Source organism: Acipenser ruthenus, chromosome 16 (assembly GCF_902713425.1).
Source record: "Acipenser ruthenus chromosome 16, fAciRut3.2 maternal haplotype, whole genome shotgun sequence".
Taxonomy (NCBI): domain Eukaryota; kingdom Metazoa; phylum Chordata; class Actinopteri; order Acipenseriformes; family Acipenseridae; genus Acipenser; species Acipenser ruthenus.
The window spans coordinates 27,315,450-27,387,538 of NC_081204.1; the positions used below are offsets into that span (position 1 = coordinate 27,315,450).

Consider the following 72,089-nt stretch of genomic DNA (forward strand, 5'->3'; position numbering starts at 1 on the left):
AGGTACAATAAAGTTCCCAGTTTATATTCCATATTCACAGGATATATGTTACACTTGCTCTTCATTTCACATCAGCAGTTTACTCTGGGTCAAAGCATGTTACTGGCACGTCAGTCAAAAGGGGAAGCAGCTGGTAGGTTATTAAAAGCAATACCGTACTATTTTTTGATAATTCATAACATAATGCTGCTACAGTCCCTATTTTGTGTGTGTATTGTGCAGACTCTTTACACAAGCACTAGTGGACACACTTTCTGATGGGCCAGACTTTGGCATGCCACACCAGCTTCAAATGAAATCAGTGAGTCGGCGAGGGGACTGAATCCAGGAGTCTGTCTCGTTCTCTCAGTGATTTACACCTTACTTCGGTAGAACCAAACACAATGAATAACAATCACGAACACCACTTGCTCGTACTCTGTTTGGCTTGCCCAGAGAAAATCAGCTTGTGATATTTAGTTAAAAAACAAATGCTTCCTTCAGCTTGGCAGAAATTACATTTTCTTTTATTCTTTTGTTATCGTCTGTTTCAATTGGTTTACATCAACTGCTGTTTTCTTCTGGGGAATTTATGCAGCATCGACATAAAATAAATCGCTGTGACAAAACACAACAGGACACTTGAGTAGATGTCTTTGTCAGTATTGCATTTTTGTATGGCGAGTTCTTTTTTCCTTCTTTGATCACATTCTTTATATGGGGTTGTCCACAGTTACTATTACTGAAGAGCAAACTAGTAGAAAGTAGTGTTTGCTTTTGCGTGCAATGGCTTAAACTGTAGCCCTAGAGTCACACAAGCCAAAGAGATTGTGTTATAGTTAGAATATATATATTAAATACAGAGAGGTGCTTTTAAATTTTGTGTCTTTCATACCAGCTTTAGTTAGTAGAAGGTTCCAGAAGGTCAGAGAAAGAGATCCAAGGTCAGAGTTGTATGTGTTCATGTACTCCGCTTTGAGGTGTCTTGACACAAAAAGTAATTTAAAAATAAAAATGTGTTGTTTTGTTGTGATGATATACTGTAGTTATTCCCTAGCTGAAAACAACAGATCTATGAACTACACTAACCTAAGCTACAGAATCAATTACTTCAGCTGTGCTGTTATTGTGCTAATCAACAAGGCTGTTGCCTTTAAATGTAGAAATGCCTCTGTTTAGTTTACTAGTGATAAGTGTTTAGAAAACCCAGCTTCACCAGTAAAATAGGGGTAGAAACAAGGACGCATAACCAAATAAAGGATTTAAGAGAGTACATATTGTTCGCAAGCCTGCATGTAACACTCCTTTTATTTGGCTGACATTTTCAGCTAATAGGATATGCCCCATCCTTACAATTACACTCCAGAGCTAATTTGGCTGTATTTAACAATTAATTGTTAATTAATTAACGTAATTAATAGTAAGAAAAAGGGCTTGCTACAATGCTTGCAGTCAGCCCTCTATAATGGGTGATGGAATGCTCTTGGGCTGTCTATTCAAACAAAAGTTTTGCAAACTCAGATTGTGTTTTTTTTTACAGTCCCCTGGGACAACACATCAGAGCATTCTGACATGTGCTGATGAACTCATGCATTATTTAAAGAATAACGTTTGTTTTAAGAATAACATGTATTTAAAAAATGTTGCTCACCATGATAACCTTATACAGTGCAGCATTGTTTTCTGAAGGGCCTCGAGGGGAAAGCAGGTACATGTTCAGTTGTTACACCAAGCATATCAGCAGTAACACAATACATATTCAAAGATAAAATAAGGTAGCACATTTTTGTAATAATCATTTAGACTTGTATGGCTATACATCATTTAAGAAGTCTTTCAAGTAGGCAAGTAACTCTATTTTAAAATTATTCACAGTAGGTCTTAGACAAGTAAAAGCATGTCTGTGACAAGTGATAACACTTAAGTTGGTACCCTATGGTTTAGGGTTCCTGCAGAGTGGAGAGGAGAATTACAATGTACAGTACTTAAACTAGGCAGCAGATACTCGTTTACACAGAAAGCCAATCCTACCTTATTTTTCAATTGCCAGTTAAAACTGTAGGCGCCATGGAACTGTTCTAGACTAGTGTTGGCTCCTTAAGAATATGAATATAAAAAGCATTTTATTCATAAACCAAAACAAAATTGCTGGAAATACATTTTAAATAAATAAATACTGGAATTCTGGAAATTGAAAACATTTGCAGTGACATTCACAAAACCTGAATTTTGGACTACCTTATCTAAGGTAGGATTGTTTTTTTTTTAAAGATCAATCCTAATCAGGGTCTGTGAAACCAGTCGTTTTTCTCACCTGAGAACAATTCTCATCATGGATACCAATATGTTTAGTAAGTCAAGTCCAGGGTTATCCCATTGGAAGTGCTCCATGTAAAGCAATATAAACCCTTTCAAGTGTCATGTGACAGATTGTTTAAGGCAGAATGTGCAAGTGTTTAAATGATTTTGTTCAGGGTGCTTTTGTGTTTCACAGAGGCAATAGCGCTGAACTTTCTGCCGCCCACGATGCGCCTCTTTGAATGACAGGAATCATCCCAGTGGGATAAACCTGCTAGAATCGCTAAATAAACAGTGCTATTGAAGATCATTATACAGAAAGGGGTTATTTTCTGTGGGTATTATACAGTGAATTGGAAACTGTGATAATGAAGTAAAAAAAAAAAAAAAAAAACCTTGTAGAAGTGGTGGCATTAAAAAAATCACTTTATTTTTCTAACAAATGCCGATTTGAATGTCGCGTCACACCGGTTCACTTATTGATCAGACTGAAGATCTACAGGCAACCTCTTTTTTCTCTATCAAGCCAATCTCATCCAAACCCCAACCAAACCTAAGGATCGGACAGTTGAAGCAACTGAACCCAAGTTGTGTTGAGCTGCCTTTAAATAAAGCACCTTGTGTGCATAAAACACCACCAACACCATACCATAATAATAACATGAATAATATTAACCACCAATGTGAACTTTATTCAATGTTTTTATGTGTCCATATATAACATGTGGAGCATGTCCCTCTTCCATTCATTAAACTGCAGTAAAATAAATATATTGGTTGAGGAACTGATTCTCGCACTGATTTGAATCCATTTTACTCAATGAACTTCAATAGCAATGTGCTGGTTCTCTGTATTAAGATGCAATGACACAAAGGCACCTATAATGGTAAGAGTGGTACCACTGGAAAAACAAACTTATACCTTATAATGGGGCAGCAGTGTGGAGTAGTGGTTAGGGCTCTGGACTCTTGACCAGAGGGTCGTGGGTTCAATCCCAGGTGGTGGACACTGCTGCTGTACCCTTGAGCAAGGTACTTTACCTAGATTGCTCCAGTAAAAACCCAACTGTATAAATGGGTAATTGTATGTAAAAATAATGTGATATCTTGTAACAATTGTAAGTCACCCTAGATAAGGGCATCTGCTAAGAAATAAATACATAAAGTAACTGCAGGAATAACTACAAACATCATACTAAAATATATGAACATGAAATTAAAAGCTACTTGCAATTTAACAAATAAAATCTGTGTCTCCTACCAACATTATAGTTGCAATTTATCTACACAACAGTATTCAATAATGTGCATAGCAATTATGTAAACACATATTGCCATTTTCAATTGAATGGTACAGCACATGGAATAAATCCTTCAAAGCCAAAGCTTTTCATGCTATTCCTTCCAGACAATTTGCCAAGCCTTTGCACCTGCTTCAAACAGACCACATCGAGTTTGGGATTTCAGGATTTTAGATGTTGGCAAGTGTGCAAATCCAATTTGACAGACTGCAGACACGGAGATAATTCTGCAAGCTTGGTTAGCCCACTGGAACGGTAGGCCTCTGACAGTAGGATGTTGATGGTGGTTTAACTGATCCATATTACTTTAAGCACTTGGTCTGTTGCGTGAAAGCTAATGATTGCAGTTGCTCTGTTTCATAATTATAATTTTTTTGCATTGCCAAAAGATAGAGCCCTTATCATCTCCAGGCTTTCGTTTCCTATTGACTACAACCTTCGGGACAATCAGAAACATTTACATCACAAAAGATGAAAAAAATACGACTGTTAGAACCAGGTTCAAAACTTGGGCGGGACAGGCACTCTGTTTATTTCTGTCTGCACAGCATTGGCAGTGATAAGTTACCAGGCAGAAACACTTACCTTTACATACATATTTCAGTTATTTGGGTTTTCTAACGATTGTGAACCATGACGTCGCTGCGCTATTGTCTCATATTCTGCATGCGTGTGTAAAAAAACAAAGCTGGAAAAATCCCCAGTGATAATATTGTTAAAGCTAATTAGAAAGCTTCAGATTCAGTATTGCTTCTTAACAGGGGTAACGTTTAACTGAATTCAATGTCAGAGTCATGGTCTCCGAGTCAGGATGTTTCACTGATGGGATTGTTATTTGTTAGAGGAAGCCGTCCTCCTCAGCTGATTTTAGAAGCAAGCTATTGCTGATAACAGCCATGCACTGAAGATACTGCAGATAGCTTCACTTCACTTTCTGTGGACACAATAAGTATACTGTAGCCACACAAAATCAGAATCCTGTACTCTAGTGGGCAACCCAAGTCATAACAATACTGTTTTATTAATATTTGATTGATTGGCAGATATTTTTTTTAATGAAAACTCTTGAGGCAGTGTTCTATAGCAAAGGTGCCAAACAAGTTGAATTTCTGATAAAAGTAGCTTAATCTTTGGTCCCTAGTGAAAGGCGCTACATCATCAATATTCAGCATTCAAGGGCTATGGGTAGTTCTCAACTAATTAATAAGGAAGGAGATTTGTGGATTTTGTGGAGTGTTATGGTAATAGAGTACAGTAGGGGAGCGCTGTTGAAAATGGTAAGGTCATGACTTTAACTTTAAAGTCTTAAGAGAAACAGTGCTTATAATAAACCCCTTACTTACTGTTTCTACTTTCTGTTTTCTACCTTTGTAGCTTTCTGTTAAAACATGGAAGATGTTTAAATTCTGTAGAAAAAAAGCCTTGGCAGATGCAGAGGATTGGGCACCTCCTCTAACTAACATCATGATCACACCAAAGCACTGCCTTAGATCAAGGAAAAAAGGCCTTCCTGATGAAAGTGGACATGTGGATGTGTAGAAAGGTGTGCTCATCTATGGCAATTTCTACATAAATACTGTATCTACGAAGAGCAGATTTGTTTTCAAAAGGAAACTTGGCCTCAGAAGTATGCAGGCACCTGAGTTGTGAGACACATGCATTGGGACCTTGTCTCACACTCTCACACACACCTCAACAATAAGTGGGAAACTAATGATGTGTGCACCAAGGGTTTTATTTCAGTTTCTGCTCACTGTTGAATTCCAAAGAAGGTTACTATTTACACCTTATCCTGGTCAAGTATATTCCGGTGGCTATTGTTTCTTTATATTATCTGTGAAGGACAGCCTGTCCTTATCGGCAGTGCTACACTTCTGAATCTGATTCTCAGCTGAGCACTAACAGGAAATTTGCCTCCAGGAAATTCAGGCCATTCGGCTTAACTAACCCTACTCATCCTGGCAGGATTCTGATGCACAACAACAAAACTGCAAACTATTTTAATTTAATTTACCCTTTTACTTTTAAAAGCTATCTTCACTGCTAAGCTGTGCCCACTAGCTGATTGAACACACCAATCTGCAGCTGTCATTTCCCACATATCCATGCAGCTAGCCAGGCCAGCTCAAACTCAACTTTTTCTAACATCTCAATAAAATGACTCTTGGCGTTGGTTCCTCACACTCCCTTTGTCAGGGCCTCACTGAAGCAGAGACTGACAATTGTGCAGAATGGTGTGGAGATTTTGTTATTTCCAATAATGTCAAGTGGTGAGCTAAATTGAGACCAATATACTAATTTCACTTGTGAGCTGGTTTCAAACCCAGGTCTCCGGAGGTGAAAGACATGAAAGGCTACTGTCACTGGCCTAATTTGCTCTCTTACTGGTCAGAAATAGTTATAGTGGTAAAGAGTTATCTCTAATCCCCATAAATGTTTTTTCAATAACCTCCTCTGCAGACAGCACAACTCATTCATTTTTGAATGATATCTAGGCTGAGGTAGACTTGGCTGAGAATGTAACTCTCCAATCCTAAGATACATTCAACGTCTTCTTTTTTAGTCAATTTGAATATAAATAGGTCTATGTATTATGCAACAACAGTGCTCAGTAAAGCCAGACAGTGTAATTATGCTTAGTGTGATCATTCATTGCCTTTGGCAATGCTAAGCTAAAACGTGCTGTTTTTTTTTTTAACCAATTAAGTATTTTTTGATATTGTTTTTAGCCCTACAAAGCACAATTGACTTTTGTGATGTAGTGCCAGTTCTTATCCGTTTTGATTGGGTTTATATCTAAACACATTACTTACCTTTGCTACCTGTCTTCATATGCGTGTTCCTGCACTACCTTTTTCATCATAATCGTAATTATTGTGACATTTATTCACATTTCCTTCATCAGAACTCTTATTTTTTTGTTTCACACATGGTCCTTTCCATTAAAATGTCTTTAAGCATCAAAACATTCACTGTTTGCACTGTCTGAAATATGTCAATGACCGATTTGTCAGTGAATACCATGAGAGATGGTCAATCAAAGTCAAATAACATTGTGCAAAATGGTTCTAAACTATCAGCTTTTTTATTTTTCCAAAGCAATTTAAATGTAGCTAACTTATTTATGTTATTGATAAAAACAGGAATTATGGTTTTAAGCTCCTGGTCTACAGGTCTGTAGTTTAACATGAATCTCTATTGACATCCATTGTATTGGGATTGTGACTCCATTGTCTCTGATGGATTAAAAAGCTTACTTATCAGTAGAGTCTTTGCACATTAGACTCTGCTGACAATTGCTCTCTATAGCTACAAGCATTGGGAGAAAATGTATTACAAAGACAAAATTGCATTGCCGTATTACAATAAACATAGTTTCTGTCTGATTCAGAGAGAAAACAGACTAGATGGTCCTTTCTTGGCAGTTAAGGATGATAAATCTCAGCTAAATTACAGACAATCTTTTGTTCATAGTTCTCAAGAGAGTTGTGGTTGCATTTCTCTGATTGATAAATAACTATTCTGGAGCTTCCCTACAGTCACACTGTTTGCAGAGTATACTCCTATTGAAGTGATTTAAACAGTGGCAGATATAATACACACACTATTCACATGAGATGTTAGTTTTCATACCTTGTTTTTCCATGTTGACTGCATTCTTTCATGCTATGTAAATGTCTGCAAGGAAGGGTCAATGCATTTTCTAATATTTCTAATGTATCTCTTGATGTAAAATACTATAAAAAAAAAATCTAATTCACTGTTACCATGTTGTGTGTTTCATATACAAAATGTAGACCTATGAGATGATGTCAATACCTATTAGATAATAGTTAACTCATTCTTTTGTTAGTTCTCCTTTTTACAGACAGAAATAAACTCAAAAGACTAACATGCACTGTTATCTGTTAATCTTCTTGGTACACAATATTATTTATCTAAAAAGTGTCCGTTTTTAGATCTGTCACTACTTAGATCAGTTATAAAAATTTAAAAATAAAAGCAGTGTCTGTGATCAGGTTTAGCTGCTTCTTTTGAATGTAATGTATAGTCTGAATGACTATACATGATATTCAGCTGTAACTGAGTTTTCCAAACTGGTTTGCACAAACCCAATTTCATCCATATTTAGTATTTAGATTAACCTCCTGAGTATTAATTCGGAAGAGGGCAGCTTTTTTTTTTATGTATTTGTATAAAATAAAACGCAGCTACAATAATGTGCTAATTTTCTGATGAGTGTTTCAGTTACTTCAGCTCCCAGTACCACATGTTGCAGAAATGCGAGACAGAAAGTGAAAACCAAGCCAATCTGTGTCCTGAGCTGTGGAACTGTGTGTGGCACAGCTAACATGGTGTTTAAACAAAGTTTTTTAAAGGTGTTTAAACAAAGTTTTCATGAAACTTCAATGAAGAGTCTGGGGTGGCCAAAGCTGGCCCTTTCACTCTCTGCCTTTGTTCTAACTCTGTTCTAACTTGTTTAAGTGAACCAATTAAACCTGTCTAGACCCTGAAGTAGTTCATTATGTCATTTAACCTGTTAAACCTGGAGTGGAATGGCCCTCCAGGACTGTGATTGGACACACCTGCTCTAAAAGGTGGGTCACTGCACAGTATACACAGAAAAGATCAAGCTGTAATTAAAAGTAAAAAAAAGAGTAAACTTATCAATGCAGGTGCTTCTTTGCTTCCCCCACAAGGTCATATGAGTGGCGCTCTGCAATTAAATACATTTCTACAGTTGCTACAATTTATTGAGGGCAACCTTCAAACCCAATCCGTGACTGGAGGAGAGGAGGGATGGGGGGGGGAGTTGCAGGTACAAATTTGAATTAATCGAGCAAACGTTAATGGATCATGCTTATCCTGTTCGGGGTTTCCTATTGAATTAATAGCCATTTTTATAAATGGAATGCAGTTGAAGAAGAAAGTGTTCATTAAAAGTTATGATATAAAGTGCAGAGCCATTCAATTAATCTCTCCAGTAGCATCAGAACACTTCTCCCTGTGGAGATGCTGAGGGAGGATTTATGTTTGCAGTTCTATTAAAAATTATGACTGGTCATAAACAGAACCTGTGACAGGTAAGGGCACTTTTATTAAAGTAAATGGGGAATGAAATGTTGTTTTTTTTAAAGGCATCCCGATTAGACTGAAAAGGGTTGCAAGTACCCTGTGAAAATGTATTCAAATTACATGATTTATACACTCCTCCATTACCAGATGATACTCAGTGGCACTAGTGGTCTGCTAATGGTTTTGCAAGGATTTCTCCCGGGTAATACACAGGTATTTTTGTATTGGTAACCACAATCTTTTTGGGAAATATAAATACCTCAAAACTCAGGAACACTGCAGTTGTACTATGTACCATTTGACCCTCTTCTCTTAATAACAGCGTATTACCATAGAAACACAAGCAGAACTTTCAGCAAATCACTGGATTACCAGCAATTACATTGTGAAGAACCCTTATGTAAAGCTGTACTGCATCTTAGAGATCCCACTCCCTTCTACTGTACCAGTATCAATATGAATAGCAGACAAGTATTTTCATTTCAAGACATGACATCTGGTACTACACTGCAGTAGGTTAAAGAAAACTCAGTTTGGATGCCATGCTCTTTGACTTGTACTTCCTGGGTCATTTCACCTAGGGAGTGAAATTGTTCCCATCCCTTCACTGGCTTCTTTCCTGTCAATAACCGATGATCTGCTTCCACTATTGAGTGAAATGCTTTCTGCCAGAAACATGCTTTTACCCAGAAGATACTGATGAGGTGAGTACAAATGCAAACAGATAACCCAAGAATAAGGGCTTGAAACTAACAGTTAAAATAATAGCAGACATCATGTTTTAAAATGAAACTATATGTGTGCTGTAACGTGTTTTAAAACTGCTGAAATGTGGTGAGCTCAAGGAAGTGTAAAATGGCTAAGATTTATGGGATTATTTTGTAAACTACAATTACTTTAAATACTGCTTTATTGATAAATAGTTAGAGGTGGTCAGCTTTGAGCCTTAGCCTCTCACAGTGGATTTAGGCACAGACTTCACACAGAAAAGTAGAGCTCTGGGATGCTCGGGGTGAATGATTACAATCTGCAGACTGGTTTAAAAAGAGAAGGTCACATCTTTAATAAAACCTGGAGACATCCCTGCAGCTCTGCTTTGATCAAATCAGGAGGTTTGTATGCACAGACAGCTTCCACTAAGATGCCAGGCTGAAGGTGCTTTTGATATAAATATGTGAAAGGTAAGTCAGTGTGTGTGTATTTTCGAATGCAAACTTGGCTGTGAGTGTATTCATGAGTGTACATCATTTTACCTAAACATTTTAAAAGGGGTATTTTTAGGTCAGAAAAAAAATCCTTCTTTGTTCTAGGCTAAATCGATTCTCAATGGGCGCTGAGAGGAGAAGCCAGATTGAATGTGATACAAACCAGTTGTAAAGTGTCTAGACATTCCGTCTATACTATGCAGGTAGCAAGTTCAGTTTTTAAGGAGATGTATTAAAATCAAGAACAAGAAGGCAAGAAGTTCTTTTATAGTCCAAGGCCAATATGTCCTTTTTGTGTGGTTTCACCAGTGCATTAACCAACTTCATATTAACCTCCTTTGGTTTGTACTCTACACTTTTGACCAGTAGTAGATGCTGACTCGGCAGGTACTCCTTTATCCAATACTGCAACAATTACACAAGTCAAACGTGATGAATCACCCTTTGAGGAATGGTCATTTATCCTTCCAGAACATGACATTTGTTTCTGTTTACGTGGGTGTGTTCCTTAGAGGAAACATTTGGGATTTGGGGTACTGCCGTGTGCTTGACAGTCAGGTGTTTACAAGCTGAATCAGAAATGAACAGAGAGTTTGCATATGGTAGATTTTTAAATGTCAGGCCAGTGTGAAGAATCAGGATCTCTGAAAAGGGCACACAGTAATGAATGGGATTTATCGACATCTGTTCTTGCTAGAAACGTTCTTGCCGGCCACTGATCTTTCACAGCTCGATTGAATTTTACTTAAAATGATAATGCCAGGTTTGCACATCTCGCTCCCAGTGGTTTGTCTTATTTCCCAAGTTGTACCAGAGATCATACTTTAGAAAAATAAACTATATTGGAGGGGGGGGGGGGGGGGGGGGGGGGTTTGAAGGTTTCAGTGTAGATTTCAGATTGCAGCTATAATTGTGTCCGGTTATATATTAATACTGGGTGTATATATTGATGCTGAACTAATTATTTTTAGTTCCTCTGGGGCTATAAATGGTTCGAATTGGGCTATTGAAAGACGAAATGTACAGAAAAATACTATTAAGATACCATTATGCTGTAATACACTGAATACACTTTAGATGAGTCATTAGCAGACCAAAGCATCAGCAGCAACACAATGAATCTGGAACTGCAGTATAAGTGTTGTAGAGTGGAACTCACACATTAGAACAGTGGTTCTAACCATGTTATTGGGTTACCAGAATGTATTAGTTCATACCATTGTGATTACACTGTTGAGTCAAAATAATACAGTGTTCTACTGTGGCTCCATTCTACCAATAGCTCATAATCTCATAGTTGCCCGTGTGCTGCCTGGTACCACTGTGCAATTGCATTGACATTAAATACATTTTGGTATGGGAAATAAAAAACATTTCCAATATGATCTATATAATCCTCTGTTGGACATTTGTATTACCTATGAAGCTTCATACTGTAACTACCTGTGTGCTAATGGGTGCTAGTAAGTTTTTGTATCTCAGACTGTAATTGTGACGGGGAAATCAAGGACGGCTCTGGCACATGGTTTATGCCATTGGTTCCAGAATGACAGGTTTCTGTGACAAAAGCAACATAGCCAATTGGGAGATCTGAAGTTTGTCAACTAAAATACCCAATAACTCACAGAAAACGAATAAAGGAAATTATCAAGCTGTATCAGCCAGAACAGTATGAAATATGTCAAGCGGTGTGAATTTTCATCATCCTGAGGATGTTAGCGGTTTATTAATATTAATAATAAAGTGGCCAGACCCTGTAGCTGTCAGTCACCCTGACCAGGTTTGTGGTTCTGTGTTTAGTAGCTGAATATCCCCTCTCTCTCAGCAGGTCACACATAGTCTGACTCTCCAGGCAGACTATTATTCGGGTAGGACTGAAAACAATTAAAACAAAAAGTGTGTACAAGGCTGGAGATTAAAGTGAAATGTATTCTGGAGTCTTGCCAAGGAACTCAAGCTGGGTCAGGGGTCTCTTCAAATTGCACTATTATGGCTTTCAAACCAGTTGGAGCTTTGTTTACTACAGGTGAATAGTTCAACTCCAGCGTTGCACTGCCATCTACAAGGTATTCGTTTCAAAGCTTAGCAGTTCTTTGCACTGGCTTGTGAGTAGTCTTTGAATGTTTTATTTGTATATATAATATAATTGAAACCTTCAGTGCCAGTACAAGGAGACATTTCTTCATACAGAGAGTGTGAAGTTATGAAATGGGTTACCTAGTCATGTTGTTGGGGCAAAATGCATTTTCCTGTGTTTTTATATTCTTATGTTATCTCAACAAGTGGTTATCTAAACAAGTGGCTTAAATGTTTTATTTTTATTTGTCACAATACTGTAACAAGAGTATTTATTGTGGAGCTAGTACCTGTTCATTCTGATTATTACAATATTTAAAAAAAAACACAAGAAAACGTTCAGTTCCAAAATAATAAGATGTATTAAGTACTTTCACTGATATTTTTATTTATTATATTCAGATAAGTAAATATCATATATAAAATACTACAAAATGTGCCTCCATTCATTGAGATTATACTGCAATTACTGCTTGTCAATATATATTCCTTTACAAATATCTTTTGAGCACAATGTCTGCTAATTTCCAATCTCATTCAGTGGCACTGAAGATACTAAAGCTGATATATCAGTCATTTTACCAGCCACACCTGGGATGGTCCCCCATTTACCCAACTTCTGTCTCCTAATCTCCTCTGAGATCTAGCAGCTTGATTCAGGCCTGCAGCTCAGTGCCGATCCTCATCCTGCACGGATCACAGCCTGTAATGAAATTCGCCTCTGGAGGCTAACGCTTTTTTTAATTACTGCCAATTCTCCTTTTCTTCTTCCTGTTGAATATTCATTGGGCCTCGGCAGCAGCCGCTTGACTAGACTCCCTGATCTGTGGCAGGCTCCCATCTTGGATTGGCTTCCCGAATCCCGTTTTTAATCCAATTTCATGTCTCCGGGTGACGGAACACTACATTTAATTTCCTACTTTGTACTTGGCTTCCCACTGTGCTATTCCTGTACTGAGGGTTTGTGTTTTCAATTTAACAGACACACACTCTTGGTTGCATGACTTGCTCCACATATATGCGCTTCAGTGTCCCAGTCGATATGTCTGTTCAGACGAGGATATATATATATATATTTTTTTTTAATGTGGTGTTGTGGGGACCAAAGACTCCACAGATACATTTTTAACCCTGCAAATGTGTGAAAGCTTTGGTCCCTTTCCTGCACAAACAAAGACAGACAGACACACAGTTTGCTTAACACGTGGGTGTTTAATATTCATGTGCATAATAACAATATATAGTGATACAGACCAATTATAAAGTGTGTAGACTTTCTGTCTATACTGTTCAGGGAGTTCAGTTTTACAGGAGAAATTAAAAACAAGAAGGCAAGAAGTTCTTTCAATGGGGTCATTCCCCTTTTATTCAGTAGTGCTATTATGTTTCTATGTTCTTTCAATCCAATAAAATGCATACATCCATCTAGCACAGCCAGGGCTTTCTTTCTGAAAATACCCACATTAGATCACTTATTTCAGTAATACAATGTAATAGGTATACAGGCACAACAGACCAATTCTAAATCAGAACAATCACCAATAGTTCAAACCCTCATTGAACTTACTGCCCCCTGGTGGCTAAACAACTGGTTCTGTTTTCACACTGTTCTCCAGTGCATTATCCACATGCCCTCCTTTCATTTAGTTGTTCACTCCTTGCCCCAAACTTGTCTTGCTGTTCTTTCAGATATCCCATGAGCCTCTATTTATAACCCCTCCCCTCAGTCTTTGAGGTCATATGATGGCACAATCCCACACTAAAAACATCCTTTCACAGATCTCATTTTTAACAGGGTAGGGCCAAAGCCAGGAAGCAGTCCTAATAGTATTTGGCTGATTGTGCGTAGTGTGAGTCTGATTTATTTTATTTCACAAAGATAATTTCCAAATGAAATCATTCATGCCAATGCAGTAATGCTATAACGGGCATACTTTGGTCAATGATAGCACAAGGTCAGCTGCAATGGTATGAGACATTGGAAGAAGGGTACCACACTGGTAACATTTTCATATTCACACAGGTAATCCATTGCAGTACCATATCAGTAGCTGTGTGCTACCATTTACCATTTCAGTACTGTGCAATACTTGTTCCAAATTCACTGTGTTGCCATTGCTGGTGCTCTGTTAAATTTTCTGATAGGATTTTTCATGATGATGTTCTACTATGGTATGTTTCAAAGTTTTCTCTAAGGTTAGTTGAGATTCTTACAGCCACATTTCTACAGCCATGCACACCTGTCATCACGAGTGAAGGCTAAGGCTTTTTTTCACAAAAGAGATTCCATACAGGTGTCCTGTTTTTACATGATGGAAATGACAAATACTGCAGGCCTGTCAGCATCAATTTCTGAGTGACCCTGTAAGGTATGAAGGTGTCCACTTGCATAAGGTAGGTTTTCTTTCTTTAAAACATAACCATATACCTGCAAAGAATATAAAGACATTATAAAAAATGAATAACATGTTCATAACTCAGGTCAGCAGGTCCCAAGATACAGCATAAACACCTTGAATTTGTGGTAAAGAATATATATATATATATATATATATATATATATATATATATATATATATATATATATATATATATATATATATATATCTCTATAAGGAAGGACTGACCATGATCTACGTTCACAGGATGTGGATTTACAACACATCTTGCAACAACAAGTTTCATTAAATGTATATCACGTGCAAATACGCACTGAACTGGTCAAGAGACAACCAGGTGACAACGAGGGAAATCCATAAAGCTTAGCTCTTAATTTCAATTTTTAGCTCTCTTAGCTAAGTCTCATCACAATTGGACGACTGGTTCTCTAGATATAACAAAAAATGTCACAAGGATATGCATCCTTGTGGAAGAAAAATAAACAAGGTTTCAGTTTTGACCCCTCACTCTGAAATTTCTGCTGCCGTTTTTAATTGTATTTTTTAAATACCTCCTGAAGTGGATTTATCAAAATTATCATGAGGCAGATGGTGTGAAATGCATGATGTGCACAAGAAGCCAGCTGTTTACTGCAGGTTGGCAAACCAAAAACAGACTCTGACTGCCAAAGGTGTTTTCAGGCTAGCGGAGACTAAAGCAAGCAAAACGCTGATGCTGGCAGTGCTGACAACTGGGAATGCGGGCTGATTTGTGTGAATGTCAAAAACTCACTTGTGAATTCCTTGCTTTATCATGAGAGAGGGGTTAAAACCATCTGCTCAGTGAAAGTGGTCCTTTGTAATGGATCACACTGTGGATTCCCCTCATCTCATTGGTTCTAGTCCAGGTCATGATTTATTACCAAGCCCCATCATAATTCTTGCACCATGCCAGTAAGGATGACACATTTTGGCTGAATTAGCGATAAATTTAGCGAAGTGATAAATATATTGCCCCCCGGGGAGCAGAAACAATGTCCTATCTTTTGCTGTACTATAGTACTGTCAAAACTGTTTTCTAAAATATACTATAGTTTATACTGGAGTATACTGTTGGAAATGATAATGTTTTTTTCAACGTGATATTGAAAGGGTTTGACTGTAATAAAATAACATCCATTTATGTCTGTCTTCAACTAAATTGTACTGTGCTGTTTAAACTAACCAAAACACAGAGAGCATCAACTTGATTTGCTGAAACAATATGAGGTAACACTTCACTTCGTATCTCTAATTACAATGTTATTATGTATAGTTACAATGTACTTAATGTGTAAATCTCTGTGCAGGATATAACCCTAACACTAACTCTATCCCTAACCCTAACCCTAATGATGTTTACACACATGTATTTACTAAGTAACTACTATGTAAATACACAGTAATTAGAGACACAATGTAAAGTATTATCCAATATGTGAAGTTTATAATATAATATCAGTGCTTAAAATGTTCCAGACAATGTTGTTACAATCTGAACTACTATCTGAAATTATCTGGCCAAATACAACTGTTAAATATATAAATATATGGGTAGTATAAGTGTGTGAATGAGTCTGTCGAGTACACTGGCTGATATCCAGCCAGCTTTCTAGATCACCTATCCAATTCCCCAGTGTTTTGATTAATCAGGCAGTGACACGGGGGGTGTGGGCTGCTTGGAGGCTAAGATGAATGGCTGGATTCCTCCTAAAGGGTAAAGGAGTGCAATGCAAAGAGAAGCTTTATTGTGCACATTAGGCAAGCTGTTGGACACAATTAACCTGGAGCAGTTCGCAGGCTCCATGGGAATTAGGCAAAAATGTAATCTTCATCTAAAGACATCCTCCTATTAAATATCACTTGTATTCAGTCTCAGCATTTAATAACTGCTTCCTTGCAATTTCTCTTTCCATTGGGATAAAGAGTCTGTAATAGTGGGCACAGGGATCACGTCTTTCATTAAATATTGATTTGTATATTGTTAAAAGCTTCATGCCAATTACGTTGACAGGAACAGCAAGTAATTCACATCAAACATTAACTGAAAAACCTTCAGTTAAAACAAAACAGACAAGATCCTCTAAAATGTAAATATCTTTGTCATTGTTATTATATTGGCTAATCACAATGCAGCAGGTGACAAGGAGCCTAGCAGCGTTGTATCTCCAGTGGCACACTGAACCATAATGATTCAGCCTCATTGGCACCTCATCAAAGATTGATTTAACAGGCCTGTTTCTGGCATTGAGCTCCATAATTGGACACTGTGTACAAAAACAAAGACAGATACAACAAAATGGACTGTGCGTCAAAAGCATGGAAATAAATGAAGATTGAAAAGCATCATTACCATCATCTCCATTATTCATGCCCATTGCTATTTATGTATATCCTTTCAAATATATTATACTAATCATCAGGCATGCAAATAAACTGCAGTCAAATGCTCACTTACCTGCTCTCTGTATAAAATGTCCAAATGATTGAGCGCTTCAAATTGTGTTGCACCAGTTTGGCTCAGTGTTAAACCGCAGCTGATTTTGTCAACCATGATTTTGTTAGAGAGAGCATTATGTTGTCATTTCAGCCAACCAGACTTCCAACCGTATCACCACCCATGCCCATTACCACCATACCCACGGCAACAGCACCAACCACCACAACCATAATCACGATACGCTACATATCAATGGCCCTTTTCAGTCTGCTCCCTGTCTCTATAAAGTTGGGTTTTTCCTTTAAAGTTTACATAGATGCACAATTAACAATTGAAACATGTTTGTTAAGCAATACCATTTCCAAAAGTGGAATGCTTTCTAAAATAAACATAAATTAGTGTTAATTGTCAGCAATTGCAAATGATGTGTGCATTTTGAAGAGGAATCGCTCACATAAGAAGCAGGTTTGTTAGTAATGGAATTGTGAATATATAAATGGTATATGTATTTATCAAGTGCATTACAGTTTCGGTGTTTGTGTTAAATATTTAGGTTATTGTTTTTTGCAATTAAGCAAAACTACAAAAAATGAATAATACTTTTCAGAGGTCACAATGCCTCATAGCTGCTTTCTTCTTGTATTAATGACCAGTTCCTTATACCCAATATCGCCACATCTCACAAGCTTAGCAAAGCTGAACCTACATGGTGTTTAGATTACAGTGTGGTGCAGAAGGTTCTGTTAAGGATCCCATTGACATCAAACCTTTAAAATATACTGAGATGTAATTTTCAATGTCATGGACAAATTCTATACAAAACAATACTTTAAAAGATCATTATGACTTGTCTCCTAATCTCAGTTGTATCTATTCTTCCCAGCACATTTTTACTTCCTGTGTCAGATTCACATGTTTGAACACATTGTGAGCCTTTTATCCTCATGATAAGGGGGCCGGGATATATTTATTCCTGCCAATGAAGCGAGATAATTATCTTAGTTTCCTGATATTTTTGTTGTTGTTGTTGTGAAGGTAATAGCAGACCCCTTCTTGTTTTAATGCTGATGAAAATCTATGTGATAGATTTCATACTGGTATCTGAAATTATGTTGTGCAGAATCTACCAGAGACTTGTATTTACTGTTTTGAAGCACTAAAAACAATGACACGCTACTGTAGAATTAGGTTGCCATTCACCCTCCGTTTTTTTTTTAATTTAAAAATTGTGATGGAATGAAAACTGGCGCAAGGTTTATATCAATGTTTCGTCTCAATATAAAATTAATCTTTAGCTTTCTTCATTTGCATGGCTGCACTAAATTGAATGCAATTTCATCTCCCTTAAACAACAGAGAGAGCAACATGTGAGCTTAAGCAGCCCATTGTTATGCGTACCACGCAGTGCCTGTCCTTGGTGACTAATATTCCATTAGAAGAAATAATAATAATGTCAGCCATGAACGTACCCAACATGAGGCCCTCCAGCAACAACTGTACAGCTGCTTTCCACTTGATTAAAACAACTCTTTGAAAATTGTCAACTTTGCCATAAGGTCAAATCTCAGAACCCTAGGTCTTGTGGAAAGGATCTGCAAGGTGTTAGATGCAATTTAAAATCCTGTCTGAAGATCAAGTGTTTTATTTTATTTGCATGCTATTCATGTATAGCTCAGCAGGAATGTAGCAGGTGGTTGATTTTTCTACTCAGAAATAATTCAGAAACAGAAGCTCTCGATTCAAGCATCTACATACAGATTGAAGTATTTGAACTGCTGTAACATGCTCCCGGAGTATCTTTCATTTAAACATTTCCAGTTTCTAATGGAACCATTTCCTGTTCTCTAAACTTAAGGCCAAGTATTTAAATGTCTTCAGCCCTGATGTTAATTAGTTTGCCAGGTTTGTGTCATCCAGTGTTTGAGGCATCACTGATCTGGGCCACTGCTGCATGTCTGTTGCTGGTCACAATACTTTGCGAACATCTGCAAACATGCAGATGACATGCTTTGAACCTGAGTTGTATTTTCCAGTCATGGTTTTCTGCAAACACTGCCATTCTAAGAGCACCCGGAAGTCTTGATGGGCATGTTCGTCAATGTTGCCATTGAGTAAAGGAAAGATCCAGTTACACTGGTACCCAGTATCATGCCCCTTGTGAAGTTACTTCAGATTTCCCATGATTGTTTCTGAATAGTTGCACACAGCTTCTTTAGCTCACAAGACCACAGAAATGACAAGCCTGTTGTCAAACCTAGATCTTCATTGATAAATATCATGCAATTATTGTAAGCCCAACAAACAAAAATAAACATGTTTCCAAAAACAATACAATATCCTTTAATAGCCTTGGAATTTACATTGAGATACATGGGGCATTTTTTTTCCTATGTTGCCAAAGTCCAATCAGTGGAGATCATGTTGAGCATGTGACTAGTTGATCATGTGAAGATCAGAGATGTCAATAAGTGTGGTTCAGACAGTTGCTGAAATGGACAATGACCATGTGGTGCTTCACGAAAAAAATAATAATAGTAATATTTCCTTGAATATGCTGGGTTTTTTTTATCCTGAAGAAGCCATAATAGTACTAATTGTAGACCATGAAATACAATGGACATGGTGCCAAGGTACAGCAGCAAATGGACCTGTTTCTTGACAATACAATTGGCATGGCAAAAAAGTAAGGTATGGAAGCAACACATCAAAGGGAATTAAATAAATAAGGGAAGGACTTTAAAAAATGTTCCTGTATTTTGTGTTACTGTTGGATAGAGGGTAAAATGCATTCAGAGAGGGAAGTCATGCCTTTGTGTATGGATGACAATCAGAGCATAACAGTGTCTACACTGGAGGATACAATGGCATGGGAGGCACAGCAGCGTAGGATTCCTTTAGTGTTGCAGAAATGTTTCATCACTACAAAAAGCATGATGACAGGAAGTCTGTTTTCTGAGTGCATAAGAGGCCCTGATATTCCAAACTTGGTGAATTACTCAGAGTAAGTATCCTACATACATTTTTTGGTATTTTGTTATTTTCCAGTGTTGAGCAGTGGAACGTTAAGTAAGGACCTGCAACTTTGACATAAAATCACAATACCCTTTAATTAATATACATTTTTGGGTGGATAAAACACTGTCTTGAGGTTGTATGTTGTTGAAATTAATGTCAGTAGTCAACAGAGGATAGAGCAGAATAATTAAAAAAAAGTAAGCAGAGCTATATTAGGATAGTCATTCCAAAAGCGACTGAATTGGTCAGTGCTAGTTTGGTGCTGGAATATTTTTTTCCTCAGTGAAGAGATGGCTGACACTGAACACAGCGCATGGAAACGTGCTCTGGATTAACCAGCCTCAAGACTGCTGCCCTCCAGCCCTCCCTGAAGATTGTCAGATCCATTTCCCAGCTTAATCTGCTCCAATACTCACATCAGCAGCACAATATGCTTGATTTTATAAATCAATAATATCTGGTTTTGCCACAAGAAACCCTCACATTTAACTCTTCCAAATCCCCAAAAATATATTAAGCAATCATATTTGAATAAACAGTAGGAAAGTCAACAAACATTTCAACAATTTTTTTTTGTTTTGTTTTTAATGTTTTTGCAGGACTTAATGGAATAAGGTTTTGTGCATTGCAATTAGCAGTGCTGAGTGTAATGTTATTAGTATTGAAGAATAAACACAGCGTTCATGCACTTACTTTTAACTCCATTATTGGCCTTTATTAGAATAGAAATGTTGATGGAGCATTTATGTGAGTGCTATGTTTTTTCTATAATGTTATGCTTATCTATTCTATTCCTTCCAGGTTTCTCTGTTTTGAATGTTATCAGTCGAGCGTGTTGAAGATACATTCCTCAGGTATTAACCAAAGTTCTGTAACACCCTTAAAGTCAACAGATTAGCAGATTATCATTTGCAGCTATGAAGAAAGCCAGGTCCTCAAGTATAGACTTGTTAATATGAATAGAATGTGCTGTTTTGCTAGGGACTGCTAGAGACATGAAGACATTTCAAGCAAGCCCATTTCAAGCAAGCACATTTCAAGGAACATCTAATATAAAAACAGCTTTACTCTTCATACACTCAAATGACATTCAGACAAAAGCCAACCACCTAGAACATTGACCAAAACAGCTTTAACTCTTGGAAAAAACAGCATATATACAGTAACCATTTTTGGGTAACACTTTAATTGAATTGAGCACCATATAGCATTTATAACACCTTCATAAAGGCTACATAACACATGACTACATGCATAATAAATGCATATATTTACAATATTTTGTCAACTGTGAAGTCATATTTGTTTTGGTAACACTTATAACAAAAAACAATAGCATATGAATGTTGAATTGATGCTTGCTTTAGATTAATTCAGTAAGGACAAATGTAATAATTATTTATTGATTGGAGCTCAATTTTTACCTAGCCACATGCCACAGCAATACCATTACCCCTTAAATATGTCTTAAATATGTCTAATAACAATTAGTTATTGAGGGCACAAGACACATATTTAAAATGTTGAGTGAAAGTACATTATGACAACATTATCAATACATATGTTATGTATGTTATGTTGGTTTTTCAAAGTGACACAGAAAGGTTATGCACAAATTATACAATGTTAGCCAGTATACAGATGTTATTAATCCTATATACTGTAGTGTCCACTTCAAATAAAGTACAACCAGTTTTTCATTGTTAGCACAAAAAAGCTTCATTTTTCAAATTCCTTTCATTACTGCATCTTACAAAGCACAGTAATAAGGAAAAAATCTCCTGAACCTGACCATTTAACAAATACATCTTATAAGACATCTGGCAACCCATTCCAATTATCTGGATCACTCAATCTTTCATATGTAATGGTGTGTATCAATTTTGTCAGCTTGGCTCACTGTCAACATGCTAAGGTCTTACAAAGACCCTTTCCTATCACTGCTCCAATTAAAAAAATAAAGAGAGATTATTTCCCTGCAGTTTAAACCTTGATGAAAATTCACTTAATCTTCCAAGCAGAACATGCTTGCACTTCCAATTTGTAGGCTGGAAACTTGTCTGATGTAAACAGATTGTATCCTCTGATTGCTAAACCAGTAAAGTGCTTCTGTGTACTATTTCTCCCATAACACTACATCTCTAAGTTAAATAATGTAAGGACTAATGTAAATACCAACTGTACATAATAATGCTGCAATTAATTTGAGTTCAAGTAATTCAGTAATGTTATCAAAAACCTAAGATCTAAAACAGAGATAAAACTGACTAATTTTATCCAGTTTAACTTTCCTCCCTCAAATTCTGCCAGTGGTTGCTTTAGGATGCAGATTTTATTATGCACATATTTATACTGAACTCTCTAAAGCATTACAACATGATTTCACAGTAAGATTCTGGGAAGGAGAAGCAACCTCCTCTTACTCATTCGGGACGAGGGGTGTACCAAGACAGAAAAAAAATAATACAGTAACGTTTAAGAATATAACATGCACCATGTATATTGCATGCACCCTTTGCATCATGCAGTTTCATTTAACATCTGTTGTATAATGCACACCTTTTATAAAACATACACAGGGAGTAAAACAAAGAATGCTACTTATTGTAGTAGGATCATCCATACCTGAACTGTGCTTATGTATTATATACTATATATTAATATATCTATGTATTTTTTCAAAAATAAATAGTCGGGATTGTAACCAGCTCTGGCTGACCGCTGCAAGAAATAATATTCATTTAGGTTGTGACTTCTGATACAATGCATGTGACCACAATACCACAATACTTCTAAAATGTGGAAAAGGATACAGTTGACATACACTTCAGATAAATGATTCTAGATTCTAGAGTCCTAGATTCATTGGTGTCTCCACCTGGCAAATTTCATAGCTTTGTGTTTTAAGCAGCAGCAGCAGCAACAGTGATCCACTGACTTTATAATCCCCCTTTATATATAAAAGTGCAACCAGTGGCTCAGTTTACATTATCTAGACACAGACAGGTCTCTGCTGATATTCATATTTGTAAGTACAGGCAGCATGACGTGAGATATTCATCTGTGCTACAACCTCTTGTGCAAATGCATTCTTCTAAATCAACATGCTGGCTCCCTGGGGGACCTCTTCAAATTACAGGGAGAAAAAAAGGAATTTAATCTTGATTAATAATCTCTCCCTCCAGCCTCTGCAAATCTGACACACACACTCAATCAGTGCGGACTGACTATTAAAACGTATTGATTCGGAAAAGGCAGGTAGGAACGGGCTGGAGGATAAGGGAGAATAGTGTCATCATTCGAAGAATATGTATAGCTTGTGTGGGTATACTATAGTGTAGTATTTAGTAGTTTGGGGTTGTGGAGTTAAGACACCCCAGTGAATCTGTTAATTCTACAGTAATCTATTATACATCTGTAAGTGGTAATATATGTATAAACAAATGTAGTGTAAGACAGCAGGAGGGGGTTAATTTCCTCCCTGCAGAAAAACATGTGAAAATGCACTCCCAGGGCAATTGTTAATTGATTTATTGTTTAATTATCCCCTGCTCCTGGGCGGCAATTGTAAATTAGTACCAGGTGCAGAGTATAAGAGAAGAACAGTTACTTAGTTCGAGGCTGCTGAGTAGAAGGAGGCAGAAGAGGTGCTCTGCTTCCGAGCAGTCGAGAAAAAGGTGGCTGCAGTTTAAACCGGTGAGGTTTTGTTTTGTTGTTCTGTGTTTGGTGGGGTAACGGCTTAGCCGTCCCATTTATAGTCAGGGTGTTCCAGAGAGTTTAGTTAGTGCTCGTAAAAGGCTTGGTGTTTGTTTTGTGTTTGTTTCATTTTTGTGACTTAAAAATAGCGCGCCAGCGCATTAAAATCCATTCCTGTGTGTGTTGGGTCAGTTTTTAAAGGGGCAACGAAACCGAGTGGAAGCAGCTCGGTTACAGTAGTTATACCCCTTAAAATTTTAGATTTTTGACTTTTTAACATCAAACTAAATTTGATGTTAACTTCTTTGTAAAACGAATGCACAGAGGTTCGACATTATAAGTAATTTATAACAAACTTTAGTTGCTGCTCATATGAAATTTACAAAAAAAACTTCCAAATGAAAAGGACAAATGTCATAATTTGAATATGATGTTGCAAATGCACTCTGGCATATCCTTCAACGTGTATGCTGTACATTGGGAACATACAGTAAGGCAACATTTAAAAGAAGCGGATTATCCAAACTATCAAAATGTAAATTCACTTTGCGACGTGCTCCGACAAAGCCAAAAATAAATAAAATCCCATTCAGCTTTAATTGCGGTAAAACAACATATTCTATGCTTTTACATTTCAGTTTAAATTCATAAATCTATATTAATTAATTTGATATACATTATTTTAGGTTCGGGCAAGGTATTACAATATTAAACTGCAATGTGTACATTGAAAATCTGAACTTTGGTCTTCTGTATATTTTATGATTGAAAAGGGGATTATGAGCAGTTAAATAAAACCCAACAATCTGGTCAGCATGTGAAAAACCAGAGGTTATGTATCTCTGTGTCATTAGCAGAACTTGCTGTACAAATAACATTATCAGCCCCCTGTACTCTTAATCAAAATGTTTCCATGCTCCTTTAAAATAAGCAGGGTCAAAACATTAGCTGACCTTTTAAATCAAGACAGTGAAGGTCACTTGACCTGCCTGGGGTGATTCACAAACCAATGCAAATGCATTTAGCTGAAACCAGATCTTAAAGTTTAATTAAAACTGGCATTTATTTTATGGTTTAAAAATAACCTGGGGGGTGTGGAGAAGGAGAAGATGGTGGGGGCATTTATCTTTTGCCTTTCGAGCAGCTGTGTCAGAATCATCAGCCAGTAGTTTCCAGGTTAACCTTATTGAATGTATAATGAGAAAACATCACTAAACAAGAAGAGCTCTTTGTGGCTGACCTTAGCTTTAAATTGATGTTCTAAAACAGGGGTTGGTAATCCTGGGTCTCAGTCCAGGCATTTGTTCCATTCCTGTTATTAAACAGAGCCAATTAAAGGTGTGGTGTGCTATAATGTGTTAAAATATGTTTTACATATAACTGTTATCTTAAATAGCAGTTTTAAATTAAAAAATAAACATAATTTGTAAGAGCAATAAAACAGTCCCAGTTAGAACCTCATAAAAATCTCCAACTGATTGGTTGTATGTTATGTTTTTCTTATTGGCTAACTGGAACTAGGCTTGTACGTTGATTGGTTGTTTTTATAAGTTACCCGCACATTCATTGAATGTTAGATGATCTGAATTGATAAATACAATGGCTTCCTTTGCCTACTTGTAACTACATGCTGTTAAATTGTTTTGTGGTTTTCCCCCATCATTTTTATTGTTATGATATTTGTTTCTGAATTGCTCCGAGTTCTGTTGCTCTAGTGTTGAGATTTTCATCATTTGTCTCTATCTTGCTTTCAGGCATATGTGTTTTTTCCATTGTCTCTTTCTCCTGGTTCTTGAGAAATCATGCAATATTGTGAACTATGGACTCTGTTGTCTGACTCCACCTGCTGTTATATTTTAACATGCAGCAGGTGGAGTCAACATGGTGGAAGGGCCTGATTATTGCATAGTCCAGGAAGCAATAAAATACGAGAACCACTGATTACTACTAAACATGATGTACTGTTCAACCCCTAACTGTTTGTTAGATAATGCTTTATTTGTTTGCTTGAGGTGGTCCTGGCCATCGTTTAAATAAAAATAAAAAATTAAACTTGACAGTCTTAGTCTTCATGGAAAGTAACCAGTGAACACACAACAACCCATAAACTCCTGGACTGAGAACTCAGCTACTTCTAATCTATTGTTTCATTATGAAAAAAACAGTTATTAAATATTCTTGCCAGCTGTTTCAAAAGCTTGTGAGCTTCTGAGACATAATTTATCTTCACCGCATCAGCAGAGCTGTCACTTTTTTTTATTCTTTTTAGCCAGCCGGCAGACTTTCCCTTCGTCCTTCTCAGTGCAGATGTCACCTATTACTCCACGCATGGCCCGAACCAAAAGGCAAGCAGCTCTGTCAGCATGTGAATTACTGCCTTTCTCTGGATGCCTGGTGAAACACTGTCGAAAAATGCACAAGATGGGTAAAAAAAAAAAACTTGACTTGCGATTCTGAGAGATACCCAGCTATCCAGGTAATTTTAAGCTCACATCTGGTACCCAAGTTTTTTCTGTCTCTGTAGTACTGATTATACTGTATGATATAACTCATTTTGCGTTGCAGGAGAAATGTAAATGTCAGAAATGTCAACCAGCAACAGGAAGGAATCCTGGTTTTCATGTACTTATGTCGGCCTCTAGAAAATGTTTTACGTGTATTGTTGAATTTTACTACGAAGAGATATTTCAATTTAAATGGCAATTCATATGCATATCAATTCAGAAAATAATTTTAAAATAGAGAATTATTAATACAGTTGCCTTAAAGGGGAAGTATTAAATTATTCTAGAAAGTTATTTAATGTCTCCTAATTAAAAAAAAAAATATATAAAGATCTGTACAGCATAGACCATAGTGTGTGTAGACATAATGCCAGTGGGAACCACTGCACCTTTTAAGAATGTTTATACTTATGGAACACCTCTAAGGAATGACTGCATCATCAATGCACTACACTTACGACTTTTTAAAAATATGTCTGGAAATTACAGCCATGACTAGCACTAACCTGTAATGGTCAAAGTTAGTATTTTAAGAGACTTTAAAGTACGTAGATCTAACAAAATAATTCTAAAGTAAATCTTATCTAATATAAAGTACTGTAATGTCCTGGAGCTCTCATTTCCTCAATAGAATATGCCCTTGTTATGGTAAAAGTGTATTTGATTAAATACATTTACAGATTATTCCTTTCCAGATATAGGAATGTTGAACCCGTGCCACATCCCTGTGTTATGTTTTAAAAGGTCACAAACACTCGAGTCAAATGAAAAGCAGAGATTGTCTCCTGAGGAGCTGACAAACAATCTTCAAAGACATGTGAAGACTTAAGAAACAAATCAAAACAAATACATTCCACAGAAGTGACTGAAGAAATACATTTAGTATACGCTGGTGCGTAAGACAAGATAAAACTAATTTTTTTCACGAATCTACTATAAAACATGATTGTTCTTGTTTTACACTCAGTTATATTTTACGCTGTTGGATTGTAAGCAGTGAGATCTGACCTTGTGGGTGCTGGGGTCTTATTTAAGCAGATCCCTGGCTCTCTGTTGTCTATGGTGGTGTGTATGTGGGAGGGGGGTTCATTCCCTTTGATGCTGAGGCTACAGATTGTAATCTTAGGGGGTGGGAAATAGGGGTGTTTGTATTCCAGTTTGCTGGCTTCTGATCAGGAGGAGCAGAGGGTAGGCATCAGGCTCTCTCGGGAAATCTCTAGCTACTCTGCCTACCTGTCCTTATGGAACCAAGGTTATACATTGCATGTGCTAAGGAAAAAGGAATAAAAAATCAGCAATTCACAGTAGTTGCATATTCATTCAACTGAGTCTATAATATAAATCTCCTCTACGAACAGTCCTGGGGCTGAATACCTATGGGGTAAGATAGTGAATTAAGAGCCAGCGTTATATAATAGCAGCCAAATTGTTGAGGTCTGTCAGGTTGGTTGCAAATTTGCATCTTTAAAAAGTGACACTGCAAATATGAATCCATAGACATATATCTATGACTGTCAGACCTTTGGATTGGTAATTTAAGGTAATCTTCCATCTCTTTTGCATATTCCGAAAATGGCACTGACAAAAGTGTTTCATTCGGTAGTATTACTGGGAATGTGGCCCTGCCTCACCTGAGCTAACAGGCTCAAACATCTAAGACACTTGGTGGAATGCCTACATTTATCTTGGGTTGAGTTCATGCTAATGACTATTACAGATAAAACCCCAGGAAAATCCACTGAATCAATGAGCAGACAGAAACTGGAGTAGAGCCAGGGAGCCTGGCAAACTGAACTCTATTTGAATTGGTGTGTTTCATGCACAGATAAGGGATCTGGCCAAATTGAAGTTGGCAATTCAGGTATTTTAGAACAGGTTATGTTATCGGTGTGCAAATAAACAAACAACAACAAGAAATAAAGATTTCAATTGAAAATCTATTCAAATCAAGAGAGTGACGTTGATATGGAAGTATAGTAGACAGCAGCAAATGTGTTTTCTGTGGGGTTGGCAGAAAAGTTGGAGTATTGAAAAGTATTTGAAAAAAAGATTAATTGGGGGTCTAGATAGTACAGCATTCGTTAGCTTTTAATGCCTTTCAGCTCTTGAGCCCTGTGTTCGAATCTGGCACTATTAAACTATTGCACAATTCAGAACAATAGTGTCTATTCAGTTGATCTCAACAGTGGCAGATATTAATGCCTCTGTTTAATTAAAATAATGTAACTTTGTGAAAACCAACATCTCTAAGTGTGTGTGAGTCCCTGAAGTATATTGTATTAAAAGTAAAAATATTCTAGGTTTGGTCTTATTTTAATATTAAAACAGTGTTTAGATCCGCTACTCTTTATATCAATAGAATAGACCTCAATATATGCTTCAGAGAGACCCATTACTGAATCAGGGTTGCCAACACTGCCACTAACCCAGAACACCATACCTATTGTGCATATGTTTACACCTCTTTCCCTCTTAGCGAGAATGGTTAGTTCTTCTGAGTTTTATTTCGTGCTATTTCATATTTGTGAAAAAGTCTCTCTCTCTCTCTCTCTCTCTCTCTCTGCTGTTTCACGATATAGGAAATGCCAGTATCCAGATTGATAGACTACCATGCATGAGACATCATTTACAGGTATAGCAAAATAAAATGTACCGGGAAGTTGTGAAATCTGACTTTTTATCTAGGTGTCATCGAAATACGTGTTTCTTTCTTGGCCCCCTTTTTACAGATCGGATCTACTAAATCAATACATTTGGCGATACTGAACCAGCATTAGAAATTCAGCTGAACAAAGTTTACAGTACAGATCTTTTTGATTCACAGTCAGGAAGTTAAACGTGTGCCTTCCAGTACCTTGTCTAATTCGTTCGGCGAGTCCTAACATATGATCAACACCCTTCTTGTTTGCGTAAGGATTTTTTTTTTTTGATACCTCTGTCTCTTTAGTAACAGGTTCAGAAACAAAGAATATTAAAAGTTATTGCATTAAGTAGCAGAGCCTCTGTAACCTCTTGCAAAATCAATAGAATTGAAGATGAAAATCCTGAGTCAGCTAAAAAAAAAAAATACATTACTCTAAAAGGTGAGTGATATATTACAGTATTTTCAGCAATCAAATACAAGCCCTAAGTACACTATATCTGTAGTGGCCATCATGAGTAAACCCATGAAACTTGCTTTAAACATATCTGGACAGATTATTATTCAGCTGTTTATCTCTTTCAGTGCTTGCATTTGAAGACAGCAACTCCTGTTGGTGAGACGCAGGATGGTTTTATTCATGTATACTGTGGTGATGTACAGGTCTGTATAAATTTACCTCCAGCCAAGGGCTAGGCTGTACCAGGATGCTGTGAAAGCAAGAGAAATCAAAAGGAAACACCACTGTCTATCGAGCTGTGCTGTACCACTGTGTGGTACTGACAGGATATGACAAGAAGCTGTCAGAAGTGTTTCATTTGCATAATTCACTATGCAGGCAGCCTCCGGACAGCTTTAAGAACCCTGCATTAGGAAGTCACACCACTCATGACAGCCATTTAAAATGCAAGAAGCGGCACCTGGTGAAAACTTTGACGTTGGATTTAGTCTCTTTCTAAGCTGCTGGGTGTTCTTCCAGTATCAGCACTGCTGGGTCTCTGTGCTTGTCTAGTTCAGCTGAGTGAGAGGAGCGGGGGAAGGGCTGGGATATAGGAGCAGGGTGCGAGAACAATCAGGGAAAGCTGACACGAATATTTACTTGTATGTATGAGTATATGTATGTGTTTATGAATGTATGTATGTATATAGGGCTCTTCGTTTGACTCAGTTTTCTTAATTAAAAGCTTGGAATAACAAGATCACTTTAGTTTTTTCTAGGGTACCTTGAATGAGACTATGATTCTGTTTCATTGATAATGTAAAAAAAAAAAAAAACAGCTTCTTATTTTTAATTCAAGTATTATAGACCCATATTGTTTTTTTTACACCCTGGCGAAAAGGTCTAATGGGCCAGTAAACTTACCCATTTCATTATCAGCTTTACAGATACAATAGCACTGTACAATATGTTCAATAGGAGGTGCTGTAGTACTGCACCAGGAAATAACCCAGTGCTCTACTCGCAGTGGGTGAGAATAGAGATCTGTTTGGATAGCTGTGACTATGGAGATTACCAGGTAAGCTCTAAACAAGTTTTTTAGATGTATTTATTAATTTTTGCAATGACGTTTATCAGAATAGGTCTGTTTAGAGGCAGCTGTAGAGAGAATTTATTTTTTAAATTATTGTCAACAAAAAATTGATTCCTAATAATGAGCTCAGTCATTGCTATACTGCCTGTCGGACCATAGAGTTTTCTCCTCATATTTCTGCTGAAGAGCAAGTACAGTCATTTTGAAGCTTGCTGAACTGGAATGAGAAGCTCTTGGCACAAAAAGCCCTTTTCCTTTAGGCAAGGAGTAAAGCAAGAAAGCCTCAGCTGGACCACTATCAGTCGTCGGTTTAATGGGACAGCTCCAAAATGAGATCTATTTATCATCACACTGGAATAAAGCAAGTGCTTTCTATATGGACGGGTCTACGGGCTGCACTGACGGGGCATTTTCTTTTAAATGAGTTATCCAGAGACTCTTCACATCCTCTTTGGAGGATGTGTATACTTTCATACACACAAACATGGGGGTATGTTGCAAGAGTGTGTGTGTGTTTGTGTGTGTGTGTGTGTGTGCGTGCGTGCAAAAGCATCTCTGTAGTCAGCAGGGATGAAAATAAGGCTTCCATTGCATCTACGATTTTAATAAGACTAATAAAGCCTATTAAAACAGGGAATTGGTGAAACTACTGTCTCATTATTTCCATCCCTCAGTCGATATCTGTCACAATGGGCAAGACACTCTATGTCACTGCTAAAATGAAATTGTGAGCATGATTTATCATCTAAAGGGTTACAGACCCCCCCCTCCCCCTGCAGTGTTTACAAGAAAGACTTTGCTTTACCTTTGCTGTATCCCGTGTTGTCCATGTCACAGCATTTGCTTCCCCCCCAAAAATATTCCTGATAGTCTAGAATATTTTTTATTCACACATCATAGGTAAATAAACTAGGGATTTATTTATATTTAGCTACTTATGATATCTGCAAATGTTTATTTAACAAAACTGTATATAGGTAAAAAAATAAAAAAATAAATAAAAACATTGTAAGGAGCATACATACCGGACTGGCGTATCCAGGCATTAGGACCCTGAGGAACTCAGCAGCCTGGAGCTATCCCAGGTCCATGGGTTCTACACAGCCAAAATGGCCGCCTGCTTCCCAGTCACTCATCAGTAATCATTCTGTGGGTTTAAACGTACCTCCATGTCTGATATCAGGTTGGTTGGGTCAGCAGTAGGAGTAAGCTGAAGAAGGGGTGGAGAGGGAAGATACTGGTTGTGAGTGTTATACCTTGGAAAACCAGTAAAAGTGTCTTTCTTTTGGATTCTAACATCTGACCACTCTCACGGATTATGGATTATATTTTGTTTGCTATTGGGGATAACAGGCCTAGCTTGCCCTGACTTAGTGAGGGACTTTGCATAGCTATTTGCAGAGGAGCTAGGGTTTGGTTTATTTTTCTGTTGTTTTGAAATGTAAACAATAAAAGTGTGTCTAAACACGCTGAACACAAGATTGCGCCTGACATCACCCTTATTCAGTGCAGTCTTCTTAATGTGCAAATGAGAGCCATCCTGACAGAACAACTCGTTTGCCACAAACATAACATAAACCGTGATACTGTTGCAGTTGCCTGTCGTTTGCCATGCTGTCCTATGCTTTAACCACACTTTGCTAAGGTTTTACCATGGTAAAACTAAAAACAGCTATTCTGGAAAGGCATTTCCACCCATACCTAGGCAGTAATCATTGAGTAATAGCCCTTATTCCTCAAAGAACAGTTTAAACCCCTTGCACAGCCCTCCTGTTAGCTCAATGTAGTCATGGTCCCACACCACACTGACAGGCTCATGGCAAGTGTTTCTACTTTTTTGTCCAGCTTTAATCAAGGATAGGGGATAGTCTCTCATACTTTAATCTTTCTCTTGCAGGCAATTTTGTGTTTAGATTAATTCTATCTAGCAACAGTAAATATTGCACTCTCAGAGTGAGCATTCCCTTTCCTCACTGATAGCAAGGCCCTGGGATTTGGGCTAATCTCCCAGCACCTCCTGTCACAATCACACGATGGCTTCATAAGCGCATATATCTATTTGCAGTATGGTAGTTATCTGCAGGCATGACATGCATGGTACAGACATCATTTATCTTGTGATCTCATCAAGACACATTTTTTCCTTGTCCTCAATGAGCCACCATAGAAATGAATTTCAATAATTATCTTTTAATGCATTAAATATATTATAAATGATGTATGAGAATGAATCAATACCCATTAAAGAATGGGCACAACTCCAAAACATTTTATCTTGTCATCCCAGGCATAGAAACATTTGTTACACAATTGTAAAGTTTTTGTGATTTATAATAAGTTAAGAAGTCGTATGTAGTCGTATTATAAGAGACATTGTCTTCCACAGCTTGAGCAGCTATAACCACCCAGCTTCGATTTGCTATCCGTCCCAACTGCACAAGATCTCTTAACTGTACAATAAAAGACACCCACAATACAATCTATTTAATTAAATAGTAGTTTAGATAGTAGTTACATGGCAAATACATGTGTAGTTACACATAATTACAATGTGATTATGCATATTTAGAATGTACTTAATGTGTACATCGTTTTGCACGATATTTGTAGTACAATTACTACAAATACAATTGTATCAGAAAAGGGTTAGGGTTAGGTTTAGAGTTAGGGTTAGGGTTAGAGTTAGGGTTATATCATGCAAAAATAATGACACATTAAGTATTTTGTAACTATACATAATAACATTGTAATTATGTGTAAGTACACCTGTATTTACTAAGTAGCTACCATATAAATACACAGTAATTAAAGACACTTCATGTAAGTGTTCCTGGTTTTAAATAGGGGGCACTCTAACTGCTGGACCAGAGCTAAACTAATGACATCTATATAAACAAGATGAGTGTCTTTAAATACATAAGAAAATGAGGGTGATGTTTAATACTTCAGGGATCAGCTTATCATTTTAACATATTCATCAGTGTATTTTTGTGTTACTGGTTAAGTTTGTCATGTAAATGTGTATATTTAATAGGGGGTTCCCACTGCAAGGGCATGTGAAATATCTTTCGAGAGCTTTTTAATATTGCTCCTTCAAACAAAGCTCGCACTGATATAACATTGGTCTGAATCGACAGTACGTGAATGTGTCTGGATTTGAAAGAAATTTGAATTCTAAACAGGAAACTCTCTGCCTTGTGGGCTATTTGTGTTACATTGTGTTCAAGGGTAATGGCTTCAACATGTCTGGAAAAAATAAACTAAGATAGCTAATAGTGGAGCTAGGTTATAGCTTTATATGAATAAATAAACAAAGGCACAATGTGAAATGATGAAGTCTACCATTTCAGTAAGATTTCCATATGATTGACATAACACTGCAGCAAGAATGAAGAGTCATGCTAAAAATATTGGACTTTTGATTTAAACAGTGCAACTAGTATCTAAATAATAACTAGGCTCATCCATCTGTATACTTTATAATATTGATTTCCCTGTGCAGTTGCCTTAAAGCAGTACAGTTAATGTAATTGATCAAAACACATGTTGCTTAAGAAGAATAAAATAAGTTTCACAAGTACTGGTTTTATTTATTTGGAAATGCACAATTGGTTCAGTATGCTCTCATTTGTAAGTAGAAACTATAGTAAGTCTTTATATAAAAAAAAGAACATTACTTACCCCTTCCTCTTGTCTGTGGTACTTGATGCCATCAAATGAATACCTAACACATTTTTATATGTACTTTAACCTGTAACACAAAATAAATCATGCTGCTGCAACATACGCATTGGTGTACAATGCACATGAAAAATTATTTTAAATTGAAACTAAATGATTTTAGGATTTTTTTTTTTATTTATTTTAATTATTATTATTTTTAACTTGGTCTACTTAGTAGCCTAGACAATTAACACACAATAGATCATGGTCCTATACAGATGGCGCATGTGTTCAGTCCAACATGCTGGTAAAACCAGAAATGTCTTAGAAATTTGTTTTCAAGGCTTGTAAGTACACCCTGACTTTAGTGAAAATTAGGTACTTGGGTGTTTGTCTCAAATACATTGAGCACAACTGGCAACACACGAGAAAAAGCGGACTAGGAAATGCCAGCAACAATTGCGATTAAAACATGATTTCAAAACTTCTTAACAAATTGATGCAATTGTAAGTGTCGCAATTGCCTGCAGCTTTAGTACATCTCATTACAGTATTTTTGATCCCTCATTTGCACTCTCATCTCCACCCTGTTTTTGTGAATTTCTGCAGGAATGCCCAGAATTACATATTCATTTAAGGCTAAAGCGCAAATAAGAACTGCGGCTGCAAAGCATTAGTTAAAATGATGCGAACAGCGTTGCATTTGTTTAGTACATTTCATGCAACACTTCCGACTGGTTTGCATGTGGTTTACAGCAATTGTGACAGACTCAACACTTTAGTACATCTACCCCTTAATCGCTTAATATATGGCCATTAGTTGATTAATCTGTAAATTAATCAGTAGATGAATCCGTCCACATTTTTAATCAAGGTAATGATCTTACAGCTGCTGTCCTGCATAGTAATACTTAAAAAATGGGAATTTGGTCTTTTTAAAACCATTTTTATTATTATTTTTATTTTAGTAAATGTAACAAATGTTACCTTTCCATCCTATTACCCTAATAAAATTTACCCTAATAAGATTTAGGGACCTGGTAACTCAGTCACACAAGCCCCAACGGCCCGAGCAGCACAGTTACACATACTGTTTAACCACTCTGGGGTAACCACTAAGCAGCAAAATTACTAGCAGTGCACAAACACGTAAACAAAAAACACTCCGAGGTTTATAACTAAATCAACAGTTTATTATGTTGGTCAGGATAAAGGTGCCACGCTGGATTCACCACAGCTCTGGTTACAATGCATGCGAGTAACTTTACAGACATTTAAATCAACATTCCAAATGCGTTTATACATCCGTAGCACCCTATCAGCAATCCTTGCACAACCTGAACCCCATTTTATACGAACTTAAAACCACAATATCCTATCACTTCCGGGGAGAGACAGCGCGCTTCAAATCAGCAACTACTATGAACCAGAAACTACTATGAACTATCATTTAAAGAGTAGCTTGCCTAGGGGTATGAAATATCAGAGTTATCTTTCTGCTTGTCTCCAATCACTGCTTTTCCAATGATCCACATGTTTTTAATGTTTTTACATTTGACCTCTTGAAACAGAATCCGGGGATGCAGCAGAAATGCAGTATTGAATAGTCTGAAAGGAATAATAATGTGTGCATTTTTTAAATAGGCAACTGTGAGACTTACAAGATGCTAGTAATGTATATTAGGACAGATTTACTGTCCACATGATGTAGTGGACATGTGTAACCACTAAGCTACTAAAGTATCTAAATGTCTAAATGGATCGTGTCTGCATTAAACTGACCAGTGCCTTACACTATAAGTACAATGCTGTAAACTGGAGCCCTAATGCAATACAATTGTTTTCATCATGGTGAAAGACATCATAGCTGTCTGCTGGATTGCTGAGTTTACATTCAGCTTGTATTGCTTGTGACAGTGAGCTTGTAGGGGACCACGATGTAAGTTTAAATAACTGGCTGCATGCAGTCCTGTGAATATGTAGTGCTCGCCTCCATACCTCGCAGATCCTTTCAGCCTGAATCAAGCTTGACTGTTCACCAAGTATTCAAAATAGACGTCTTTTCTAATACATCATATTAAACTCTGCAGGATAGAGAACCGTCATAAAGGTTTACTGCAGGTATACGATAGTGAGAGCCTTGCAAAGTGTTGTACAGCATGGTAAGAGACACAGAAAAGCATTGCTGAGCTGGCAAATGAAAGCTTGGCAGTTAACCATGCACAGTAAACGTTTAGCATATGTACTGTATGGGGAAAATATTATAAACTGTAAAGCTACTGTGCAAATCTACTTTCTAAAGTTTTCTTTATGTAAAAATATAATAATAATAATAATAATAATAATAATAATAATAATAATAATAATAATAATAATAATAATAATAATAATATCTATTTTATAGGACATATTCAATGCCAAACTCTAGCCCAGAGACAGCATTTGAAAGGATGTCATATAAATCACGCAAAACATGATTTTCTGCTAGATAGAGCTCTTGGTGTGATTACAAAGCAGGCTGATTTGGGCCTGATACTTGCCAATTTCTGAGACAGACAGATACATTCCAGTCAGAGTGGCCTTCAATCTTCAATAATCTTCTTCCTTGCGCCGTGTGTGTAACTATGATTGGCCCTGTAAATATGAAGACGGTTGAATTTGGCTGTCCTAGGGAATGAACATTTAGAAACAGAGTCAAAATAAACACTCAAAGGTGCTTCTCTTGGTTGGAGACAACTGACAACCCCTGAGGGTTTCCTTTTATTTAGGTGGCTATGTAGCTCCTGTTAATCAAGGTTGTTTACAGTTGACGTAAATATCTTCTGTGTGAAAGACAAACCCAGTTACAAAGCTAGTAGGAAATCACATGGGTAGACTTTAGAGTGTTATTCACAGAAGTGGTGCAAATTGAAATCTGGGTGACAGCTTCAGACTTTCTCCTAGATTGCTGGTGTAGGTAATTGCCGATACTGTACATCAGATATAATCAGAGGTCCTCCAGACAAGTGCAATACAGAATGATGAATAGTAAAACAGGTGCAAGCCATGGGTTCTGAGTCTGGGAGGAGATCTCAGCATCTGTTGCAATAAGACACTTTTCCAGCCAGGACTGGATTGGAGTCTGGCATGCAGTCTCCAATCTAGCTTAATGATTCCAGGCAGTTTTGGAAGCTGAGACTAATGCAAAACTAGAAAATGTAATCAAATTCCTTTCCTCCACTAAGGAGATAAAGAGCACATTCTGAAACTGAGTGACACTGAACTTATTTGTTCTGTAGTCTAAATACCGTATGTCCAATGAAAATATGTCAAAAAGCCTTGATTGCATTCCTAGCTTTCATTAGCACAAACCCAGACTGAGGGTATCTGAAGTATTGGTGGTAAACCCTGAGGGAATTTCCAACAATGGCCTGCACCCGTGTATGCTGGTCAGAGCTTTTGGTTTGTTGGTTTTCAACTGGTCATGCTGGCTCAGGAGACTTGTGCTGGTTAAGATGATCCTTACATTTCAAATTCAGGTGACTGGTTCCAGAGATATACAGTAGTCCTCAATTACCCAACCATTACCTAAGTTGTGATAATTGGATAACAATATATCTAGATATATCTAAAAAGGTAAGGTGACTTAAGGTTTTTGGACAATACATCATGTTGGGGAAAGAGCTACACATGGCCATATCCAATCAAGCTTACCTTCCTGTTGGCTGACAACTGAGCAAAATGTCATAGATTCCTAACTACGCTCCCCAATGAAATTTTTTTTTCTTACTTTAATTTAGAACGCCTAGTGATTTTACCCCCGCTTTCTCTCCCCAATTTAGTTCACAAAAGCGCAGGAGAGCTGAAGGCAGGTGGCATCCTCCAATGCTACTGCCAAGCCAATCACCTCTTTATACCCAGGAGCGTGATAGCGCTGCAGAAGTCTGCTTGAGCTCACCCGACGGCTGGCCTGTAGGGGGCAGGATGAGGTGACTCATTCCCTGCTGATTCAGTCCCTTTAACCCATGGGAGCGACAGAGCCAATGCAATGCTCCCTATGAAATCCTCATCGAAGAATGTGGCACATCCAGGGTGCAAACCTGCTTTTATCTGGCAGCATGACTCGCACTGCTCGTCACACGAGCCGCTTGGGGACCCCAGAAGAGTCACAGTTCTGACTTGTACAAAATATCTAAGGGAAATTAGGGAGTTGCAAAGGCAGTTGACATTTTTTTATTATTATTAATACAGGGAAAGTTTGTCGAATGGCCAGAAAAAGAATTTTTGTTTTCCAAAATCATCAGCCAATAATGAGAAGAGGGAGGAATGAAACGAATAACAAAGGGTTTTAATTTTGAATCACTTTGGCAAGAGGGCACAGATAATGTTGTTAGCCGTGTATAATAACTGCTTCAGCTGTGATGACTGTCCTATAGGACATGTTAAAAACAGGAGGATTTCATGGCTGTGCCCTTGGTGTGTATACTTGTTTGATGTTTTTGCATTCTCTTTGTAATGTCCCTGTTTCTCTATGCGTCTCAAATGAGCAAAATATTAATCACAATGATGAGTTTGTCCCAGTGACTTTCTCCCGGCAAAACATTTTCCATTTTAAATAAATAAATAAATACAAATGTAATAAGCAGCTGGCATGATGCCTCAAGACTTGGTGTTGTAGAACATATTATGAAGCATTACTAAAAAGACAAAACATTTTGACAAGAGGCCATTATAAGTTATGTTCTCATGTCAGTGTTTTTCGGAATATACAAATGCAAAGAATATCAAGATTTGAATGATTTTCTATAGAAGGGTTTATGATTTTTGTAACTCCTAGGTGCCAGGTCTTTTCTTCTGAAGCATCTAAGTAGCCTGTATTGACACCTCACAGTAATGCATTTAATCAATGGCTTAGTGTTATGTGTGCTTCTTTGTGCTTATAAACATAGCTCAGTATTTGGTTTAGTTAAGCCATATTCCCACAGAAAATGCAGGATCAGTGCCTGCACTGATGCCGCATTTTGTTTTTTTAATTCACTTTTTACACACAACAATATTGCCAGTTCAGTGTCAGCAATTTGGCGGCTTCCCCCATTTACACAGAAGGCAGATATTCTCATGTTAACATAATTTGCTAAGTGTTCAATACCATGATGAAAAATGATGCCTTTAGTACCTGTCGTGGTATGCGTGATATTTTTCACTATACTTTCTGAATATCACAATAGACTAATGAAAAGATTGGAAGACATACAGAGATAATTTAGCTAGCACTTGCTTTTTCGCACAGTTCCATCAAGTTATGTATTTATCTCTTCTTTTGCTCTAACGATGAAAAGCTCCCTTACTTCTTTTTTTAACCAATTACTTTCTGGGTAACTTGCCATTTTGTTGGATTTATTTCTTCACTCAACATGTGGTGGAACAGGGAATTGAATTTACTTTGGGGAAAAAAAAATCCACCTTGAACGCAAAATGCGGTGGCTGTGGCGGCATTGCAGTTTACACTGAAAGTAATGCACTTCAGTACCTGCACCGTGCTGCCACTGAACCACCTCAAGAGATGGTTCAGTGGCAGAATAAAGTGTGGCTGCATTTTACTGACATTTCCCATTAACCTTAAAGTGATACCGCATCAGTGCCGCCACAGACACGGCAAATTGCTTCAGTGTAAACATGCCTTTACACTGCCAAAAAGAAAATTGAGTTAAAATAGGAGGCTGTGTGGTCCTGTAGTTAAAGAAAATGTTTTGTAAGTAGGAGGTCCCATGTTCAAATCCTGGCTCCCTCACTGTGTGACCTTGAGCAAGTCACTTAACCTCCTTATAAGTGACTCTGCAGCTGATGCATAGTTCACACACTCTAGTCTCTGTAAGTCACCTTGGGTAAAGAAATCTGCTAAATAATAATAATTATAATAATGGTTCTTTAACTGCTCAAACCTGCTTCTCAGTTGTTTGATTACAGTTTTCATAACAATTATTACGTTCTCCTGGGCAAAATATGCACGGATACTAACAAAATAAAAATTGGGCTCAGTGCCCAGGATTGCAATTATTGTACTTATGGCAAGAATTTGAAAGTAATAGTCCAAATTGAGAATCCCCAAAATCTGCAGTTTCATAAGGTGCAGTTTTTACTGGCAGGTACATAGGTATTACCATTGTTCATTTAAGTACACCGTTGCTTTGTGCAAATATCCACTGGTCTGGTTCCCCCAACTGTCCACATTATCGCTGTTGCAAGGTTTTGAAACTACCCGCTTGTCTTCCTGATCAAAACTGTGGCAGTGTATACAGTAGGTATTACAATTGAACTTCAGCAGCCTGGGTGAGCACTGTCCAAAGTGCTGAAACTGCTCACACTTGAATCCCAGTAGCCTGGATTAACACTGTCCAAGGTTCTGAAACAGCCTGCATATTTCCTCAAGCATTACAGTAAAGCACCTGCCTCTTACACATAAGTACACTACCTACCATGCAGTCCTACTCATTACTTCAGAGTCATTTAGGGTTCTTCCGGGACCCATCCTCTTGAGTAATTTGAGTGGATAGTAAACAATTGGTGAGATTGTGCAATATCTAATTCCATTTTATTTCTCCATGTTTCCAGAAAAAAAAGACATCATGTCTCTTCAGGGAACACATTTAATTGCCAATCCTTTGACTGAGCACATCATTCAGACATGCCCCCACATCCTCCGGTCCTCCTTCAACCCCCTTGAAAGAAACATGTGCAGCATTAGGATAAGAAAAAGAGAAGGTTATTTTTATTCCAAGTCCTCAGGGTTTCATTACCAGAAATCTGTTTTCTGTTTGGTTTGGAAAACAGAGCGATTAGCAAGCATGTCACACTTGTACCCTCCCAGTGTTTTAAGCTGATCCTCTCTAATTTCTACAGCCGTTAAACATCGTCAGACATCTGTCCTGGATAATTACCAGCTTCTCATCTTCCAGACAGCTCCTTTATCATCTGCTCTCCTTGCCCCAGCCTTTTGTAACCTGCACCCAGCTCAATACTGCAGAAGCACGTCCACTTTAATACACAGAAAATTGTGTAACCCATCACAGACTGTCAAAGAGAGTTATAAAATATATTATGTTGCTATTAATTACAACAAAGATGTAGCTTAAAAACTTTAGATTTAGCCATCCAAATTAATTGAATAACTAGTGTTACATATTAATGTTATAGTGTATATTTGTTTTATTTTGAATCCAACATGAACTGTTTTTTGTTTCTTTATTTATTAATTGATCACATTTTGATCTTCTTCTTCTTCTTCTTCTTCTTCTTCTTCTTCTTCTTCTTCTTCTTCTTCTTCTTCTTCTTCTACATATTCACACCAGCGATGACAACAATCAGAAATTGTGACATACGGCAGTTGTGTGCAGTAAGCTTAGGCATCTGGTTTCCAGTCACAGAGGTGATATTGTAAATTACCTACAGTGTTATTCACCTGGGCTACAGGTCACACCAAAGTCAGCTGCTTTATCCTAGGTACAGTTATACTTCAGTAAAATAGATATACAGTTAAATGTACTCCCTACTTCACACACAGTATGAGGCCCAGCATTATTGTTCATATTAAAATGCAGAAATGAATTTCGCTTTTTACTACCGCATTTGTCTCGTTAGGTATTCTGCCTCGATGAAAATGAACAATTGTATTAAAACCTAAAATAACAGACTTCTCAACAGGGGGCTCTTCAGTAATCAATCATTCTCTGCTGGTTTGAAAACAAGGTTTGACATCAATGATTTTGATCCAAACCCTCCACTTTCAACCCTAACGTAATTAAAACGTTTGGAAACCGTTACATTCATCTTCAGGGGAAGGAAAATCCAAGGAGATAATGACAAATGAGTTAAACTTTGGGAAAAAAAACAGCAAAAAAATAAAAAATAAAGGAAAAGCAATTCCTGAGCTACACTTTCTGAAGACCTGTTAAGACCTGGGGATAAAGATGATCCTATTGAGCCTTGACTGTCATATCTATTGAAACAGATGGGTGAGCTGGGTAAGGAGCCATGTTGTAATTAAAGTCTCCCGCTGAAGAGATTTGCATGCTATCGACCCGTGTCAGTCATTGTCCCAAAGCATGTTGAGCCCGATCTGCATTGCCTCACACAAAGGTATGCTTGTGCCACAGCGGCTTGCAATGATAAGACTGCCATTTATTGACTAGCGGCTGACATGTAGATAAGCCCCAGGACTTGATCCCTTCTACTTGAACCAAAACTGTCAGAAAACATGGCCCACAATGCATATAAAAAAGAGCTCCCAAAGATTCTATATTGAGCCTTACAGATCCTTCAACCTTTTTCTTTTTTCTCTTTTTTAGATTTTAGTCAGTAATGTTTGATAACCGTCGAATTCCCCAATAATATGAGTTCAACTGAAAGAAATGTAGATAGGATAAACGATGGTAAAAACACTCTCTATTTTTTATTTTCTTACCAAAAATAATCATAAGAAATCATCTCTAGTTTGTGTAGTTTTTATACTTGCTGTCTGTCCGGACTCCATTCCTCTCTGAATAGCTAGGGGTCACTGTCAGTCATCTCACTGGTCCCTTAGTAGGCTACTATAGTTTCACTGTCAGTCATTTCATCTTGTTCTGACAGATCTCGCTGACTGAAGCAGCGCTAGAATGCTCTCATTCATTTGAATGACTGTCAAACACTTTCATTTGCCAGCTACAGCCCCCATCATTCTAAGCACCTACTTTGAAATTAGCGGTTTAAGGTGTAAGTAAGCTTTTGCTATAGGTATACGGTGACAGTTACTAGTTTGAAATTGAAAATGAGGTGCAAGAGGAAAACAATTAATGAGTATTGTACACAATACCCTGACCGGCTGCTGAAGTCTCTGTGGCAGGACAAAGAGGGCCCGTCTGCCTGCCCTTCCAGTGAGTCCAGCTGTGCTGAAGCAGGAGAGGGGCTGAGCTCAGACTCTGAATAATAAGTGCAAGTTAGTTCTGTTCAACTATCTCATGTTTGTTCTGTGCATATTATTTTTATTTCTAAATTTATGCTATAAAAGTCTGTGTAATACACCTTAATATGCTGTTTTCTACAGTTTATTTGAGACCATTTTTTTAAATTAGTGTAGGACCTTTATCTATACAAGGTATAGCTCCGCTGCGACCAAACATTATTTCAATTAGAATGTAGGTAACCATGGTTTTGTTGCATATTTAATATGATAAAGGGGTTTCGCTAAATGAGACGTTTCTCAATGGCATAGAAAATGATTTCACCCATTCAGTGCTTGAATTGAATAATAAAGACTGAAAAAGGTAAATTGTTTCTAAAATAAACGTCGATATTAATCGTTGATTTAGCAAAAAAAATAAAACTTGAATAGTAGCAAACATTATTATAGGTCATGGGCACATTGGAATCTATTAGAAGCAACTAAACTTTCAATTTGCTGAGAGTGTAGTTCTCACACTCAGAAACGTGACAAAACCTTCCAAATGTTAACATCACACCATATTTTATATAAACAGATAGAGAAAACATATTTTGGGATAGAGTAAAACCAGTGGTGCTTGGGACTGGAAAATTGTGCTGGATTAGACAGTGTGCTGGATTAGAGAGTTACTATAAAAAAAATCTAACACTGTACCTAAAAAAGGTAAAATGACAAAACTATTTGAACCATTTAGAAAATAAACAACTTTATTACTGTACATACACAGTATAATAAACACAATAAAGCACAAGTCCGTTTAACCATTCCCAGGCATAGAAAAACATTCACTTGTTCACACTGTACCAGCGGGATTCAGGCACTTTCTGCGGGCATTGTGATAGAAGAATAATAGAATAATCGCACGAAGAGTTCTAATCTAATATGTTTGGGTGATCTCTGTGATTTGTATAACCTGAATAATGATATTATATGAAGTTTGATGTTAACAAAGTATTAGATTTACAATGTTGAACTAACACACTGGAATGTGGCCAAGGGTCAGCAGCCCTGTTTTCAGAGAAGTGCATGAGTCAGCGACATGAGAATAGGACACTGTCTCAAATGATAATATTTTGAGACAGCGATAATTCAAATCATGCTGGATTCCAGATTGTAGAGGGTATCACAGTATTTATATGGACCCGAAATTCATCCAGAATTATACAGAATGCTGGTAAGTAGAGGAGCTGGATTAGACATGCTTTACTGCATTAGCTGTCTTTAACAAATAGTAAGGCTATCCTGCCTCTAAAATCAAATGCTGTCCCTAGTGGTTCAAATGCCATCCTATCTGATTGAATGCCTTTATATCCTTATATAGCGCCTTTCATGGTGGACCACCATCACAAAGTGCTTTACAGACATAGGCTGTGAACTGTGCATTATATGCAGAGTCACTTACAAAAGGACATTGATTTAACATCTCATCTGCAGGATGGAGCACAAGGAGGTTAAGTGACTTGCTCAGAGTCACACAGTGAGTCAGTGGCAGAGGTGGCATTTGAACCAGTGGCCTTCTGGTTACAAGCCCTGGACTTTAACCTCTGGACCACACTGCCTCCTTAGATAGATTGGTGTTTGGGTGAGCAAGAACTCCCAGAGGTCAACAGAACGTAAAATTGATTCAGTTATGGAGCATTAAAGGCTTCTGACTTACATCTCCAGGGCCTGGAAGGGCTCCAACTTGGATGTGATTTCAAAAAGCCATTTTCATTCAATAGATTTTTGAGGCATGAGCACTGGCAACATTAAAATCCTATATAGTACATAGCCTGTTTACCCCATTCACTCCCATTCTAAAAATGAATTCTGTCAATTGGGTAAGAACATGAAGCTCATGGACAGTCTTCAGCTTAAGTTCCACTGTTATCAGGGGAAGAAAACCTGAAACATATGATGCAAAAAGTAAATGTCTCACCATCCTTTAGTGCTACTTGTTTGTCTCGGCAGTTCAACTGCAGAACTGTTTTGAGGTAAAATCAAGACCAAATCCACCCAGTCATTTAATGGTATTAAATAAATACATTTTGAGGATATCTTGCTTATTAAAATCTGTCACCTGAATTTGAAGAAGATAATCTATGCAGGGATACTAAGATGTTTAGTAAACCAGGGGTCTGAGTGGAGTTAGTGGGTAAATGTTCACCCCAGTCATTTAGCATTCCTTGAAACGGATAACCTTTTGGAGTACCACAGTTCTTCTGAAACTGGTAATTACATTAATTTGCATATATCTGAAAAGCAGACAATTACAGTGCATATCCAGGTTTATCAAGATATTTGACAACACATTACATTATGTGTCACTAGCTAAACTGCAATTGCAATGTACTAACATAGTAACTACACATATTGTTGTGTACAGTAGTTAACCTGCAACAGCATGATTTTAAAATAAAAAATGTTGGCAGTCGCTAGATTTCTTTTTTAATCGCACGGTATAATCCCAATGTCTCTGTTGATATACAATGTAAATACTATGTATCCACACATGCAATTACAGTAATTGCAGACACCTCATGTAAAGCAGTTTTAATGGTGTGAAATAGGCAACAGATATCCCACTATCAAGCACCACAAACCTGAAGTGGTCTCAATACTTTATGAAGACACTGTACAGTAGCACAGAGCAAAAGAGACTCATATCTGTGGATCAATGATTCAAACTGAGTGTGACCGGAATCTGACCTTATTCTGAGTTACTCCACAAGGGGTAGCAAGAATGGTACAAAAGGTATTTAGAAGTAGTAAACTGGATCTTTAGTAATGACATGATTAATGCATGCTCTTACATTAGCAGCAGTGACCTGATAATGTGGACAATTCATATATTAATGAGTTCTGACTTGAACTTTTGTCACCAGAGATGAACCGTTTGCAGCTTATGTCCATGAATAATATAACAAAAACACCCCAGCATATAGCAGCTTGTGCAGTCAGTAACTGGACAGATTAAATGTGGTGTCACTGACATCGCTGATTTTTGTATCCCTGACATTGTGTAATAGATCACATTCATCCCTGTTGTAATCCAGTTTCATTACAGCACAAATGACTCTGATATTGATAGTTGGATTGGAAAGTGCTTCTGTATCTAAGACTGCACACATTACTGATGAATCACAAAAATCAGTCTCCTCATACAGAATGGAAACCATTCTGGAGAACAGACTTTAATAATTTTAATTTTTAACTTCCCTGAATCATTGACAACTAGTCATGTATCCTACAAGAACAATGAAAACATCTTGCAAATGAAACAGAGTGTCAGTAATGTAATTTCCTCATGAGGAATAGAGACCCCTGGTGCCTCAAACTGACAAATTCACAGTCCATTTTATCTGACTCATACTGTATGCTGATGTGTGGAAGGGGGTGTGGGAGTAGGTTTAGAGGGTGGGGATACAAATAGACAAAGTATCACATGTATCCACACTGGCAGGATCAGCCAAGCACAGGCAGCATGTGGGAGTTGAGGCAAGAGGAATTGACCACCAATTAGCCACACTTACTGCTCTAGAGAAGTGGCTCCAAGGGACTATCATCACAGGGAGATGTTCTCTCTGCTAGTAATACTGTCAACTGTCCAAACAAATGAAATCCATGAAAACAGTATTGCTGACAGTTTCCTCCATTTCACTTGGCCATGTGGTGTGCATGTTCATGTCCTGACTGTGGATAGCAGCTGCTCAGCTAGGGTTTCCACAGGAAGCATAGCAAATTAAACATGTCTACTGGTGCCAGAATTGAATGTTGCTGGCGCTATATGAGGTACCCTGGCGCTAGTGCCACAGCACCAAATTTTCACCCCTGCCATTGGTTCTGGTGTTTGATCTGGCATTCCTCTCCATGCTAACGTGGCTGGCCTTTGTCCTCCAGTTGCCAGTTGACAGTCGCTATAGAGCTCCTGGGAGTAAAGAGACAATTGGATTGGTCATGGGATCAGAGGACGCCCACTTACCTTAAAGGGAATACTTATAAGCTTGATAGTTTAACAAAAAGGTTAACCATCGTTGCATACAAGTTTTTCCTTCCTCTGATACATTACATTGCTTTTTGGATGCAGTTTGAACATTAAAATGATAATGCATCACCATGCTCTTGCAAAATAAATGCATGTTTTGTCTGAGAACCTTGGAGGACTGGGCAGGGCAAACACAAATTACCTCCAGTATAAAGTAAAAAAAAAAAAAAAATACAAACAAATACAAACAAAGTAAAAATAATTTGAACCTAGCAATGTCTAAGTTTTTTTTTATATACATATTATACATTTTTTTTATACATATTATGTTTCTGTAGTACGTTGCCATTATACAATATCATAATTTTCATATATTGGCCTATGTTACAGTGAGAACAGTTGTGACTAAAAAACAGTTATGCCAAACAACAGAAAGAGCAATTTGAACTGCTAGTGGTAACTGAAATGTTGCTTTTTTGACTGAAACATAGCTGTACTGTCACACCCGCCTCTCTGTTTCACAATTTTTGCCTAATCATGTCTATCCATCCATCTGTTTCTGCCTGTCACACTCTACATGGTGAACACAATAACTGGCTTCATTTTACACAATCTTCATCAAACTCTTATCATACACTACTAGCACCATATATAAGTTTCAAATTGATTTGGCTATACAGAATAAAAATGACTCAAATATTCAGTACATGCACTCTTTCCTGTTCTTACTTTTGCGATGATGCAGACCCACTGGTTACATATAAGTGGCCACTAGTAGCTTTATTCATATAGGAAATCAGCTGGGCCTGTTCACTGATTCTTATTATCCTTCAGTGGAGAAGCTGGTACACCAGAGTGTTACAATTAGCTTTTCCTCCTGCAACACAAGAACTACCATCAAACAAATGTGGTATTTCTTACATCTACTGTGGTGTTGCAGGGGGACAGGTTAATGGTTGCGCTCTGATTTACCAGCAGTACTTTGAGAGAAAGGCAAGTTGGAGAGTCCGTCTGAGGCCACAGAGGTCACCAGGAGGTAATACAGGGTCATCTGTCTGTAGGATTACTTTTGGAAGGAGTGAAAACTGATGAAACATTATGAACAATATTAAAAAATAGAGCCAATAGGTTTCATAATTAATGTTTTAAAACTCCATTTTTAGTAGTTTCATTTAGCAATGCAAGGTTCTCACTAAGGTTTCAAAACATTATTTTCAAATCAGTAGTACAGTATCTCATGTTAGATTTCGAAATGTCACATTTTTCAATTTTTGTCAGTTTTTCATTCAATATATGGAAAACTACAAAGCAGTATATAATTCAATATGTTAATGTAACGTTATTAAGCAGGTTTCATTCGACTTTATGAAGCACAATTAGTTTTGCTGGGCTGGGCATGGAGGCTCCCCTTTAATTCACTATTCTGATGCTGCAGGCTACAGGTGCTCTTTGAGATGTGACGTTCTTAGCTCTTCACATGGCACCAGAGAATGTCAGCATCACTATTAGCACAATGCTCTTCTGATAGATGGAGGCGAGGGGTCAATAGAGAGTGAGGAGACTATACTGCGGCACACCCACGTCAGGTCTAACAGCGAGAGCACTCCATTCACTGCTTCTCAGCACTGCCATTGCACACCTAGCAGCCAGTCTCCTGAAACAGAGCCCTAAACAGGGCTGAGTCACTGAATCCGTGGGGGTGAGCCGTATGAATATCACTCCAGGCTAGTTTTTGAGACACTTCCCTCTGCGTACCAAAATAAAACTCATTTTAATAATACTAGATGTATTATTAAGTTACTTTTAGTGCTGCTGCATTTATTACTGGAGGGTACATATTTCCTTTCTTGTATTATCTCAGTGATGGGTTTCTTCTGGTGTACGTTCTGGCCTGGTTCCCACAGCCCCTGTCTATTCATCCCTGAGTGGCTAATCAGCCTTGGTGGCTGCTATGTGCCGTTTGAATTGAATCGCTGAAGCAATTATTATTCAAGAAGAAGTGGATATCACACAATTAATTGCAGCTTTTTTTTTTTAAATGGCAGCACCCTCTTGAGTTCCCAAGTACCTCTAAGAGCCCCCAAAACACCTGTGAGCCTTAATGTGCGTGTGTGTTTCTGTGTGTGTGTGTGTGTGTGTTGGGTGTGGGACAAGTTTTTGGGTATGTGTGTGTTTCTCACTCCACTCCATCAATCAATCTCATATACTGAATATTCAAGTCTGTGTGTCCCTCCCTTCCCTCAATCACTGAGAGATCTAGTCTCCATGTCTCTCCCTTCCTCCCGTCTTCTCACTGAATGAGAGTGCTGGCCTCTGTCTTTTTGTTCTCTGAAATGGACAAAAGGTAATTGTATATGTCCTCCTCTAGCCAGGAGTTCAAGAGGACAGTTAATTAGAGTTCCGTCATTAGCAAGGGGGTCTATGGCCTTGTTTACGTGATTATATTAGAATCCATTGCCATTGCTAGGAGCCATCTTTATTGGTCATTTTTAATGGACAGTATTCAAGTATTCAAGGCTCTTGTCTGACATGCTCTGTGACCCAGGACCAGTCTCTGAATCCAGACAGGAGATTATTTACAAGGTGACAGCTGCACCGAAGCAAGACAGTTATTCCCCAATTCATAGCGATGCTGGAGCAATGCAAGTTTTGACTACAGATACTGCTTAAAAACTTCATTTCTGTCTTTTCCACTCTCGACTTGCTGTACTGTGTCTGTCTGACTGACTGGCTGTCAATCGACTGACTTGAATACTTATTCTCAGAGCTCATGATCATTCATTGTGAATCAGTAGGAGTGAATTGTTACTTTTTTCCATTTAGATTAAATAGCTTGGCTTCAGCTTTGTCTACCAGTTGTGCAGATTTCATCAAATATGCTTCTAAAGCAGTCAAACTCAATTTTACAAACAGCAATGTTATGATTTGATATTAGATTTGCCAGCTAGTTTCTTTTTTGTTTGTTTGTTTATTTAAGGGATTTTACAATAAAAAAAAAGCTGAAAATAAAAACAACACCCTGCTACCACAATCTGAGAAGCTTCCTTCATCAGTGAAACATTTACCTCCCTTAACCTTTTTGGTCACACTTTATTTTAGAAGTCATTCTTTTTATTTTTTGGTTTATTATTAATTGGTCATTTATCAGATGCTTTTATCCAAAGCAACTTATATAGACTAGGGGGTGAACTATGCATCAACAACTGCTGCTACTGAGTCACTTACAATAGGACCTCGGTTTTACGTCTCATCCGAAGGACGGAGCACAAGGAGGTTGAGTGACTTGCTCAGGGTCACACACGGTGAGTGAGTGACTGGGATTGAACTGGGAACATCCTGGTAACACGGCCCTTTTCTTTAGCCATTGGACCACCAAGCCTCCTTGTAGATGTTACAGCGATCTTACTACCACATTTACAAATATTAGTTAATCTACAGTAATCTGTTTTTAAAGAATCTAATTTGCAAATTGTTACTACATTTTTAAAAATAAAGTGCATCATTCAGTACATGGTATGAGTGGCACCTCCACTATATCTTGGATATTCATCTCCTGCCAGAGTTAATAACATTGCAATACCATCTACAATAATAGGAAAATACAAGTGCCTACTTACAGATAACCTCCTTTATTATAGGAACATATTCTTGTTGTAACCTAATGGGAATGCTCTATTGCATTGGTCAGTAATCCTCCAGGATTGTATTCTGTTCTTCTTCTTGAGAATAAGCCCACTGGGAGTATGCATGATGTTAGACTGCATTAAATCCTTCATTGTATTGTTCTCAGAGTCTTAGCAGTACCTTTCTATGTCTCAAAATTCCCCTCATAGAATGAAATTGCGTATTTGTCTGCTAGTTCTTTTAGTAAAATATATACATTTATTCCTTGTTGTGTATCTTATATCAGAATGTTAATTTTTTAATGAAATCTATATTAATTATCATTTGTATTGTGCTAATGTAACAGTTCGGAGGCTGGGCAGGCCTTGTATACATAAGAATAAGATTCAGTGTATAATAACAACTTACCCTTATCAGCAATGATGTAGTCAATGTAAAGGCATGATATGTCATTTGTATCCAAACCCTGTAGAGATGAAATACTGAACATATGGAATCATACCAATTGTATTCTGTTCTAACAAAATCATATACATCATGTGACCTTACCTTCATTTGTGTCTGCATGTCTGTATTTGGGAGGATTGTGTGCAAGTTAAGGCTGTTTGTGTGCAGTAACATTGAAAAATAATACATCATTCTCCACTGCCACTACAATGCTACAGGTCACTGCACAAACATCACATCACTTTCTTTCTGTTTGCTGTTATTTCCTATTGACACAGAGCAGCATTAAAGGAAACCCGTAAGCAAAATGGACCTTGTTTTGTAGTTTATTTTTGTATGTGAAGAAATGTATTTGGGCCTTCCACAGATGGTCCAATCTAGTTTGTGCTAAAGATAATTAATGTGGTTCAGGAGACTGTGCTGTGTCCAGTTCTAGTGGTTGATATGATGACAAGACACCTGAGACCTGCAGTACAGCTAGCACAGATTTCACAGATTTCATTTGCGATTATAACTTTATATGTCGTAAACTTATAACTGATCTAAAAAAAAAGAGACTTATATATATATGTTCCTCCTTTCAAACATTCAGTGAACAGACATGACTGTTAATGTGTAAATAAAAATGGAGGCATGAAAATTTTATATATTTCTAAATGTCCTTCGATGCTACTTGGTTGCATAAAATATGACGCCACTAAGTCAGCGGCTCTTAAATGTTTCTCCCTTGTCACTGTCTCTGTCGTAAATTTAAAGATGGAAGCAAGTTGCCCTTCATGGGTGGGAAACACTATAAATAGTAATTATTGTTTAAGAATTCTTCCAGAGCCAAGCTAATGTCACTCTGGCACTGCCATTTATCTTCAACAGGGAGAAGAAGAGACAGGAGCATGTACAAAGGAGGAATCAAGTGCTCCAAAAATATATACTTATCTCTATGTATTTGTTTATTAAAACTTGTAAAAGTTGACCATGGTAAATGCACATGGTTTACACTACTTTTCCTGTGATTTATACTATGCATTTGCCATCCGTTACCATATTTACTGGTTCACTATGTTTCTACAGAGGTAGGCCTATATCAGAATGTACTTGTATATGGAATGAATGAAGCCATTGGTTCTGTCATTTCTCCAGGTTTGATCCATATCATTTTTTTTAAAAGACACACTTCTCAGAAGCACAATAGCAAAACATCATTGTATATTTGTGGTGGTCTTCTTACCAAAAATTCAGTTATATTCCTTCACAAATACAACCCGTTTCACTAAATGCACTGCTTTTCTTCACATCACTGAACACCTTTATTATTATTATTATTATTTGTTTATTTAGCATGACACCTTTATCCAAGGCGACTTACAGAGACTAGGGTGTGTGAACTATGCATCAGCTGTAGAGTCACTTACAAGTGCATCTCACCCGAAAGACAGAGCACAAGGAGGTTAAGTGACTTGCTCAGGGTCACACAATGAGTCAGTGGCTGAGGTGGGATTTGAACTGGGGACTTCGTGGTTATAAGCCCTTTTCTTTAACCACTGGACCACACAGCCTCCCACAACCCTACTGATTACAGCCCAGCACTCTAGTCAACAAGCCTTTCATGTCTCGTGGTTAGCAATATTGACAAACAGCCCACCGGCCCCCAGCTTTGATGAGTTTGCAAATGACCAGTTTTATCTGAATGGAGTCAACAGCTGCCAATAGGCGTTAGACACTCTCTTCAGGGAATGACAGCCTCCAACAGGTTCATTTTTCTGCAGACTTGTCCTTCGTCTCTGGCAGTTGCAGCCCATTTAGGGAGGGGGGGCATATAAATATACCAGAAGCCAGTCTGAGCTGTGTCTAGAAAATAAGAATCATCACGTCAAGGAAGAATGAGGAGATGAGGAGCATAGCTAATGACACCATCAGCAAGCGAGGGAAAATTGATGAGGGTTCCCATCTCGCTGTGCAGGCCGTCACAGTCCAATGAAGATGTTTAAATCAAGAAAAATACAAGGGGGATTTTTTTTTTTAACACCATCATAAAGGCTACATAGCACTGTATTACTACCTCACTCTTTCCTTTCATAATCACTTTGAAAGCTGACATTACTTGTTTGTCGAATGTATTGTTATAACATGTTTTACTATAATTATTTATTAGATTTAATTAATTACACTAAAAGTGTTAATTGGGAGGTGTCACATACATGCACTATGAAATGCTGAATGTATAATTACAGTACATTTTGTTTGTACCAAATGTTATGGCAACAGGTTATGAATACATATACAGTATGCATGTCGATTTTCAAAGTGATTTTGAAGGATTTTGCATACACAGTGTTATGTAGCGTTTATTAAGGTGTTATTAATGCTATATACAATAGCCATTTCCATTTTAAAGTGCTACCACAACCTGTGTACAATTTGTAAGATTTGGACATAATTAGGCACAGTTTTCAGTCTCTGTCTGAGTAAAATCCAAGAATTCATGGCAGCGGGTTTACAGTCAGGATTGAGATACGCTCACAGAGTTGGAGGGTGAAGTTTAGGGTTTGTCTCCAGGATTTTGTCACACAGTCGTCAGTTAATTTGTCCCTTACATTTCATCAGCAGTAAAATCAAAGCACCAAAAGAAAAATCAATCTGGCATGTGTGGCCTTGAAATCTCACAGATCCACTTTAAATTAAATTAAATTATTCACAACATTATCAGCGTTTTGTATGATAATGAGTTGCTACTGTGTGTGACTAATGACAGATGATGTGTTGTAATGATTGTGTCTTGTAAATGTGTACCTTGGCCTGTTCTTCATTGTAAAATATTTTACATAAAACAAAGGTTAAAAAACAGATAAACTAAACAAACAGATAAAGAGCTCCAGTCTTGATGATAGATCTTAATTTTATTTGGGAACAACAGCACTAGACCAGAGCTCCTAATCGGGTATTAATTACATAAGGCTTGCATCACGGTCATTGTGTCTGCTGCTATGGTCACTGTGCAAAAGGATAGCATTGACATTTGCTGCAAAAGTCAACAGGATAGAGAAAAGGGAGACTGCCATTGGTAATACTGTAATAAGCAATCAAGCTTACTGTTGTGTGAAAAAAGGCATAGCTCCCTCCAGACAGATGCATGTTGCCTTTTAGAATCTCAAAATACAATGTCTGAAGTTGTGCTTCTAATTCTGTTCCAGACCCCCTGAGCAGAGTTAAAAATCCCCTCTCTTCATTACTGCGTGATGCACTGTGGTAAACATTAGCTAATGTAAATGTGCATGAGGCAATTGAGTTCAGGCATTCTTGATTGTCAAGTCATCACATTCTAAGCATTATGAGTTTCAAACTACTGTGCAGGCATTTTTCTTCTCCTCTTTGTCTATCTCTTTTTTCCTTCTCATTGTATTCCTATATAAAGATTTCTGCCTATCACAATATTTGGTTATGCTTTAATCAACGTGGAAACACTGAACAGGGATTAATGAGCAGCTATTGCTAACAAGCTGTCAATGTCTTTCTTTCTTGGTATTCTGGGTTAAGGGCAGGGCTTGGCATAGTGTGATAGAAGAAAGAAAAAGGACAATACTTGCAATTCTTTCTAATAATTACAATGAATGAATGCTTACAGTGTTGCACACACCCATAAGCCTAGCACAGCCAAAGGAGTGGTTCATTTAGTTTGAGGCAGCTTTCCTTCCTAAAAATTCTTCACTTGTTATAAAATGAAAACAAATCTTCTGGATTACTTCAACATTGATTCAACACTATGATTTGTTAATTAGGCCTGTTATTTATCCATTAAACCTTTTAACATTGAAATAAAAATGCATTACACTTGTGTCCCCTGTGCCCAATGCCATACAACTCAGAAGTCATACAATCAGGAGCTCGCTGATTCGAATTATGGTCATGAGTTGCCAGTCTAGGTTCAAGGCCCACAGGGACTGATGCACAGGTTTTCCTGTGTGGTCAGGTGGGCATGGCTCACCTAACTGCACTTCAGTAACATCTTCCGCTCAGGCAGCTCACAAGTCCAGATGCAGATGTCCTAGGCTGGGACATTAGACCCAGTATTCAGTAGCATGCTAATATACATTGCTTAGGTTTTGTGGGTGAAAATAGGAGATCATCTTTACAGCAGGAACAGAGGTCCTATGATGATCTTCATCTTGATTGATAATTTAGTTGAAACAGTGAGGCAACATTCAAACAAGTCAATTTAAATGTGCCACTTTGTTAAAAGAAAACTTTTAGGTTGAGTCGGCTTCAATGAATTCTTTGTGTGATGTTTTAAACATTTTGTAACTGAAATATCTATCAATTCAAATATCTATCTATTGCCATTAATCCAGTCTAATATGGTACAGAGTGTGGGTGTTTTCTCCAATTCACTGCAGCAGCCCCTCTGTTTCTTATTATACCAGGTAAAGCCTCCTACCTCAATCAGCCAGAGGTCAGAATGCCTTTCTCCAAAATAATCAGATGCAGTTTCTAGCGAGTGGGAAGGCCACCTGGTCTTAATGGGAACTTTTTCACTGAGGTGTTCAAACCCAAGACAGGTGGACAAAATAACCTATTTATTAATTCATGGATTGGCCTCCATTTTTTCCCCGCTAGCTTCAGCAAGTGACCTTAAATTAAATAGTTTTACAGAGAGAGAGGGTCGACCCTCAGACAGGATTATAACAGTTTATACTGTCAGGCTGTGAAAAGACTTCAGCCAAGCCGACAGCACAGGGGAATTCAGAGAGAATGGAACTGACTAACAACAAAAATTACTTCTGATAAAGAACGTGAGCTGCACAAACTACTTGAGAACCTAAGAAATGTTGGGACCAAGGAGAGGCAATGCAGTCCAGCAAGGCTTACTCCTTGCTAGTGCACCATTAGACCAAGTGCAGCATTGCATAGTTTCATCTTTTCATGTACCAAATGTTAGCATTTTACAGCTTCACACCTATATTTCTTGATCTCCTGTCCTTCCAAATTATAATATTAGCACCTCCATAACGATATAGTAGTTGCTTGCAATAATGCAAATTCCCCTATACTCCCTGTGACAAAGTGGGTGAGTGGATGCAGGTGCAGGAGTGATGCAGTGCGTGAATGAAACAGACAGAGATGATTGTAATCCAGTTTGGAAAGGATTTTATTAATTGTTTCCAGGTCTGGCGACCAAACAATAATCCCCCGGCAATACACAACAATGTGTACTGCACGGGGTAAATAACAATAGGATTGCAGTCCCAAATAATAAACAATAATATCCGCCCCACAATAATACAAACACGGTCCTGGGTGTGTGCAGTAGTGCTCATGGTGGGTGATACAAGTTTATTTCATGACAGTGGTGAAGTGTTGTGCATGTTTGTGCTGGCCCAAGGCGACAGCTCTGGAAACATGTTAGCCATCTGGTAATTTACAAACAAGACAAATTACTAACAGACACAAAAACAAACAAAACACTTACGAAACTGTTACATTCTCTGGGGTCTCTCACAGTCCTTCTAGGTTCTAATACAAAACTAAAGCGAAGGAACAGATTACGATTCTCTGTCCCCTTTTATGCCGTCCCACATGACCCCTTGGTAAACGAGTGTAACTGCCTCTCCAATCTGGGGCTGCCACGTCGTTTTCCTTCCGGGTCAATGCGTTATTGCAACGGAGTCTCGCCCCCTTTCCAGGCTGGCCGACTTCCCTTGAACCTTGGGAAAGAACTGTCAGACCAGCCTGTCCAAGGAACTCTGTTCTCGCTGCTTAGCACGGGTCGGGAGGAAGATTTACAACCAAGAATCATTGTATTTCTGTCACATCACTTAATGACGATAATGTCTGTTGTCATGGTTAGAAGTTCCATATGCTAATTAAATCCCAAGTGCTAAGCAGTGGGAATGGGCCCTAGGAATCTCGCCTTACAAATCTCTTTTCAAGTCAGCCTTACTTTTGTAACAACGAGTTGCAGTGGGCAATTGTAACTTTAATAAATGGCATGCAATGTCTGAAAATCACCATGACAACCACACCCCTCATAATTTACTCTCCTTCCTATTTTCTAAATGTTCTTTCTCCGTTGATTCCAAGCTCCTTCTCCTCCCAAACCGCCACCATGTTTCCTTCCATCAGTAAATTCTGTCAATTTGGCTTCTGTCATACAACTTATAATTCATTGATCTGATTATCTGTCCTTTTCAGAAAGATAAAGATGATAAATCCTGCTGTTCAGCATTCATTATACATTCAATAGCATTTCATGGATATCTGAAGAATGTATTGGGTCAACTGACTTTGTAGTAACAACTATAATGTAACACTTTGATTATTTAAATGATTACATTATTATGGTTTGGATACTGTGTAAGTCTATATTTCAGTATTTACTGTGTAGTCTATGGCTCGTGTTATAAAAGCTGTTTTCATTTCTCAATGACCTTTGAGGTCTTTAAATTTGATATATTTCATAAGTTAAAAAAAAAAAAAAAAAAACCTTGCTGTAGGTCAAAGTGCCAGTGAAGTATGTTAATTATAGCTACAGAAGCAGCTATCTGGACATCAAGCTGTGTGGCTATGGTACATTTTTTAATTATTCAGTATAACACCAACTGATTTTTAAATAATGGCTTTTGACGTCTATATCTTACTGTGAATAGAGGGTATCTAATTGATATGAGGAGACACAGACTACAATCCAACCAGTATGGAAAAGATGCTGAATGCTTGGGACATTTGTTCTTCATTTTATGGCAAATATGTGTTTTTGTGCCCTCCACGACTACTGCCAGATTGATAACGTGTAGTGACCATTGTAGAAACATTTTGGGGGGGGGGGGGGGGGAGTAAAATGAAGAACAAATACCCCACCCAGTCTTTCTGCAACACTGAACTTGTGACACTGTAAATCTTTTCAATGTGGAATAAAGATTTATTCAGAGATTCCAAGTTATTTAATAGCCAATGGGTAAGAGAAATGGGGGATAAGGAAATCAATTGCCACACCCTAATTGTTCTGCATTTTATATCTGCACCGATACTAGTTGGATGGCACTATGCAGTAAATGCAATGCTAGATACCACAACATATATGTACTAAACAGTGCTAGTAGATAGAGATTGGAGGTGTGAATAATATGTGCTGTATCTGGTTAGTGTCTGTTTATATTTCTACTGTTTGTTTATGGGTGTTGTACATTTGTGTATGAATACAAATGGCATGTGTACAGTATGTGTGTGTGTTTTTTGTGAATGTGTGTCTGCATGCATATTAGAGAAAAAGTGTGCACATTAGATTTTCAAAAGGATTTCCCTGGTAACAATTTCTTTGCCTTGGGAGATTTGACATTAAAATGATAGAGAATAGTTTCATTCAGGCTTTGAGTTGGGTATTCTGCTTAGTATGCACCCCCTGTCCCTGGAATAAGTCCTCAGTTCTTTATCAGACTAGGCTGTTTGCCTGGATCACTCTCTCTCTCTCTCTCTCTCTCTCTCTCTCTCTCTCTCTCTCTCTCTCTCTCTCTCTCTCTCTCTCCCCCCATTGCTCTCATTCTCACATTCAGTTTCAGCTTTACCTCAGTAGTAGGCTGCAGCTGACCGTGAACCAGACCCTCAAATAACTTGTGTCCAGAAAACACAATGAGTACTTACGTGATTAATAATTATGTATTTGTTTGTGGCCTGGGGCTGCCTCAGAAGAAATGCAGCTGTTTTGTTCCTCTTTGATTTATTTTTGTTTAGTAAGAACGGAGACCCTTCTGTTTTCTTCCTTTTCACGTCTGCTTTCATTCTACCAGCTTGATTGACGACGTTCGGTCTACTGGTTTAGGTGACCTGCACTCCAGAATATGAATAGCCCTGCTGACTGTGGAGGGATGCCCAGAGCTCTATGAGCAGAATTGAATATTCCCAGCTTGCCTGCCTGCCTGCCTGCCTGCTGCTGCTACATTCCGCAAGTGAACCCCCCCTGTTACAGGACCAGGACCCCCTCACCTGACAGCAGTCACAGCTCAGCTTGGGCTAACAAGAGACCCCCTTTCTTGAGTGATTGATGCAGATGGATGAAACAGAAAAAAAGCATCCCTTCTTTCTGTCTGCAAGTCTCCTTCCTGGTACAGTCAGGGTTACTTCAGCAAAGAAGAAAAACACAACAAACTTCCTGGCTGCAGTTTGAAACATTGGATCCAGCGCCAGGTGGGGATGTTGGAGTTTCATGTACTGTACGTCTGCTTCTGTCAGCTTGGTTTTTAAGAGGAGGATGCACAAGCCACTGAAGCCAGCCCCAGTCGAGGTGCTATGAGCTGAAAGGCAGGGATAGCAGCTGATTGCACTGCGGGCTCCTGTGACAGGGGTTACTGCTACAGGCTTTCCTAGCCCCTATCCCTCAGCAGGTCTCACAGATTGGTAGCTAATGGGAATGAGATGCTAACCTTTGATTCAACTGGCTAATGGATAGAGGAGCCCCCTGCATAGGCAGGTAAGGACAGTGATTGACCATCAGCTGATCGATTGCTTTTTTCTGTATATTTAATCAAGGATGGATAGTTTGGTTTGCAGTGCAAATTGCAAGGCAGTTTGCTTGTTTTTTTTTTTATTTGGTTTGTTTATTCCAGTCTTTACAATCAATGTTCCGTCAATATGTCAATGGAAAGCAAGCTGGGCTTTTATATACAGTATATATATATATATATATATATATATATATATATATATATATATATATATATATATATATATATATATATATACTCTTTTATAGGTAAGCTGCTGTTTTATTACTTCAACATACCATTGTACACATTATAGTTTGTTTATATACGTTTAATACTCTATGCTGGGTTGTTTATCAGTCTTTTATATTAAAAAGTGCTGTTCTAAAATCCATGAACAGTCCCCTTTTCTAAGCATGTTTAAAAACAAAGTGCTAGAGCAAGGCTTCAATTGGTTTCCTAAAAGTGGCTTTATCTGCATAAGAATTCATTACAATGATTACCCTGGGGTAAATGGGAATGCTGTTATCTATAGAAGGAAGGAACAGGACATCTTGTATATGCATGACTAGAAGGTCTGTCTGAACCTGTGTAGTTGTTTAAAGCTTTCCCCAAAAGGAATCTGATTAAAGAGAACTCATTTAATACAAGACACGGTTTTGTCAGCATGGCTTCTGCATATACTGGAGTGTCAGTGAAAGACAGAGAAAGAGGGTAAAATACTGCCTGGGAAAGAGAATTTGCACTGAACTAGCTACAGTCAGGGAACTGCAGGGTGCCTTGAGAACAGCTCCCAGCTACAGGTTGAGTGAAATGCGGGCAGGAGTAGCAAATGCGACCGAGTGTTTAAACAGCCTCCTATACTGTAAACATCTGAGCAGGGTAATAATGAATTGTGCCCGTCAGGTGTAAGAAATGTACTCACAAGTAGTTAGAAGGATTAAAGTATTGAGGGATTTAAATTCAAATTCTTGCTTTTTTATAGCATTTGTTCATTCACATCAGGCTCTGAATTTGAATTACTGATCACTTTAAAGAAGTGAACTGCTAAACAGATGAGCTATGCATAGATACAGTGCACAGGGAAAGCAGGCTGTTGGTAAGCTACACTTAAACTGGGTAAATATTTCCTCTTTGATTTCCAAACATGTCAGTCTGAAGCCATTAGCTCTGAGGGGTGGCAGCTCGTTTTATAAGCCAGGGGTCGACAAAGGTACCTGGAAACCAGAGATGATTTATAAAAACTGAAATACAATTTGCCAAACTTAAACCTGAAGAGAGCAACAGATTTACACCCAAAAATAGGACTTTTGTGTTTCCATCTTTTTAAGCATTCTCCCTTTTGAAAGCCCCAGACTGATTCAGCGGTCAATAAACACTGCAGCTGTGTTCTGCTAGCTTTATTTATGTGTCTAAGTAAAGTTATTAATTGTGTGATGCATGTACTACCTGCTCATGACAAATTGACAGATTTCCCAGACATCCTGTGTAATACATCTAAATTGGGGAGAAAATCTCACTGTAGTAGTAGGCAATTCTGAGTCAAGTTCATTTAATGTTATTGTAGCTCCCAAAACAATTCAAACACCTATTATCCACTTCCATCTCAAATGTGCAGTTTGAAAAGAAACACATTTTATACTAAACACACAGTTTGTATATTTTTACTACATTAGTTTAAAGAAATCTGTTTCCTAGCTTTCAATAGTGTTAAACTTCCTGGTCATTTCAGAGGGTGAAAATGTCTCCACCTTTTCAATTGCTTATCTGCAGTCATTAACAAACCAGCTGTTTCCCCTATTGACTGACATGCTTTCAGCCTGTAACATGTTTTGACCCACAAGCCACTGCAGTGTTAAAATGATTTAGGAAGTGAAGCAGCAACAGACTTTCTGAGATTGAGACATGGAAACTGAGAACTTTCTTTAACCTAGTGGACTGCTAGATATCAGGATTACAATGGTGTTAATTGTGTTACCTACATTAAGTTCTGCTAGCAATTACATGGGACCTAAAACTTATTTTAGTTGTGGCTTGATTTGAACCAAGACCCCAGAGGTGAAAAGAGTGGAGTACTAATGCCTCTAACCAACTGTTCTACTGTAAAGGTGACTCCAGTGACTGTAGTTTATCAGTCAATTTTACCCTCTGAAGAAAGCAAACAAGACCATATTTGAACACCTTAGTGTAAAGTGAATTGGTTGACAAGGGAATCAAGGAGAGTGGCTTTGAACACTCCGAGCCAACGCTTGTTAGCCAATGGGATTGCTCCCATCACTCTTTCCATTTTATAAAGCTAGCTGATGGCTGTGGGGAAAAAAATGTTGCCCATCTTGAAGGACGTCAATCATGCCTACAGTATTCACCCATTGAAAATAGGTGTAACTTTTGAATAACTGTTTTACAAAGCAGATCTAACACTGTTATTGGTTTGCTGGAACGCAGCTTTAAATATACTTTGATTAATGTTTGACACAGGAGACACTGAGAGGAGGCATACATCACAATATAGACAGATGACAGCACAATAAAAAACGTAATGAATTAAAAGAGTAGATTACACCAATTAGATACAAGAGCAATTCAATGCTGCAAGATAGCTTTATTCCGATCTTGAAAATACTTATGCACTCCACCTAGAAAGACAGGTGAAAGCAGGGGCATTTATTCCAGTGGGCTGTAGCAGAACTCGTTTTTAGAAGATCACCAAAGCCTGTTAGAGAGTGTATTCTGACTTCTGGCAGACAAAGGGAATGCTTAACGTTTGCAGCATGGAACTGCTGAGTCCTGTAGCTCTGTTTCAAAAGGGTGATGAAGGGAAGAAACTAAAAGAAGTTGACAAAGAGAATGAACTAAAACTGCATTAGAAAAAGATATATAAACTCCTGCTGATGAAAGCCCAGGGTCACAAAAACTGCCAAGCGTCTTCTTAGTCATAGTCTCTTGCAAATAAAATAAATCCTTTACAATCTATAGTATTCTCTTGTATATGAATGGGTAGTATTTGGGTGTATGACTGATTGGAAAACTGAATCTTATAGGAATGGAATTACAATAGTAATGGAAGGGTTTCATACTATGAAATGACAGCACAATGTCAGCTTCAATGGCAGCTACCGAACAATGTTATGAATCAGTAGAATTATATTGTTACATTTTCTTATGTGCTATCACAATGATATGAACTGCTACATGCTGGTAATCCATTGCAGTGACAATATACTAGAGAATTAGGACCGCAGTGCAATATTTATTCCAAATCCATGAAATGGATTTGTAAGTATCTAAAGGGTCTCCAAAACTTATCTGCAATAAAGTGGTCACCAGTACAAGTATAAGTAAAAGTGGTCAACTTGAACTTTACAAAGAGGTGGCAAGCAATAACCTGGTGACACTTTATAGATGTACACCACCTTGTGAATTCGGGTTGAAGGTTATGGGTTAAGATGAAGAAGAGTGAAACACATTACAACTCATTAGATGTGTATGGGGAAAGCAAGCCCCTGCCATCTGTCAAAACTGCGTATCCTTATCTACGACAATATATTTTCTATAATGCATATATGATGAAACTAAAGTATACAGCTATGGCCAAATGTTTTGCATCACCTAGAATTTTAGGATTGAGACATAGTTAAAAAAAAAAAAAAAAAACTATATGAAAATATTTAACATTGTGTAATCAAAGAAACTACCAAATGTTATCGCAAAAGTCTTCCGGAAGCCATAATAGTAGTATAGTATTTCATGTTAGATTTTGAAATGTCACATTTTTCAATTTTTGTCAGTTTTCTGTTAAGTATATGGAAAACTACAAAGTGGTATGCAATTCAATATGTCAACATAACATTATTCAGCAGGTTTCAGTTGACTTTATGAAGCAAGATTGGCTAATTCTGTAGAGTGATGCACAGCATTTGGCCATAGCTGTATGTACAAACCAAAAAATACATTTAACAATTCTACCTAATTAAAATATGGAGAATTATGGAATAGAAATAGAGAATACAATGAGTACAATAAGTGTAAAACAAGAAGAGTGTGGTGCATAATCCGGGCGTGCTTTATAGATATTTATTAGTTCCTGATCCCATGATAACTTTTCTGATGACATTTTCAACACTCCACCCCATCCTCCATCTACACCCTACTGGGCTATTAATTTGAGAGTTTTGGTCAAATTACTGACTGAAATAAACACGACGTCTGAAAGGCTCGTTATATCAGGATATGTTTGTCTAGTTAATGTAACTCTCATTTCCATGGAAACCTACCAGACCGAACAAGAATAATAAGAGTACCAAGGACGAGAGCCCTCCTCCACAACTCAGCAAACCGGAGGCGTCAAAAGAGTAGCAGCACTCTGCACTAAGTGCAAAGGAAATACAAAGGCAGCTTTAGGCATTGGTAGACAATTTGTAGACTACAGTGGTTACAATTTGTTTTGACATACGATTACAATGGAATGAACTAATACACACGGATAATCTATGGGACCATATCAGTACCAGTGTATCAGTACCACTGTTGCCATACTGTAGATGACATTGTTTTGATCTGTGAAGGAGGTTTGCTCCAGGGTAATTTACAGGCCTGATAGGCCTGAAAAGTCTGGACCTCCGCAGTAATAATTCTACTTAACACTTGCAGTTCCATCTTGCTTACTGAAACCGTGGGACAAGTACATTAAATAGTAATAAATATTTCTTCACTGGTGTTCAGAACTAAAGACAGTGGGGAATTCTGATACCAACTGACCAACATGGGTGTGAAAAGCTGTTCAGTCGTGATGCACCTTTAAGAGATGTTTTATAATTAAGAAAACTACCATTAAATGAAAACTTTTCTTATGAGGGCAGTAAAAGGGATATACAAGTCAATTAGATATATTAATTGTTTTTCTAAACCTTACTTATTATATATATATATATATATATATATATATATATATATATATATATATATATATATATATATTGTTACTCTAAGCACTATAAAAATGTAATCATTGCTCTTTTATGAGAATTTCAATGTTTTGTAATCAGAGTTTGCTGCACAATTCCAGTTATAAACTAGGATTAAACTGGCTCATGTAATTACTGTTGTGCATCTTGGTATAGGAGATTTCTTACATTGGAATCAGCAATGGAAGGGGAGGAGCTAGCAGCACTTGGTAAAGTCAGGGACAATGTAGGATGGGGGCAATGTAAACACCCCCTGAAATCATCACTGATGTACTTCAATCCTGACAACCCTTAGTAGCCAGTCCTTTGCCACGTAGCTGAAATTTGTGCCATATTGATGTTGACCCCGGCTGAGGTCATTTTTAAGCTGTTTACACATGCTCAAAGCCTGCATATGCATTAGAGTATCTTTTTAGGAGGTGTGAATGATGCTGTCTTAAAGTCTGGCCAGAGGCCACTTTAGAGCCATCCTGCCTGCTGGCTCATGGAGAGGCCCGTAATGGAGAAACACCTCCAATGTCAGTGTCACACAGCCGTTGCCCTGGGAACACAAAGTGTAAACACTGTGAGCTGCAACAGCTGTCCCGCAAGACTTCAAGGCTATGCCATTTTTAGTTAAATATTTGTATTGGCTTTTCTTGTCAGTATTACTCATGCACAGCATCCTGAACAACTAACACTGACAAAAGGCTACTGCTAGCAAAAAAAATACACTTGTAAATACAAAACTTTTGGCCATAGCTGTACATTAAGCTTCCTCAGAGAATTTCAAGAAAGTTCAGTCATAGAAAAATTTCCATCAGCCAATGTGTTAGGCATATATAAGCAGACCTGTCAACTCTCCCGTATTCACCAGGGGGTCTTCTGTATTTTGGACCCTTCTCCTGGACATCTCCTGGGACAGATTTTCTCCCGTATTCTACTGTTAAACCCCCTCATGTCAGCAAACCTTTAATGTCTACAAAATCCATGGCCAGTGTGTGATTACTGCAATCCCTGTCTGTACATAGCAGGATTTATGACCCAGGTGAGTCCAGTGGCAGGTATGCATTCAGTGCACGAGGCAAATTCACATACTTAGCCACGCACCTGCACCCCCCCCCCCCTTCCCCCCGATTTTTTATTTTCAAGAGTTGACAGGTATGAGATTTCAGTTTAGAAAAGCTCCCGTACTTTGAAAACTCAATGTTGACAGGTATGTATAAGTGAGCTATCATTTCACTTTTCACATAAAGGAGAATCGCTGTAGGTTAGAAGCTAATTATGCTGTTAACAATGGAGTCGTTCCCCCTTCCTTTGCTAACCTTCATAGTAAACTCAGGCTTTATGATCTAACACATTAACTTTCACTGTGTTGTGAGATCATGTTTGTGTGAAGCTGTTTCTATTCTCCTCTTAAGGGTTGTTTCTGTGCTGCATGTGCTGTGTTTTGTATCACACATATACAAGTCAACGTTCTTGAAGAAAGCAGAAGTTTGTTAACCTTCAACACTGGTATAAAAATAGTCTTACAAATAAGGGTTGTGAATAAGCAATGGGATTAATTACTCCAGTGTATCCTACCCAAGCGTGAAATTAAATAAAAACAGAGCCTGTTATGTAATGTCCTTCATTTTACATTGAGTCGCAGTTCTAAAATGTGAGGTAGTATGTGATGGTCTAGGCTTTGTTTGGGTGGCTGTTTTCCTTAACACTAAAGACTAAAAGTGTATTCATTAATCAAGTCTTACCTTGAATGCGTTGCTTTTAGTAAATTATATTTAAAAAATGACTTGTCATGAAAAGGATCTTATCAGCTTGCCCTAATTATAATTATTGATTAAACACACATTTTAAAACTAGAAATGTGCTTTTTTATTAACAAAAACAAAGCATCCCTGGGGGTATAATGTATATAGAATGTCAGCACTAATTGAATAGCATGTAAACGTCATGTAAAATGGATATGTGAAAGAGTGTGTCCTTTGACTATAAAGTAATATGAGTACTCCATACAAGATTGCACAAAGTAAGATTTACTAAATTATTTGTATTGATATTTAGGCCTACATTCTCAAAGCATGGTCATTAGCATTTTTTTTTAATTAAAAAAACACAAATAAACAAATAAGCTGCTTAATTTATGGGGTTATAGCAGAGTTAGGTTGTTTGTCTTCTAAGAGCAATTTGGAGTAATTTGTTTGAGAATCTGTGCACTTCTTTTTTAAGCCTTTAAAAGGAGGATGTTTAGCATCATTATTAAGGTTTATTAATGATTTGCAATTTGTTTCTTTTTTTATAAAGCATAGACAAAAGCTTTGAGTTATTCTAGACGCTTTATTGTGTATTGACATGCGTGGGTCTAAAATAGCAGACTCAAATGACTAAAAGGATTAATACATTCGTGTTTGGAGAAAGGGTTATTGGGCCATTGCGGCTTCAATTCCTTGTGCACTTGTGCAAAAACCATGGGATCGATCTCTCTGGGGAAGCTCTTAGTAAATGGAGCGAAACAGAGATCAAAAGTAAACCAAACTGAATCTCACTTTTAATGCTACAAATGCAATATACATAAACAGAATATTTTCTTTGATTAAAATAAAAAAATAAAAATACTATTTTCCCTCAATATTTCATTAGAAATTTATATTAACTTTTTTTCAAAATCCCTTTTTGGAATGTGTTTGCCTTTGCTGAACGCTTGTCTTCTTTCTATTCCTTAATTATGCTTCGGATACCACACCTTGAAAACACTATGTAACACAATTTTTGTTCCTGGGTAGTAAGTGTTATTTCCTAATTGCTTATGCCTCAAAAGTATAGAAAATTGCTATTATTCCCCACAAACTTTGCTTTTGTGACCAGGACAGTGATATTTTGAAATTTACCTATTTCCAATGAGAAAACGGGCGAATTTGTGTCTTTTCGTTCACATAAAGTCAGAAAAAAACAACATATGAATCCAAATTAACATGTATTTATACTAAAGTAATACAAAAATTACTACAAAAGATTTAGAAGTGAGTAGTCTTTTTGGTTGGGGTAGTATGGGTTTCTCTCCTCAGCTCCACCTCTGAAATTGTCATCTGGATCTACAACGTCTTCCTCGCTCTCTGACTTGCTGCTCTCTTCTAAAGACGGCTGCTCTCTCTCCGGAGGAGTGGGTACGGGGCAATGGATGAAGGAAGGTCCGGATACGTGATAGCAGGTGCATTCTTGCCAGTCCAACGTTTGGAAGGGTCCATCATGCAGAAGTAGCAGTTGCTTGAGTGGTCAGTGGGTTCCCGCCAAATTCTTGGGATAGCGAACTTCATGGCTCTCTTTTCCCCTCTGTACCATCCAACAAAAATACCATTTATTTCACCCATGACTAATGTGTAAGAGATTCTCGCAACATTTTTCATATATGATATATTTTTTCAATAACATAGAAAATTGTAAAACATTTTAAAATTAAAAACTTTTACAATTTTAAAAATTTTAACATATTTTATAACATAGAATTCCGAGCAACAATTGTCCATCTTACCTTCCAGAGTTTTTTTGCAGTGCTCGCAGGTGAAATGAGGTGCCCAGGGTTTGTCTTGATCCCCGACAGGCATGCCGAAATATGCCTTGTAGGCCTCACACATCTTAGCAGATGCTTCCACGGAGTACTTTTTCGCTCTTGTCTTGATAAATTGGCCGCAGACATAGCAAAATGCGTCTGCCGGATGCTTGTAGTCTCTTGATGCCATCTCAGAAAAATGCAGATATGTATCCACTTAGGCAGCTGGAACTAAACTGAACTGGTGGGCTTAAGGCCCCTGTATTTATACTACTATTTATATTACTGGAAAGTTCTAGAAAGTTCTAGATGTTACTCCAAGTTTACTCAGCACTGAATCTATGTGGAATGTTCTGGAAAATAGGTAAATTTCAAAATATCACTGTCCTGGTCACAAAAGCAAAGTTTGTGGGGAATAATAGCCATTTTCTATACTTTTGAGGCATAAGCAATTAGGAAATAACACTTACTACCCAGGAACAAAAAAAATTGTTACACGGTGAAATCGAGTGATGCGAGCTATTTCACTCAATGTTTTTCCTTCTTTATGCAAATCAAGGTTGTTATAATAGTAGAAAACACTAGAGTTGGAGGCTTTGAGCAAATTGTTGATGCTCATAAGGCATCAGAGAAGAATTCAACAGGTCTAAGACTTTTGCATAGCAGTGTGTATATATATATATATATATATATATATATATATATATATATATATATATAGATAGATAGATAGATAGATAGATAGATAGATATATAGATATAGATATAGATATAGATATTATAGATATATAGTGCCTATCCATACAGTATTTAAAAAATAAATAGAGGCTACATAATTAACATTCATTGACTACTGTAGCATATATTTTGAGTATATATTTTTATAACAAGTACAGTGTCAGGAAAATAATACATTTTAAACCTCAATTAAACAACTGAATTGAGAGGATTACTTTCTTCAGATTAAGCTCCACATTTCCTTTGCAACTTGATGTAATTTGGAACAATAAAATCCCCAAATGAGTTCTGGTAAAAAAATTAAAATCACTCAGCAGCATTGACTACGGAAAGGTTATTGAATGCTGTATCTCTCAACATTTCCATCCTCGTCCTCATTTGTGGAATAATTACAGTACTCCTTGAACAGTCATGGAGTATCCTCAACACAGCACACATGGCAGTAAATAATGTTTTGTGATAAAACATGTAATTTTCAACAGTGGAGATAAAACCATTTAACTCGATACATAGGTGGATATGGAACTGTTGTCATCGGGTACCATAGTTATTTATATAGGTAAGGGTGGCCAAATTATGAAAGGGGAAAGTAACAAAAATTAAACTGTCAAAGTCATTGCATGACAAAGCTCAATTGAAAAAAACAACTGTGAAACAAGACAAAGCTCAACACTCAAACTGATTTAATATATGCCAAACTGAAAATGTTCAACACACCAATCGAATAAATATATGCCAAATTTACAAAGCTCAATAATTAAAACAGAAACTCGGAATCTAAAATTAATAAAAACAGTTTGAGTGTTTGAGCTTTGTCTGTCTGACAGTTATCAATTCAATTAAGCGTTGAGATTTTTCATTAATGTTTGATGCACTAAATTTCACAATTTCATTTTTGGAACTTAATCAGAATGCTTAGCAAAAAATATACAATTCATTACCATTTAACATTTTAAGACATTGACCATAGGCCACAAAGTCAACACCCATGGTAGAAGAAAGATCTGAACAGCTTGCATCCATTAAAATGCACATCGACACTAACTGTATCATCTCACTCAGAACCAGACCTTGGCTAGTCAGGGATTCTGTGACCAGAAACCTTAAAAAAAAATAAAATAAATAAAAATAAATGCAAGTAATATTTATAGCAGTACCTTTCAACCAATCAATGTATTTAGCAGTCTTGCTGGTATTTACTGTATTATGTTAGAGGAGTGTGTGCTTCTGGCAGGCAGTGTTTTCTTTGGCTTTAGGTTAAAAATCAATACAATGTAGTACATTTTAGTTCATTTTAAAAGGTGAACAGATTTTTTTTCTGTTTTTTTACTGACATAGAGATTGTATATGATGACTACTTGTAAAACCTAGAAGAATTTACAGGATCCTCTTATCTAAACAACAACAAAGGGTTTCTTTTTGTGAAACTTGTTAACAGGACTGTCTGAATATGTCCTTAAAATATATAATCTTTTGAGACTGCAAAGGTCTACAGAAGCAAAGTATATACCGAAGGTTATGAAAGCTCCTCTTAAAATTAATTCATAGCTCAGGACTCTGGATAATAACATGCTGTTCAGTTATAGTGTTGTCATAGCAGTTTACTGTTGTGGTGATAAAATAGTTTACGCCTGTGGGTGTTAACAAAGCAAAATTGTTTTCTATTGACAGGCAGATGGTGAGAAAAAAAACACATCACAAGCACCAGACAGCAAAGGTTCACTTATTTCAAGGGGCAAATCGAATCACAAGTTTAAACATAGGTATATAAAAGGGCAGTGTTTTGTGATACACTGTCAGTAAGATGAGGTTAAAAGCTCTATAACCACCAATGCAGGTGTGCCTAGTTGTTTTGCATATTGGTCAAGACGCTTGCTTGCGTTGTGCATGGTTACTTCTTTGTGTCCAGCCTCTGCCCTGTTACACTGTATACAAAAATAATATTAAGCATGCCGACTATTTCTTTATTAAATAAGTGAAGATTAGTAACTAGGGGTATTGTGTACATGGGTCACAGTACCAAAGAATCTATTGTCAACCACAACCTCCAAACCATAAGCCAATGACAATAATAACTGAGCCTGATATCGATCTCTTCTCTGGTGTAGCCTGTGTCAGCCTTACTCCCTGCCCCCCACATGCTAGAGTGAAATGAGAAGCAGGTCAGAGTTAGAATTTATCGTTTAAGTGGAGATATTGATCCCTCTGTGTGCTAGTGTTGTTATCGATATAAACAGGCACAGTGTGATGGTCATATTAATAGCGTTCAGGACTGAATTAGTGACTTACAGATTAAAAAACTAGACTGGTGCTTCACAACACATCTTCACCATGCGTCTACATGTCTGGGACATGATGCAGCATCTCTATCTATGCATTACCTTTAAAAACAACTAGCAGAGTAATTGCTGTTCAGTCAGTAGTGTAGCAGGATTCACACATTCACAATCACAGAGAGACACACACACATACAGACTCTAACAGAGTAACTCATCTTTTGGCTTAGCGCTGCAGTAAGAAAGCAGGTTCAGGTCTCTACTCAACATCAAGGGCTGTATTTCCCAGTAAGACTTTAGTGCAGTATGGCTAGTGGGAATCATCCAAGAGGTTTGGGAGTTGTCTGTGTATCTTATATTCATTTAAATCTACTCTGTAGGTGCTACTGTACAACAACTTTGTAAAAAAAGGGTGTTATTTGTTTTAAGGGAATAATCAAACTTGACAGAGAGAACAGTAAAACACAGCCCCGAGTGTTTGGTCTCCATCATCTGGAAACCAAAAAGTGACAAGACTGCTAGGCTAATGTCACCGCACATTCCACTTGAGGAGTTTCTAGAACACATTTTTTGGATATGATTCTGTTACAAGATTAAAGATAGATCATAAAGGTTTTGCAGTACTTATCAAGGGGATTAAAGACAATGATTTAATCTACATTTTAAACCCAGCATTCAAAATGTTTCCTTGTGTGTGCTGTATGTTTCCTTTTTTTCAAGAATAAGGAAACATGCTTCCCAGAGTTTGAGAAGCCTTTTTTTTTTTTTTTTGGCCATTCAGAAGAGATTCCGTAAGCATGTCACCCATTTGTCATGTACTGATGAAAGATGCCAACTCTCACTGAAGAGGAGAGGGTTACACAGCTGCTAAAATCTTATTTTATTGCTCAACCAAACAGTGGAGAATCTAAATGCCAGCTCTATTTCACTCTATATTAATCCAGCTGCCGCTTCCTCCCAGGCGTGATTTATTGTCCTACATTACTTTACTCAATAAAAATACAATGAAATAAAAATATGCCGATCTGTGTATGTGTTAGGTGAGCACCGATAAATTATATATGTAGGTGTAAAGTTCATTCATATTGAGCAGATATTCATTTAGTTTGAATTAGCCCAAGGACATGTGTCTATGTGTCTTTTTTATTTAAGCTGATTAAATACATGCCCGAAAACAAGCTACTTTATCAAGCTGTTGTCCACAAATATGAAGATGAAAGATTTTTGTACACACTATTGTATTGTATAATATAGTTTAAACATGAACAGGTTTCCCCTAG

General features: G+C 37.5%; 1 protein-coding gene and 1 long non-coding RNA gene across 3 annotated transcripts in view; both read left to right on the forward strand.

Moving 5' to 3' along the window:
- The first annotated feature begins 23,442 nt into the window (after positions 1–23,442).
- LOC131697664 (uncharacterized) lies at positions 23,443–30,808 on the forward strand. The gene is made up of 4 exons (XR_009307431.1): positions 23,443–23,503; positions 25,773–25,979; positions 28,587–28,639; positions 29,234–30,808. It is a non-coding gene; the product is annotated as an uncharacterized LOC131697664 (long non-coding RNA).
- A 27,592-nt stretch (positions 30,809–58,400) lies between these two features.
- LOC117412683 (FERM and PDZ domain-containing protein 3-like) overlaps positions 58,401–72,089 on the forward strand; it is an 86,275-nt gene continuing 72,586 nt past the window's right edge. For both annotated transcript variants that reach the window (XM_058989237.1, XM_058989239.1), the window contains exon 1: positions 58,401–59,292. The gene's annotated coding sequence lies outside the window, so the exon portion shown is untranslated. The remainder of the gene's footprint in view (positions 59,293–72,089) is intronic.